We start from the raw sequence: 72,089 nt of genomic DNA, 5'->3' as shown, positions 1-72,089 counted from the left end.
ACAGCTATCCATTCGCGACCAAATTCGCTAGTTATCACGGTGCTTTAGCAGAATAGTATATATGCACCAAATATAGCAGTGAACTTTCCAAAACCAATAGTTATTTACAATCTAATCAAGCAAAAAGTACTTGCATAACCTTAATTGGACATGATGAACAAAAAGAATTGAGGGTGTCTAAGGTGACATGGCAAGCATCAGTTGTATAGTTGCATATGTAAAAAAACGGTATGAAGACAAAGCAAAAAACATATTTATAAAAGACTAAAATGGAATCACAGAAATATCATCTTTCTATTTCATTATATGACGAGCCAACCAATTTCGCACATATATTCCTGGAACTACAATGCATAAATAACTGTGGCGGCCGGATCTATATCAAAACAAAAAATTAAATGCTGTATCGGTTTCAAATTAGGTTTAGCAAGCAACTATTATTACACAAAAGGTGTAGTCTTGTTATAAAATCATACTTGTTCCAGGGTACTGCATCCTGATTTTCATAAAAATTTTGACTATAGTACACAAAAATGTAAAATATTTAGGACACTTGAAACAATCACAATAGTTAAACCTTTATAAGTAACCCATTTTACCAACATTTAAATCCCAAGCACTTGGACAACAGTAGGACAATACAAAAGATTAAATAGTTCCTACAAGCACTAATTGCATGTTCAATCATGGCTGTGCATGTCAAAAACACAAAGCAATCGAGTAATCACTCTAATCATTGGATCGAGTGCTGCTGTTTGTATAAGCATGAGTTGCGTATATCAATCAATTTTGCATATTGAAATGTCCTATAGAATGAATAAAACAAGCTAGGGATTAATGTAACAATGTAAATCAAAATATCAAACATTCAATTATTTAATTTTAAAAAAAGGTTGAGAACAAATAACCAAACATTGAAAACTAATAACCAAACAGCCCATCTCTTCTTAAAAATCTCTCAAGCCACATTATTGATAATCATTGAAAACTAATAACCAAACAGTCCACTTATAATGTAATAAACAGTAACAACCGATTTAAAAGCGCTTTGACGAAAAAGTGCCATATGACTTCTTAAGAGTCTCTGCAGTATGGCCATCCAGTGAACTTCCAGGAAAAAGAGCCTGCAAAAGTAGTAACACATAAAATGATATATGAATTAATGAAATATGAAACTAAATAAATAAGAGAGTGGTTTCATTACTTCAAAATCATTCTTCTCTTTCTTGGTCCTTTTCTTCTTGTACCTGAGCGGCCTCTTACCAGTCATGACAAGCAGATCCTCTTCGATCTCTTCTTTCGTGAGTGAAATGGAGATTCTTTGTGGGCTCGGCGGGCGATCTTGAACCGGCTGCTTCTTCTTCAACTTAGTATTCTGGTTCATTTCATGAACTCTAGCTGAGATTGATGATTCAGGTAAGCTAGGTTTTGATGCATTGCAATTATTGGCCGCGTTGCTTAATGCTCCAGCTAGGATGTGATCAAAAGCTTCCATGTCATGAGCAATTGCATAATCAGCAAAAGCATGAAGCTTATGCTGAGAGTTTGAGTTTGGAGAAGCCATTGTTACTACAAGTTTGTAACACAAAGGTGACTGGAATAGGATGTTGATGTCTGGAATAAATAGACAAGGAGCTTTGACAACATGAACACTAATAAAAGAGCAATAAATGGTGTTTGTATTCATATAATCAAATGTTGAGATATGCCCTTAAATATTTTCTTATTCCACTTGAGATTTTCTTTGAGAATATGACTTGACTTTTACTGCTAAGAAACTTAATTGCATTCAATATAATTTAATAAATTTCAAGACATTTCTATTTTTTCCTTTTATGTGTTTTTTTATGCACGTATATAGAGTTAATTAATTTTTATTTTACTTTTTTGTAAAACTAATTGCTTGATTCAAAATTAGTATCGGATGGTGATACGGAACATTGATTTGTTTGTTTTCAAGTAAGCTAATAATTAATATGAACAACGTATAGATATTTAATGTCCAATATGAACAATGTAAAAATAACTTGAAATTAATGGATTTGGAACATAATAGGATAAGATCTTGTACCAACGATTAAATATGGGCCAATTCCCTTGTATACCAACTTAAATGAAATTTAAGTTTATTATATTACTTATTTAACTCATTCAGCCAAAATTAAAATTTAATCGGCCCCTATGTACTTTTCAACGATTTTGACCACTTAGACTATAAATATGGGAAGTTTTTTTTTGTTTTTTCTTTTTCTTTGTTTTTCTTTTATTCTTTTTATGACTTTTATTTTGTAGATTTCAAAAAAATAATAATTAATTAATCAAATCTTTTTTAGTTTATAAAAATGTATATTATTAATTTATTTATTTTTGTATTATTTGAATACGTTAGACGTTTTTCTTACATTTAATTTTTAGATTTCTTTAAACTTTTATTAATTAATTTATCTAGCAACTTATTTGCTTTATAAAATGTATTTTCTACACTTTTTTAATTTGTCTATTTTTGGCCTTTTAATTAATAAGATTTTTTTGTTCATTTGTTAAAAAATGAAGGTGTTCGAATAAACGAATAATAATTAAAAAAACAAAGACAAAATATTTATAACTTATACAAACAATTGAAAATAAAATAAAAGAGCATTCATTAAATACTTGTTTTACCGTAATAAGACCTCAAAATTGATTACCAAATTAACTTGAACCTTCAAATAACTCTCTAATATTAAAAAAAATAAAAAAGAGGTATAAAAGATTATAATAATTGTAAAATGATTACGTGCGTGACTTAATCAAACAAGCGAAAATAAATAAGTTACAAGAATTGTAAAAAGTATATTTTTATAAAACAAATAAGTTGCTTAATTAACTAATAAAACTTTAAATAAATTTATAACTTAAAATTCATAAAAATATATAACTATTCAAAAAAATAAATATTATTAAATTAACTAAAATACATTTTTACATAACAGATACGTATATTGATTGAGTGATTATTTGATTTGTTTTATAACATGGGGGAGGGGATACAAAATCAAATGTTACAGACTCATTTCAAGACATTGTTAATTGTTTTCCTTTTCTGTGTTTTTGTTATAGAGTTAATTAATTTTTATTTTACTTTTTGTAAAACTAATTAGCTTACCTATTAATTGTTTGCTTGATTCAAAAATTAGTATCAGATGGTGATACGGAACATTGATTTGTTTGTTTTCGGGTAAGCTATTAATTAATATGAACAACGTGTAGACATTTAATGTCCAATATGAACAATGTAAAAATAACTTGTAATTAATGGATTTGGAACATAATAAGATAAGATCTTGTACCAACAATTAAATATGGGCCAATTCCCTTGTATACCAACTTAAATGAAATTTAAGTTTATTATATTACTATTTAACTCATTCAGCCTAAAATAAATTTTTTGAACAAATCGGCCCCTATGTTTTACTTTGTCAACGATTTTGACCATTTAGAATATAGATGGTAGGTTTTCTTTGTTTTTTTTTCTCTTCGTTTTTCTTTTTATTCTTTTTATGACTTTTATTTTGTAGATTCACAAAAACAATTATTAATTAATTAATCTTTTTTATTTTATTAAAATGTGTATAAATCTAGTTTTAATTTATTTATTTTCCTATTATTAGAATACGTTTTACTTTTTTCTTACATTTAATTTATAGATTTCTTTAAATTTTATTACTTAATTTATTAAGCAACTTATTTACATTATAAAAATGTATTTTCTACACTTTTTATAATTTGTGTTTTTTTTAATAAATCAAATAAGGTTTTCTTGTTCATTTGTTAAAAAAATAAAGGTGTTCAAATAAATGAATAATAATTAAAAAGAACAAAGACAAAATATTTATAACTTATACAAACAATTGAAAATAAAATATAAGAGCATCCATTAAATACTTGTTTACCTATAACAAGACCTCAAAATTGATTACTAAATAAGAGAAATGATCAAATAAGAAGTTTGATTTTCCTAATAAGGATAAAAAGGAGGGTAATTTTGTCTAATTCATTAATATTGAAAGCCAACTTAATTTAATTTCAAAAACTCACTTAATTAAAACTCACTTAAATTTTCACTTATCTCCTACAACACCACCGCCCACCGCCACCCGCCGCCACCACCTTGCCGGAAAAGTTTTCGGAAATTTCGCCGGAAAATAAAACGTTATGAAAAACACAATGAAAAAGACACAATGTAAAAAACACAATGGAAAAAACACTATGAAAATAAAAACACAATGACAAAAACACAATGAAAACAAAATTAAATAACAAAATGTAAAAAACACAATGCAAAAAAACACTATGAAAAAATAAAACACACTTGTATAACACAATTTTGTAAAACACAATTATGATAAAACACACTTTGTAAAAACCCACGGAATTTTTTTTTATTTTTATAAAGCAATATGGTACTCATATAAAAGATAAAAAAACACTCGTTTTTATGGTGAAATTGTTTTGAAAAAAAAATGTCATATAAAAAAGTTATTAACGTTTTAAAATGATTGGGGAATTTGACATGTGTCTTGCATGTTGAGAGATAAAGTCAACAAATATGTTATCCCTATTATGCCTTTACCCTTGTTTTACACTTGATGATCTCTTTAATCTAATCTCAATCATTCAATTCTCAAATGAATGGACAAGATTATTTCCTCTCTAATCTTCTTATTATACTCAACCCTACCAAATAAACATAAACCTCCAAATAACTCTCTAATATTATTAAAAAAAAAGTTAACAAAAAAATTACAATGATTGACGTGCGTGGCTTAATCAAACAAACGAAAATAAATAAGTTATAAGAATTGTAAAAAGTATATTTTTATAAAACAAATAAGTTGTATAATTAACTAATAAAAATTTAAATAAATTTATAAATTAAAATGGAGAAAAATAGATAACTATTCAATCAAATAAAAATTATTAAATTAAATAAAAATACATTTTTATATAACAGATACATATATTGATTGAGTGATTAATTAATTTATTTTATAACATCCCGCGGGGGGGGGGGGGGGGTGTTAAAATATAGGTAGCAAAAAATTGCATTTTCTTTTTGGCAACTTAACCTTCAACTTGTCGTGTCCCACATCTTTAGCAAACAATACTATTAAATTAGTACAAAAAGTGAGACTGGATAAGAAAGAAGTGATATGTATTGTGTCGATCATATTTTCCGATCAACATGTGATATCCAGTATGGAGAGTACGACATGATTATGTTAAAGTCAAGCGTAGTATAACCAATAATAATTCCATGTCTGGCTTATGTAATTCTCATCGTGAATTAGGGCATCCCTCATAAGGCAACGATTTGTATCTATACCTGGTAGATCGCAATATCTAGGCTAGGATATCATAATCAAATATGTGTGAGCCCACACACGTACTTAATTCGTTAGTGTTAATGATATAAAATTAAATATACGAATACAATAATAAAGGTTAAACTCAGATGAAAGTTAGAACATAATTTGACAGTTTTCTATCATGATGTCCTTTCAATAATACAAAGAGCAGCAAAATTACCGTTTAGTATGTTGGCTGTCACACCTCAATCTAAGGTGGAAATTCTGGGGGCGTGATCTGATTGCTCACAACTCTCAATGACTATCATGCAATATTTAAAAATGACAATATCTATTTAATTCATTAAATAATTCAAGTACAAATCTTTAGATAAATGCAACAATATAAAATACAAATTCAAAATTTATACAAGTCTTGATTAAATTCTTCTGCTTAAATCATCCATAAGTTATTCACCAATCTTGCAATCAATTCAATCTAAACCTGCATATGCATGTAAAATAAAAAACTTTTGTCGACACAAGGTTGAGTGAGTAAAACACCAGTTATGTCAATACAATATAATATGAATAAATGATCAAACTGTCCTTAATGCTGTATACAATGAAGCCATAGCATTTAAAAAACTCAAATAGATAATAAAGAATGGGCAAATCGTTGTCATGCGAATCGGACGTTAGTTACCACGAGTTGTCGGTGAAACCATTGTCATGCAATTGGACGTTGGCCACTACGACAGTCGTATAATCATACTAAAAATATGTTGGACCTCTCTGAATGCATTCAAATAAGCAAATAGCAAGTTAGACATCAAACTGATATACACACGACGATTAAACAATTGCAGTTGTGTATACTATATAATAGGTAAATAATTAAGTTACGCATATATCCCCAAAAGGATTAAAATAAGTAAAAATGGGAATGAAATACTCACCTTATCAAATAAAAGAAGGAATGGGTGCGCTAAGAACGGTAAAAAAAGCGTCACGCTCAATATGTATCAAAGACAAATCCTAACAAGAGTAATAACGGGGAATACTACGAATTAATAAATAGACTAATAGGAAATCGAGATATGAACGGGTATTGAGAGTATTAAATATTTTATTTAAAAATAAATTTTATAAAGGTTATTAAAAATATATAATTATAACAAACCCCAATCCTTTTTATTATAATCATTTATTTTTCTTTATTTAAAGTTGTATTAAATAATACTAAATATTTGTTTATAAAAATACATTTGTTTATATATATAATATGGTTTTTAACAAAATACATTAACTTAATATATTAATTATTTAAAAAAAAACCTTTTTAAACCTTTATTAGTTATAGTCTTTAACAAATCTTTAATACATAAATATATTCATATATATATATAAATATATATAATATGGTTTTTAACAATTTTGAAAAAACGTCTATTTAATATGTTGGTTAGGACAAAATATTAATTAGTTATTGTTTTTATGGCATTTATAACATTGTTTAAATGAATTAGTGAGATTAATATAATACTAAATAAATTTTCCAAAAATAAAACAACAAAACGGGTCTAAATGTCACACCCCGACCAAAGGCGGCGGAAAATGCCGAGGTGCAACGAATTGCTCAAGAACGTGATGACACTATTAAAGTGACAATATTTAATCAACTTGTTTATTTCATTCAATAATCAAAAATACAAATTGCTCACAATAAAATACAAACAATTACGTCAACACAACATTCGTTAAAGTATCCTAAAGGTATGATATAAGTGATGAGTCTTCTGTCACACCCTCAAATTTCGATAACGGAGTTTTACCGTGAGGCGCGTGACATATCATGATCCAGCTCATTTGTTATACCAAACAATCTTTTAAACTATATAAAACACCATTTAAGTTTAATCCAACTAATTGGTAAAAACAAAAATAAACCAAACAATTCAAAAGTTTTGCGGAAGCGTTAAAGTAAAACAATAACCCATGTGCTCAAACATGCACAACCCATCAAATGTAAACAATGTGAAATAAAAGTTCATGCAACAAGTGTGACTCCAAACATAAGCAATACAACCCGCTCCTTAGCACATCTAGCAACCTGGGAAAGTATAAATACTCAAGGGTCAACACGAGGTTGGTGAGTTCATAAGTTGTAGTATATACAGTATAAATAGTATATTTAGCATAAGTAGTGTACGTATAAGTAGATTTAGCACTTTTCAAATATACCAGGGTAGCTAACCCATTTACAAGCTACTAGACGTTTGAACCGAAGCTGACTATCAATATGCCTTCTTACCAGGTATATCACAAAACACTGGCGCAAGTATGTTAGGACAATTTACACATGTCCGACCTCCAGTCGAGTTTTAGCAGGTGGGATTTGTCAAACCCAGTAGTATTATTTAAATTTCCCCGTGATCCCATCCTAACGGTTCAAGGTATGTAGGACTTTAAGTGATATGAGGGCTTCTAGTATACACTTGTGATAAATAAGAAATTACATAAATCCAAAATAAGTTGTTGTGTTTTCTCCAGAAAAACCAGTATGTAAGTATATGTCCGTGTTTTCATTCCAGAAAACAAGTATAGGCAAATGTTTGGTGTTTTATTTCTAGAAAACAAGTATACGGAAATAGTTTTGTGTTTTCTTTCTAAAACACAAATAGGAAAAAGCATGAACTCACCTGGTTTCTCGTGTAATAGACTCTTCTCAAAACCAAAAAGATGCACTTGACTCGCTAACCGTTACCTAGTACAAGTGTAAGTTATGAGAATGTGTTCAACAACACATGACTCTAAAACCCAAGTATGGACTAACACACAAGCACAAACTTGACACGATGACTCTTTGGTGATAATAAGTAATGTCAGCTGTACTAAAAATTCCTAACATGTATCCACATATCATATCATGGCAAAGCAACCAAAATTCATCATACAACTTGACTTATAATCATTCAGTTCACGTGACAGATTTTGGCATGTACAAACTGATTTTATTCACTAAGCAAAACTTAAGAGTAAATGATACAAAATTTACCACAATAGAATATACGAATTAGGTTTCTCAAACCATTTTTATTTTATTTTTCTTATTCATATAAAACTCACAATAATTCAATCATTGCAGATAGGTACCAACAGTTCATCAGATTGCGCAACAAAAAGTAGTTTCATAGTTCTCTCAACTCATTTATCAAAATTGTGCAAGGCCAATTGGATTATCTTAAAAACTAATAATAATAAGTTCCAAAAGTGGAACCAACTCATTTGGCTTCGTTAATATCAAGTAATGATGTCGGGAAGACAGACCAGAATTTGAATCCCCACATTAGCTTTGACACATGTTTTTGTAAAATCATAAAAAGTGTTCAAAACTTGTCCAGAAATTACAAAATTTACCTTTCTGGAAACTAGACTCAGAATACTATTTCATAGAATCAAGAATCGATAAATAATAATCATTTAACAACAAGTTACAAGCCAATCATGAAACGAGAATGAATCTGTCAGCAAACTGTTATCATCAAAACTCAAACCCTAACATGTTTATGTCATCCCTAGGGTTTTAATTCATCAATTACCATCAAAATCATCAATATTACAGAGAGTGAAAATCTAGGGTTTCACAATAACTCATCAAAACATGAAATCAATGCATAAAACTTACCAACTAGCATTGGAATGATGAGAATCAGTTAAAGACACCACCAATTGCAAGAATCGAGATTAAATTAAAGGACTTGTATGTGTGGTGTGTAGTTTGTGAGAGAGGGAGAGGGGAAGCAAGGTCGACATCTGGTTAGGGGGATTTAGGGTTTGCTTATTTTACTTAACTAGGATGCGTACCCGCACTTCGCGGCGCGGGCATGGATGTGCGGATTATTGCCTTTGTTGTTACAGATTCTAGACTAAGCTTTAATGGCTTCATTTCAAACCATTTACTTTCATGGCTTCATTACAAAGTGTAACGGTTGCATATTTTATATAAAGGATACCTAAAGAATTACAAAATGTCAAATTGTAGTCACTATGCAACATTAATATGCATCGAGTGAAGATGAAGCAGACATAGCTTCATTACAAAATGTTGGCACTGATGCATATGTAGTTGATCAAGCATACATGGTTTTGACACCAAATATGCTAGTGATATTTTAGCTAAACGGGGTAGTGTTGTGTAACTCCTAAGTAAAGGTGGGGATACCTTTAGAAACAGACGCGTAAGGGGCAATTTGGTCAGGTCCATTAAAAGAAGAACACCTCATTTGTTAAAGTTCAACCTTAGCTCAGTTTTGGTTAAGGATCAAAGTCACAACTGAAGGGTGGATTTTTATTTTTTAGAACAAAATCGAACAAATAATCAATGAGTTTTTAAAAGTCATAGCAAAATATTGTTGGGCTGCACATTTGAAAACATGTCTGTTTTTAAAAGTCTTGTTTATAGACTTTTTTGTAAGATAACCTTTTTTTAATGTAATTCCTATGTCGCCTAGATTGTGTGAATTAAGCAACATGCGTGAAAAGAGACATACGGTCTCTTTTGTTGTGCTAAAGTTGACCTTGTTTTATCTTTGTTGGTAGTTCTCCACTTATATGCTCGATGCGCCCAATGTAGCCTGCAATTGTTTTTGGTAACCGCCATTAGTGGTGTAAAAAGTAAATAGGAAGTTACTAAAGCATTATGTGTTGTACCTGTTAATGGATTCTTTCACTCAGTAACTCATATGGCGCAAAGCTATAGTAAAAGGTCGGATGTTGTTGTCGTCTATTGGAACAAAAGTTACCCTCTTACCAAATCTGATAGATGCATCATGTGGCACAACTCTCATTTGCCTCCTTGCTTATGTGGAGATGTATATGGATTCGGCACATAAAGACTAAACTTTTATCAGCAAGTTGAAATAACTTCCATGTTTTGAGTCTGCAATGGCCACTACTGCATCACCTTAGGAAGTATTTTGAGTATATGTTAGTGTGTTGAGAACTGTTTTGGCAGTTTTAAGTAATAATTTTTCGTTATTGTACCAACGCGTTAACGAAGATGTAGCTCATATCTTTTTTATTATGTCAGATTCACTTTTCTCGAAGTCGGATGTGTATTTACATTGGTGATAAGCGGGCAGTCATTTCGTTAATGCGTGCTACATGTGTTGATTTGCAATGTAGATATTAGTTAATTAGTGTGCTTTGAGATTTTTTTAAGGAAAAATATTAATGTTTATGTTAAAAAATGGTGAGCATGCACTTAAATAATATTGACAGGAAAATAAAGGTGCAAAAGTAAACTAACAGATAAACATCTAATAACTAAATAGCAGTAGAGTAAATGAAGCATAGATGAAGCAAACAGACCTAAGAGGCAAATATGTAATATATAGAGACCAGTATACGCAATTGACTAACAAAAGGTTAACATAAAGGAAACACGCTTTAAATGGAAAATACCTTGTCGAAGACGAACTCATACAACAAGCATATTTAAGTTGACACCAAACAATTGCAACATAACACAAAAAACGAAATTCAAAGTTCAACAAAACAGATAAAAACTTTTTCTCATATAATGCCTAAACTATTAATAAAAGATATTGCATTATTATGAATGCAAACATGATCTATAATTATACATATTATTAAGATATGTAATTATGCATATTATTATGATCTGTTAACCGGTACTTGTAAAATAAATATGGTTAACACAAACAGACTTTAATAGTGATTAACACTACATGTATGCTTAACCAATTGAAGACCCATATTAAATCTAACAACATTCTAGTTTCCATGAAAAGAGGCTTAGAACACTTGAATATATAGCAAATACTCAAAAATCACAAAAGATTCTTTTAAATCCCCCAATTGTGAAGTATTGCTGAATCAACAACCATGTGATGTCAATAACAACTTTTAATAATAGAAGGAACACAAATTGGGGTAGCATCGCAACAAATTTACACCTAATTGAAGGAATTAACACCCGTGTCAACAGAAATGTATGAACCCAAGCTTCTGTTGCAACAAAATTACAACAACGTTTAACCTAACTTAGTCAATTAATTCAAAGAACACAAATTAGGGCAACAAATTGTAACCTTACTGACAATTTAAGGTACGAATTGCAACAAGGCGATAACAATTATCACGACTAACTAACAGAGAAAAAAATTAACTGACCGAAGTAAAATAGGGAGAACCAACGCAACACTCTAAAAGGCATGCAGCTCAATGAGTTATTCGATGAAGTGGATCTGTAATAGCAGCAACATACAACAGTGAAGGACACGCAATACAGTACCTGGCAACAATTAGCCGCTGCAATAACTTGTACGTCACGCTCCAAAATGTGTCGGGGCACAATAGTAGCATTACTAAGTGCAGACCATTAAATAAAAAGTAAGTCATAAATTGTTGGTGCTTATGCCAAGCTTCAACTTAATATCACATTCTTAGCATCCGCATTAGACACTATTTAATAATAAACCTCAATACGATAGATTAATATACCCCTTCACTTATTTTGACCTAGAGTCATGATTTCCATCATATACATCTATGAGAAAATATATAAATTCGACAAATTCTCCTTTCCGACATTTCATCAAACACTTGGCGTGCGTTTCAAGATCTTCAACATATAGTTCATATCGTTAAATGTGAAATCAAATGCAAATAAAGTGCGAAAATCTGATGACATTGAATATTAGATCCATAAGAAATAGGAATGAAAAAGTAACCAAAGGTAGAAGGTGGACGAAGAAATGGTACCACTTCCGTGGATGACTTCGTCGACACGAATTCGGAAACCTCATTGATGTAAATTACAAGACAACCTAGATCTATAGCATCAGAAACCACAATCCAAGTCGGTATCATCCCTTTTGACGATAGTTAACTTATGCCTAATAAGTAAAGGACCATGGACTTGGATTAATTAAGATGGATTAAGGGTAATGGGCCTTAGGTCCATGGGCTTTAAGGGATATAAATATCCCCTTAAACCATCCAAAAACCCTAACTATCATTTCCATCTTTCATAAATCTCTACACACTCCAAAACACACACACCACACACCACCGTATACACGGCCGAGAGAGACGAGAGGGGCTTGAGGCCAAACGAACGTTAGTTGGTATTAGATCTTTATTACACGAGATCTAGAGTGCATAAACAAGTTAAACGAGATCCAAACGAGCACTAAAGGTATGTTTTTGACCCTTTAAAGTTTACGTTTTATTAGCGTTTAGCATTGAAACTTAGAACGAGAGTAGATCGAGTATAAACGAAACATAAAGTTGAAAACTTGATGATAAATACGAGTGTAATAAACCCGAAAATGGAAACGGCTCGGTTAATGAACCCTTAACACTAGTATTGAACGTTTTTGAACTTAAAGGTCCAAACTTTACATGTTTTCGGGTCAAACCATATCCAAAAACGACCATAGGAATGATCGCGGGTTAGTCAAATACCATACCCATGGATTTCTCGGTAAAACGATGATGATTTTGGGGATTAAGGATGAACAGCGGCGGCTGCTGCACAACTTCGCCTACAAGCGAACTTCGCCTGCAAGCAAGTTCGCTTGCAAGCAAGTTCGCCTAACTGATCAACTTCGCTGATTGACTAAGTTCGCTGCAGCAAGTTCTCCGTAGACAAGTTCGCTGTAAGCAAGTTCGCCGTAAATAACTTCGCCTATCCATATGTTCGCCGGATGATAAGTTCGCTTAAGTTAAGTTCGGTAATGAATCAGATAGCGAATCAGACTTAATACGTTATGACGAATGAGTTAACAAATTAGAAAGTAAATTAAAATCCTAATGGAAAATGTGTTAAGACAGTTAATGGAAATAAAATTTTTCCAAGATGACCTAGCAGTTCGACCGCAGCCAGGGGCTCTGCCCCCGGACCCCCGTTCGTTGTGGGTTATATAAAGATAGAAATACAACATGAGTAGTAGTAGTTAATTGATACATGTAAATATTATACAGTTAGCCGTGCACAGCTCAAGAAGGGAATAACGATTAACGGAGAGCGTAACAGGATTCAGGTGTGTTTCTAGCCCCACTTCTGTGCTATGTTTTCGGGGCTGTGTGCATACTCAATATGTTTGTTAATACGATTATCTTAAGAGATAAGTGTATGCCTTATGTGAATAATGTGAAATGTATGAATGATTGCTTGATGGAACGTGAACGATCTTCAGATATTGCACGTACTATCAGGTTGTAACGCTATGTATAAGGTAAGTATGAGATGTATGCCTATGTGTATGAACGTGATAAATTTAATAAAAGAAGTAAATGATGGTTGCATGGTTACGAAAAGGGTACCGAGCCCTAATAATACTCGAGCCCTAATAATACTCGAGGTATGATGTATGGTTGTATGGTAACGAAGAGGGAATCGAACCCTACTAATATTCGAGAACTAGGGAACCGAACCCTACTAATATTCGAGGAAAGAGGGTACCGAGCCCTAATAATACTCGAGGAAGGAGGGTACCGAGCCCTAATAATACTTGAGGAAGGAGGGTACCGAGCCCTAATAATACTCGAGGAATGTAGGGCGTAATGCTCTTTATAACGTAAGATATGAACGCAAGTTAGTACAAAAGAAAGTATGAAAGTATGAATGAAATAATATAAGTTTGTGTGTATTGCATAATGTATGATTAACTAGAACTCACTCAGCGTAGCTGACTTTTAGTATGCACGCAGGTGAGTAGGATGAGGCAGCTCGCTCGAGGAGACACGTGGCATTGAATAAGAGGCTGGCATCAGAAGGCTCAAGACGTGATATGTTTTAATTACTTTGTTTTTGAAAGACAAGTTGTTTGTTTAAGACTAGTTTTGGATTGTTAAGAAATGTTTTATGAAAGTTTTAATGTTCCGCGAATGTTTTAATTAACTCTGATATTTAGAACTGCGTTTATGAGTAAATCCAACACGAAAATAGGGCTACCGGTAACGGGGCCTTACAAGTTGGTATCAGAGCAAAGTTCGAGAGATTTAAGCATCCTACATGCTTAGACTCGAACAAAGAATGGGATTTAAGTAAGAAAAGAAAGAAGATGCCAGTTCAAGAATTCCATGTGTCGCTCAAGCAAGATCAATAAAGGTAAAGTGTATGATTAAATGATATATGTTAATGAGAAAGAAAAGATATGTGAACGACAGGGATAGGAATAATTGATTGTTTGATTTGACTAACTGCTTAAGTAGAACCAGCACAAATAGACTCATAAAGGAAGTGTATAGGACACGGAAAGTAACGTGATCAGCTAATCACAGCTGGCCACTGTTATTACCTGTTAGCCTTACTATCCTTGTACTAAATAGTCCCTTGAGTGATGATGTTTGTGTTTTCCCTTTTAGAATACGATGGCTGGAGCTGGAGACATTGATGGAGCTGCAGGTCGCACTGTACGACGCGGCAGGCCTCGTCGTGTCCAGCAACCTTCGGTTGAGACAGCTTTCAACACCGGAGATGAGGGGAGTGCAGCTGGAGGAGGTCCGGTCAACAACGAAGGGGTTCAACTGGATCCCGCAATTCAAGCTGTAGCCACTGCTGTGAAGAATATTACTCCGGGAGGGTCTGCTGGAAGTCGGGAAGGGACTGCTGGAGGGGCAGGGGGTGATGGTGTGAGAAATGAAGAAGAAGAGAGGGAGGCCTCGAGTGGAGTTAGGTCTGTGAAAGCCGGTGACAGGAAAAGAGGCCGAGGCGGGTGCAACTATAAGTCCTTCAAAGGATGTGACCCGCCAAAGCTGACTGGTTTGGGTGATGCCATCGCCACTCTTCAGTGGATAACCACCATGGATAAAATTATTCGAATCAGCGAGTGTCGTCCTGACCAAGCTGTCGGTTATGCCACCCAATCGTTTGAAGATGAGGCAATGTATTGGTGGGAATCGATTGAGCAAAGAAGGAGTCGAGAGGAAATCAAGGCCATGAAATGGGAGGATCTGAAGGAGTTAGTGATGAAGAGGTTCTGTGCTGATGCAGAAGTTGAAAGGGCGGAGATGAAGTTCCTGAACTTGAAAGCTAGGACGATGACACATCGTGAGTACACCACTGAGTTCAACCGAATGTCTAGGTTGGTGCCCGATATGGTCAACACTGAGGCTAAGAGAATTAAGTGTTATGTGAGGGGATTACCACAGAGAGTCCGCATGTTAGTCAGGACAAGTAAACCTGCTACTTTTGATTCTGATGTCGAACTCGCAGAGATGGTCTATGCAGACCTGGCTGCGGATGATGTGGTGGTGGGAGACGAGAAGAAAGAGAAGAAATGGGTCGCTCCTGCTAAACGACCCGGTACCCAGATGTGGAACCCTAAGAACAAGCAGCCGAGAGTTTGGGAGAACAGGTCGTGCAAGACTTGTGGCAAGGCACACAGTGGTGAGTGTAGGTGGGGAAAGGGTTCGGATACATGTCATAAGTGTGGAAAGATGCATGTTGGAGAGTGTAGAGTTGGGTCGAATGTTTGCTACAAGTGTGGGAAGGCAGGTCATTATGCTCATGAGTGCAGTTCTAAGCCTGCATGCTACAAGTGTGGTAAGACAAGTTACTTTGCTAGGGAGTGTACCGAGGGTGAAGCTGGAGGGAGTTGGAAGAAGGATACTGAGCAAGCTAGGCCAAGAACCAGGGCCTACATGCTGACCCAGGAGCAAGCTAAGCAGATTCCAGATGTCGTCACAGGTACGTTTCTAGTAAACGGTATTTCCGCTTCAGTATTGTTTGATTCGGGCGCAAACAAAATTTTCGTAGCCACACCATTTAGTAAACTAGCTAAAATGAAATGTTGCCGAGTGTTTGAAACTCTTATAGTAGAAACCGCTAGTGACACTTCGGTTAAAATAATGAAAATGGTTAAGGACTGTAAGATAGAATTGGAGGGACATGAGTTCCCTGTTACCTTGTATGTTATGATCTTAGGAGGGTTCGATGTGGTTTTGGGTATGGATTGGTTGTCTGAGTTTGAGGCTCAGATAGTATGTAAGAGTAGGATAATAAGGTTAAAATCCTTGGATGGTAGTGTGATGACGGTTTATGGTGATAAGGAAAGTTATGGGCTTAATGTCATTTCGATGATAAAAGCTGAGGGTTTGTTAAGGCGAGGGTGCGGTGCCCACCTGGCGTATGTTGTCAAGGCAACGGCCGAGACGAAAGAAATGAAAGATGTTCCTATTGTGCGCGACTACCCAGAAGTATTCCCTGAGGATCTTCCGGGGTTGCCACCAGAGAGAGAGATAGAATTTCAGATAGATTTAGTACCAGGAGCCCAACCTGTCGCGAAAGCGCCTTACCGTCTAGCACCGTCCGAGATGAAAGAATTGATGTCCCAACTGCAAGAACTCCTCGACAAGGGTTTTATCAGACCGAGTGTTTCTCCGTGGGGCGCACCGGTTTTGTTTGTGAAGAAAAAGGATGGGAGTATGAGAATGTGCATAGACTATCGCGAGTTGAATAAGCTTACGGTAAAGAATAGATATCCTTTGCCAAGGATTGATGATCTGTTTGACCAACTGCAAGGTTCAAGTTGGTTCTCACGAATAGATCTCAGATCAGGTTATCACCAGCTAAAGGTGAAAGAGGCAGACATCCCTAAAACAGCGTTTCGAACGCGGTATGGACACTACGAGTTCCTCGTAATGTCATTCGGACTAACGAATTCTCCTGCAGCATTTATGGACATGATGAATAGGGTGTGTCGGCCGATGTTGGATAAGCAGTTATCGTCTTCATCGATGACATACTGATTTATTCAAAGAACGAGACTGATCATGCTGAGCATTTGAGAGAGGTATTGGAAGTTCTGAAGAAAGAAAAGTTGTACGCTAAGTTTTCGAAGTGCGCGTTCTGGTTGCGAGAAGTGCAATTTCTAGGTCACGTGATCAATCCTGAAGGGATTACCGTGGACCCAGCTAAGATTGAAGCGATAACAAATTGGAAGACTCCACAGAATCCGACTGATATACGAAGCTTCCTAGGGTTAGCTGGCTACTATAGAAGATTCATCGAAGGTTTTTCCAAGATAGCCGCACCATTGACCGGTATGACCCGAAATTCGGTAGTATTCAGTTGGGGTAAGTTTCAGGAAGAAGCTTTCGAGGAGTTGAAGAAAAGACTCACACAAGCTCCAATCCTTACTCTACCCGATGGTGATGAGGATTTGGTTGTTTGTGCAGATGCCTCGCATCAAGGGTTAGGTTGCGTGTTGATGCAACGAGGAAAGGTGATAGCTTACGCGTCTAGACAGTTGAAAGTCCATGAGAGTACTTATCCGACGCATGATTTAGAGTTAGCAGATGTAGTGCATGCTCTTAAGATATGGAGGCATTATCTGTATGGTACTAAGTGTACTATCTATACAGATCATAAGAGTTTAAAGTACTTCTTCGAGCAGAAAGAATTGAACATGAGGCAGAGAAGATGGTTGGAGTTGATTAAGGATTATGACTGCGACATTAAGTACTATCCCGGTAAAGCTAATGTAGTCGCTGACGCGTTAAGTCGTAAGAATGAGGAAATCCTTGCAACAGTAAAGTTATACCAGTTGATCATGAACCCAAGTCTTTTTGAAGAAATCATCAAGGTGCAGTCAGAAGTGTTAGTAGATGAAGGGTTAGTAAAGAAAGAAAGGATTTATGGCCAGCAAGATGAGTTGATGGAAAACACTCATGGAGTTAAGACTAGGTTCGACCGTATGTGGATCCCACGCCATGGTGATCTTAGAAGTCGAATCTTAGATGAGGCTCATAAGTCAAGATATTCGATTCATCCAGGAGCTACAAAGATGTATCAAGATTTAAAAAGAGACTATTGGTGGCCGGGAATGAAGAATGAAGTAGTAGATTATGTCAGTAAGTGCTTAACTTGCTTACAAGTCAAAGCCGAACATCAGAAGCCTTATGGAAAAATTCAGCCTCTAGAGATACCAGAGTGGAAATGGGAACACATCACTATGGATTTTATAACTAAGCTACCTCGTACAGTTAAGCAACATGATACCATCTGGGTGATTGTGGACCGTTTGACCAAGAGTGCTCACTTTCTGCCCATACGAGAGGCCATCTCGTCAGAAACGTTAGCAAGCTTGTTCATTAAAGAAGTTGTAACCAAGCATGGAGTACCGTTATCGATCATGTCTGATAGAGATACACGGTTTACTTCGAGGTTCTGAAAGAAATTCCATGAAGCTATGGGGACGAGGTTGAACATCAGTACGACGTATCATCCTCAAATCGATGGACAGTCTGAAAGGACGATCCAAACCCTTGAGGATATGCTGCGTGCTTGTGTTTTAGATTTTGGTGGAAGTTGAGATGATCATTTGCACCTAGCAGAGTTCTCCTATAACAACAGCTACCATTCAAGCATTGGTATGCCACCGTTTGAGATGCTTTACGGTAGACGATGTAGAACCCCGGTGTGTTGGGGAGAGATTGGTCAGAAAGAGATGGGAAGTTTGAATGTCGTGCAAGAAACATCTACAAAGTTTGATCAGATCAAAGCAAGAATGAAAGCCGCTCAAGACAGACAGAAGTCGTATGCTGATAAGCGGCGACGACCGATTGAGTTTAACGTTGATGACAATGTGATGCTCAAGGTCTCAACTTGGAAGGGAATTATTCGTTTTAGAAAGAGGGGGAAGTTGAGTCCAAGGTACATTGGACCATTTAAAATCTTAAATCGTGTGGGTGAAGTAGCTTATAAGCTGGATTTCCCGATGAGTTAGAAGGAATTCATTCAAACTTCCATGTTTCTCATTTGAGGAAGTGTCTAGCTGATGACACGTCTCACGTGCCATTAATGGACATCGAGGTTGATGAACAGCTGAACTACATTAAGCAACCGATAGATATTGTTGATCGCAAAGAGAAGCAACTTCGTCACAAGGTTATACCATTGGTAAAAGTGATATGGAAACATCGCAAAGGATCAGATGCTACTTGGGAAGCTGAGGAGGAGATGCGCAAGTTCTACCCTAGTTTGTTTAAGTGATAGTTAGGTTTCGAGGGCGAAACCTCTTTAAGGAGGGAAGACTTGTAACATCCTAAAATATTCTAATATTAAATAAAGAAAGTCGCGTTTAGTTATCGTGTGTTAATAGTTAAGTTATGCCTAATAAAGAAAGGACCATGGACTTGGATTAATTAAGATGGATTAAGGGTAATGGGCCTTAGGCCCATGCGCTTTAAGGGATATAAATATCCCCTTAAACCATCCAAAAACCCTAACTATCATTTCCATCTTTCATAAATCTCTACACACTCCAAAACACACACACCACACACCACCATATACACGGCCGAGAGAGACGAGAGGGGCTTGAGGCCAAACGAACGTTAGTTGGTATTAGATCTTTATTACACGAGATCTAGAGTGCATAAACAAGTTAAACGAGATCGAAACGAGCACTAAAGGTATGTTCTTGACCCTTTAAAGTTTACGTTTTATTAGCGTTTAGCATTGAAACTTAAAACGAGAGTAGATCGGGTATAAACGAAACATAAAGTTGTAAACTTGATGATAAATACGAGTGTAATGAACCCGAAAATGGAAACGGCTCGGTTAATGAACCCTTAACACTAGTATTGAACGTTTTTGAACTTAAAGGTCCAAACTTTACGTGTTTTCGGGTCAAACCATATCCAAAAACGACCATAGGAATGATCGCGGGTTAGTCAAATACCATACCCATGGATTTCTCGGTAAAACGATGATGATTTTGGGGATTAAGGATGAACAGCGGCGGCTGCTGCACAACTTCGCCAACAAGCGAACTTCGCCTGCAAGCAAGTTCGCTTGCAAGCAAGTTCGCCTAACTGATCAACTTCGCTGATTGACTAAGTTCGCTGCAGCAAGTTCGCCCTAGACAAGTTCGCTGTAAGCAAGTTCGCCGTAGATAACTTCGCCTATCCATATGTTCGCCGGATGATAAGTTCGCTTAAGTTAAGTTCGGTAACGAATCAGATAGCGAATCAGACTTAATACGTTATGACGAATGAGTTAACAAATTAGAAAGTAAATTAAAATCCTAATGGAAAATGTGTTAAGACAGTTAATGGAAATAAAATTTTTCCAAGCTGACCTAGCAGCTCGACCCCAGCCAGGGGCTCTGCCCCTTGGACCCTGCTAGGGGTTGCCGCCCCTAGACCCCGCTGCCAGGGGCGCTGCCCCCGGACCCCCGTTCGTTGTGGGTTATATAAAGATAGAAATACAACATGAGTAGTAGTAGTTAATTGATACATGTAAATATTATACAGTTAGCCATGCACAGCTCAAGAAGGGAATAACGATTAACGGAGAGCGTAACAGGATTCAGGTGAGTTTCTAGCCCCACTTCTGTGCTATGTATTCGGGGTTGTGTGCATACTCAATATGTTTGTTAATACGCTTATCCTAAGAGATAAGTGTATGCCTTTTGTGAATAATGTGAAATGTATGAATGATTGCTTGATGGTACGTGAACGATCTTCGGATATTGCATGTACTGTCAGGTTGTAACGCTATGTATAAGGTAAGTATGAGATGTATGCCTATGTGTATGAACGTGATAAAGTTAATAAAAGAAGGAAAGGATGGTTGTATGGTTACGAAAAGGGTACCGAGCCCTAATAATACTCGAGGTATGATGTATGGTTGTATGGTAACGAAGAGGGAATCGAACCCTACTAATATTCGAGAACTAGGGAACTGAACCCTACTAATATTCGAGGAAAGAGGGTACCGGGCCCTAATAATACTCGATGAAGGAGGGTACCGAGCCCTAATAATACTCGAGGAAGGAGGGTACCGAGCCCTAATAATACTCGAGGAATGTAGGGCGTAATGCTCTTTATAACGTAAGATATGAACGCAAGTTAGTACAAAAGAAAGTATGAAAGTATGAATGAAATAATATAAGTTTGTGTGTATTTCATAATGTATGATTAACTAGAACTCACTCAGCGTAGCTGACTTTTAGTATGCACGCAGGTGAGTAGGATGAGGCAGCTCGCTCGAGGAGACACGTGGCATTGAATAAGAGGCTGGCATCAGAAGGCTCAAGACGTGATATGTTTTAATTACTTTGTTTTTGAAAGACAAGTTGTTTGTTTAAGACAAGTTTTGGATTGTTAAGAAATGTTTTATGAAAGTTTTAATGTTCCGCGAATGTTTTAATTAACTCTGATATTTAGAACTGCGTTTATGAGTAAATCCAACACGTAAGTAGGGCTACCGGTAACGGGGCCTTACAGTACCATAAGAAAGAAGTTGTACAACTCTTCTACAGTAGGTTTCTGTGAGACAACAGAAACTTGCAACTTAATAGTTATATAATGTAATTTAATCAATTTTACAAGTATGGTCCCCGTTGAAACAAGTTTGGCTTTAAACGAGCTTTTTAACAACAAACCTTGTTAAACAAATCATTATGACTAAAAGACTAATCCATGTCTATAAAATAAAGTATCATTGATATCTTTGAGAAAACTACTTTATAAAATTTGAAAACATACAAGTTACCCGCAATCAATCGAAATTTCACATATCAATCTATGAACTAAACATATAATTATTTAGCATGTAATGTCACATAGAAAGTATTATAAACATATGCCTGAGGTATTATCTTCATATAATAACTAATAACATGTTAAGCGAGCATAATGTACTAAAACGTGTAACACATAAAATCATCTAACACATAACAATTATATCCGAATTATTTAAACATATTTGACTCGACATTAACCACCAACGCGTACTGACAGACTCATGTGTGTGACTCGTTACTGACTTGTATAAATGTTATGCGTGACGTGTAAGATAACGGAGTTTGGATTAATTAAGTTAACGTGAAAATGCAGCGTATCACATCTTCACTCTTCGCAAGCAATCAAATAGTAAACCTGTAGCATGCATAAAAATAGATTTGATCAACACGAATGTTGGTGAGCAATACACTAGTTTTGACGTATGTATATAATGAGGAAAAAATCACAATTCATATGTGTAAATCGAATAAAGCAAACAACCATTGTAAATGTAAAGCAAATAATTGTGGCTCCTTTCTACTTGGTAACAACCAAAATACTCGAAGAATGAGATCCTTTCTAATCGGTAGCAACCGACATACTCGGATAATGAGGCCTTATTCTATTCGCACTTAAGGTAGGATATTTAGGGGAGCGTATGATCATACTTATTGTGTTTCAACAACAACATAAAAATAAACACTCGTGCACATAATCAAATTGAGTCATAAACAAAGATCGAGCTAGTATTCGTACAAACACATAATGTTGAATTGTGGATTTGATAATGAGATCATAAAACAAGTAAGTTTGAATATGGTATGTATGCCACCCCCAAAAGTATAAAAGCGTAAAAAGGGGGAGTATGATTACTCACATGAAATAAATAACTTGAAAGGTTATTTGTGATACACCGGGATAATAAGTTCAACAAGCGAGGTATAGGTTAAAAGGGTTTCGGCTTAGAAGATGGTTTTGAAAGACTTTAAAGTATAATAACGTGACAAGTAAAAATAAATAATTAAAGTTTGAGGGTTAAAGTGTAAATCATCATCATCATCGTACTCAGTATATCACACCAATAGCAAAGCTATAGTAGGGTCTGAGGAGGGTAAGATGTAGACAGCCTTACCTCTACCCCATAAGGATAGAGAGGCTGCTTCCGGTGAGACCCCCGGCTCGATAGTAGTTTTGCATCAAGCCTTGGACATAAGGCACATAGCACTCAATCATCGGGACACCGGCTGATCGGTGCATGTACCCTTGTCTTTCGGCTATCAACGCCACTACATGATCCTGATTAACCGTCCGTCACTTTTAACGTTATTTTCACGAGATTAGTAAATAACGTCAAAATTAGTGCAATTTCACTTTTGCCCACCCGAGGGTTCACACATATATACATCATATGTGCGCACCGCAAGCAGGGCTATTAAAGTGTAAATACACAAGAAATTAAAGTAATGGTTTTGAAAAGTAAGTTTGCTCGAAATCGGGTCTCGGTATTCTATTCATTAGTTTTACTTAACCTTTGTTAATTAAATATGTGGGGATTGGTTTAATGCAATAGTGCACGACCCCTTGTTAGATATACCAAAACAGGATTTTAACGAGTGTTCGGCTAAGTCGGTTTGGGTCTTGATAATTTTTCAAACCCGAACCCGACATTTCCAAAGTGATGCATACCACGAGATAACTCAATAAAATTTAAAAGAAACTTAATCAAGTGTGTAGTTCTATTAGGAAGAACCCCTACGTCCGTTAAGCGAGTGTTTGGCTTTGTCGGTCCAAACTTGTTATAAGATCAAGTTGGATTCGACATACCAAGTATTTTGAGAAAACAATTAAAATTAATTTCATAATATAGTTTGAAAGAAAAATGCGATTCGTTTACCCAAAACACATCTAGTGTGTCTCAAGCGGATGAACCCGATTTAGTTTGGTTTTGGTTCGGTCCGGTATTAGACCGAGGATGGTTGTCACACACAATACCATAGAACTTATTAAAATGAACTAAGAAATTATAATACACAAATCTTACTTGTAACATATTAATAAATCATTTTAAATATAAAGCATTTAAGCAATAATAATATCTTTCATACAATATGTTAACAATAAAGTATTAAACAAAAGTTTGGTTTTGGTTCGGCTCTTGACTCGGGATGAAACCAAAATGGTGGCCACATAATCAATACCATGTAACTTAGAAAAATGAGTTTACAAACTAAAATAAACAAAAACTAAACAAGATTAGTAAACATTAAACAAGTTAGAAAGTTAGTCAAGGATTGCAATAATCCTCCATGTAGCCTTGCCTTATAAGCATTTCACCTCAATCGGTCATGACCGGAGAAGTGAAAGCCGAAGGAAAACAAGGGGTAAATATTATATATATGTTGCAATAAAAATCTTTAATCATAAGGAGTTAGTTAGAATCAAAGAATGGTTCTTGTTTGACTCTTAGAAGTCAAACAAGAAGAAACTTGAAGGTTGGAGCTTAGAACTTTGTTTAAGAGAGTTTGATGTGAAAGAGTAGGTTGGAATGAGTGGTGTGGCTTTGTTTTATGAAGGATAAGGTGTTAGGGTTATCCATAAGGTTGTTTTAGAGATTTCCAAACTTACTCATTGGTTAACAAGGGTCAAACATGTGATAAATAACAACAAAAACGAGTTGGTGACTGCAGCTATAACTAGGCACCGTGCGACCCCTTGCTTCTTGGTGGCCGCGCGGCGTGGCTCTAGGGGTGGGGTTGGTCTCCAAGTTTGGTTGTTCGGCAGATTTGGTCCCTGCAGTTCGTTTCGAGGTGTTTTGAGCGTTATAGGAGCATTTTAAGATCTGTAAAAGGTGTTTTCGCGATCTGACAAGTGTGAGATGATTATGAAACATAAAATCTATCATTTTAATAATATCGAATGGTTCGGGATACGAATCGGGTCGGTATACAATACGAGGCAAAAACGAATCGAACCAGAAAATGACGAATGTCACACTAGAGGGGATTCGAACCCGCGCCCTCCAGCCCAGCAACCAATAACACGCACACACAAACCAACTAAGCTACCAAGCCAGTTGATATAAACATCAAACGAAAAAAATATTAACCAGAAAGCTTGATGAACCAGTTCATGTTAAAAACCCTAATAAGATCAATCGGCCAAATCCATGAATGTTTGGCCGATTGATCATGGGGCTTTTGATACTCATATAATGACGAACATAATCATATAATTTACTACCTTGATCGATGTTTAAGAATGGTTAATTTGGATCACGCGGAGCCGGCTAGGACGAGACATAGAACATATACAAGCAGACCGCGATATTATAATTCACCTTAGGGGTTTGATTGACGATGGAATAAGGGTTGTATCTGTAGGTTTGATTGTATTATGATGGCCGTTATGTTATAGATTGATTAACGAGTAAAGACAGGTTAGTATATAAAGCAATACGTAATAAAACTGATTGTGTTTTCCTAATACACTACGTCGCTTAGGCCGATTTGGCAAGATTAACAAAGTGATTGATATAATTACCAAGTTTATGTCGACAATTGTGGTGCAAGCTAGTGATTTGGGTATCCGGATAAACAATTTGGGTCACGGGTACGGTTAGGGGTGATGGGTTAACGGGTTTAAAGATTACAATAATCAGAAGTTGCAATTCAGTCTCTGAAATATAGTGGTGGGAATAATAAGGGGGTTAAAGCTTAGTTTAGGGTTGAAATTGTATTAATTTGAAAGTTGTTTATATACATTACATAAATAATTAAATAATAATATTTAAATAACTTTATAACTCGATAAACGTGATATTTTATTGACAAATTTCCCGAACATACAATTGGGTCGAGTCACGGTTAAAAATTTTAAATGGAAAATTCGAGTTGTTACATTGACTACCTTCCTAACAACATGAGTAGGGATGAGCTTTTTTTCACAAATACACATACCAGTTTAGTACCTGTACCTGTACTCATACATGTCTATTTGGTACATGTATGGTACTCAAGTTTACTGATTTTAGGTACAGGTACTTTCGGGTATATGTACGTGTACAAGTATGGGTATTACGGATACTGGTACCCGTTTAGAATATGTATGGGTTTTTATTAGGTTTCCAACACTCATGACTTAACTTTTAAGTGGTAGTTTCAAAACCTAATATATATCATTTGAACCATTTCCTTCTCGATCTATATTTAAATATTCATACATTGTGCATTCATATATTTTTATTTCACGTATATGTAATTATGTATATCATTAAATAACATTTATTAGCTTTCTCTTTTATTTTTCTATAGAAATTGAGGAAGCAATAAACAAAGAAAAGATAAAGGGAAAATGGAAAGATGACTAGCGAAGATTAAATGAATGTTAACTTTCTTTGTATAAGTTAATTTTGTTTTAAAAACATTTTGACAAAAAAAAATTGGGAGACTTTGTATGTTTTGGAATTCATTACTTGATTCTGAATGGATTTTATATGTTAGGGTTTATTTCATTTTTAGCTTTAATATTACGTTTTACGGTTTTGGTATTATAGATACTGTTTGTCGTACTATACGGTATAGATACCAAGTTTAGTGGAATTTTTTTTTAAAAAAAAGAACAAAGTAGTAACAAAACGAATACCGTACCCGAGAGTACTTGTACCAGTACCAATACCCGTACCCGCACCATAAAATTGGGTACGAGTACGTGTACCCAGATTTACTGATTTCATGTACGGGTATTTTCGGGTATAGGTACGGGTACAAGTACAATACCGATCTCATCCCTAAACATGAGTGTTGTCAAATATGCAAAAGTAAAACAAATTAAATGGATCGTAAAATTATAAAGTAACATAATTAATAATTAATGTTGTCCCATAGGATTCTCATGAACATGCCCCTAAACATTGGTGGCAAGCCCCTATTTACATCCAACCCTATATCTTCAAATACAAAATTAGACTAAAAATCACTACATATTCTCTCTTTTTTCAGTTAAATAATACTTTTTTATACCTTTATAATTATCATTTCTTTTTCCTTCACTCACAACCACTTTCAAAATATATTAAAACTAGTATTTCGACCCCCGCATTGCGGGGGATTGTGAAACGGATTTGAACTTTCAATCAAGTACAAGTAATGAACACCACCAATACCCGTATTTGTTTTTCATGTTTTTGGTATCACTTAATGATACATATATGGGTACCGAAACAATAAAATCAGTACTGATACAAAACAAAGGCAGTAGGTTATAAATACTTTTTTGTGTGTGCATAACATGCAACAATAGTAGAACTTCATTATAAGATAGGTGTTGCAGCCTTCATCATAACATAGTTTTCGTAGTTGTTACAAAAAGACTAACTGTGCATAGTAATTTTGACCTAGGTTTAATGTTGGTCTAAACAGTAGAAGTTAAGTGTTGCAGCCTGGTAGTAAACAAAAGTTGGCGTGGGTGTTTCTGGTCTTTGATGAGCTTGTGTTTACTTAAGTAGCCTGTTGTGGTGTTTAAATAATATGCAGCTTGTTCCAAAGCAATGGCCACCTGTTAACATCATGTTAGTTGATGAATATTCTAAATAATATGCACCAGAAGAACTATCATTTTGTAAACTTATTATATTAATGAACATTGAAACATCTCTTCTGCTAGTTTGTTTATAACCTTTGCTGTTGTTGTATGTGTATTGTCAGGTTCAAAAGCTCAGTCATTCATAAATCTACTATAAGAGCTATTATTACTTTTCAAAGGTTTATGTTGGAAAGGCTAAATGATAACCTTATATTAAGGCTGACATCATATTTGAGAAAGAGAAGCTATCAAAGTGATTACATTCTGGTTCTTTAGAAAAATTGTGATTTTCAAGTACCCGGATTCAGAAAAGTGACTATGACATCACATGACTTAGCAATAATGAAGACAATGTGTGATTATACAATTATACGATCATTTGTAATGAGTCGTGTGATTATACGATTTTATAATTAAATCTGGATAGATAATTTCGTATTGTATAATTATTATCCTAGATATTATTACTGTATACTAATAGTTATTAATTATTTGTATATACATCTAGCTTTTGAACCGGTGTATTATACGTGATTTATCAAATAATAAAAATAAATAAGGTCCATTATTTGAAAGAAATTAATAAAATTAAAGGTAAAAAAGTAAATAATATATATATATAACAAATAATAAGAAGTCTATAATCCTAAATTTATAAATTAGAAAAAAATATATTTATATACAACATTGTCAAAATTGTATTGAACCATTACCCATGGATAGTTATAATGAATGAGATGAGATATTAGAGAATTATAGAAGGGAAATTATAACTCATTTGTCAAAATTATTTTGACCCGTGACTCATAAATATGTAGGATAAATAAGATGAGAAATTAGAGAATTATAAATAAAATTGTAACCAATTTGACAAAATTATTTTGATCCATGGCCCATGGATAGATAAGATAAATGAGATGAAAGATTAGATAGGAAATTATAACTCATTTGTTAAAATGGTTTTGCCTCATAACTCATAAATAGGTAGAATGAATGAAAAAAGAGATTAAACTAAGAATAAATGTGAGATCACCACATCATCATCATTATTTTCTTTTATTAGTATAGTTAGATTATATTAAATGGACAAATGATGAATAAGTGTCACTCATAAATTTCTCTATGTTTATATATGTTTTAGTTGTGCTTGCATATTTTAAGTTTTTTATTAGGTTTTAGTTACACCCTTACACTACATATAATATACACCTTTAATCCACTTAATCTTTTACTAGTTTAAATTTTCTTTAATAGCTTTTGTTAGTTAACTTTTATTGAAAGAAAAAAAAAACTTAATAGGCCATTACGTTACTTTATTTTCTTTACATTCCGTTATAAATTTTATTAAAAACGAAGTTGTATTTGAAATATTTTAATAGGCCACATTGTTCAAATACATGTAGGTTATATCAAATGTTGGTACGATATTAGTAACATGACAAACAGAACCAATATCGGCCAAACAACAACGATATCATTATCAGTGTATTATCAGAAATAGTAACAGTTCCAACCGCCACTAGAATGAGTTAGATCTAACTTCATTTAAGTCGGTTTCCACTTTTTTTGAGTTCTCCAATCAACTCCAACTTAATCAGTCTACAACTCTATTACACATTGAGATAACTTAGTGAAGGCTATCTGTGTGACAAGACAAGTGCATATATATATATATATATATTTATATTTGGATAAATCAATTTATTGTACAGTTATATAATTAATGGTATATTATCTCCCTACAAGCTAAGAAAAGCAGGACGACACATAACTTGGAACATAGCGAGAAAATTTTCTGAGTTGACAATGGCTTTGTAAAATATACTTTCAAATTCATCATTTGTTAGATAAATTGTGTGTTTAGATTTTCCTATGCTACCATTGTTGAATCTATATGCTAAAAAACATATAAAACAATGTTTTTATTGATATAAGATTCTAAAGAGTCACATACTACAAACTTAATTAATTGTGCGTTTAAATATGACTAGCAATGTAAAAACTAAACTTCATATCATTTGGTGAAGTGATGAATATAAATAACTAAAATTTTTAAATGTTGATTATCATTGTTTAAAGAAATAATAATTATTATAAGATGTCAAATATAAATGTGGATTTATAACTATTATCATATGAAAGTGAAATTTTGTTTTAATCTTTCTAATGTTTAACTAATGATCATAATGATATAATTACACGACTTCATATTTTCTAAATAGTCCATGTGATTAATTAAAATGTGCTTGATGAGAAGGAAACTAAAATCATAAAACATACGAAACACACTCAAAAAGTGCATGTATGTTTGTTAAAATTGTTTGTTTTAACAAACAACTAAAGTGCGACATTTTCACACTCTTTCTTATGCTCCAGACGGTTTACTTTTGAATAAATAATAAGCATCTGACATTGTTGATTATATAAGCAGTGTCACATAATCTAATGAAACTGATACACGTAAATTCAAGAATGAGACCCCAAATATAGAGTTTCCTCTTACGCCCTTCAAAATTTACAAAATCTGCAACCTTAGTCTCAACAATTTTAATATTGATAAGAGTAAAAAAGAAAAAAAAAATAAAAAGAGCAAGATATAACCAACCTAGATAGATTGCATCTAAATTGAAAAGCATGTGTATTTTTAATCACTGATAAAAAAAAGTTAAAATAGAAAAAAAATAAGAAGTGTGAGAAAAATTTATGATTTAAAGAAACTATTCAAAGATAAAATCAATAAAAACAATTAAAAAAATCATAACTAAAAAAAACTAAATGTTTCCAATGTTTTTCTCGTTAAAAAAGATAAAAAAAAGACACAATGTCAAGAAAAAACACACAATGACGAAAATTAACAAAAAACACAATGATAAATAGAAAAATACACAATAGATTGCAAAATTAAACACAATGTTGAGTAATATAACACAATGGACAAAAAAAAAGACAAAAATGTCAAGAAAAGAAGACACAATCAATGACGAAAATAAACAAAAAACATAATGATAAATAAAAAGACACATTGATATTTTTCCTTAACATTGTGTGTTGTTTTTAAAACGAGAAAGATAAGGGAACCATTTTTTTTACTTTTTTATTTATTTTGAGTTATGACTTTTTTAAATATTTTTTTTATTATTTTTTGAGGTTTTTTTGTGACTAAAAATAATTTTTTTTATTCTTCTCGTTTTTGTTTCACTTTGTAGGATAACATGACCCTGTTGGGACTAGTTATCAACGTTATTGATGTATGGTGATCTTCTCACTTTGTGATTTCCTCATATATTACTCTTCAATACATAACTTTCAGCCATGAACTTTTTTAGGTTGACCAAAAACTAACAGGAGTGAAGTGTGGTTTTTGTCCCTGTGGTTTGTCTAAATCTGCGGTTTTAGTCTAATGTTTCAAATTTGTGATTTCCATCCCTGTGGTTGCATTTCACTTGTAAACCCGAATTCATTAACTTCGTTAGGTCTGGTCATTAAACCGATCAACGTGCCCTTCACGTGAGGGGCAATGTTGTCCTTTTTCCCACAAATACACCCCAGCCCCTCACGTTAAGGAGTTTGTGAATAAAGAGTGATGGTTATTTAGGAAGAAAAAGGACATAATTGCCGCTCACTTGAGGGGTATGCTGATGGGTTTAACGACCAGACTTAACTGGGTTAATGAATTCAGGTTTAATTGCAAGTGAAATGAAACCACAAGGACGAAAATCGCAAATGTGAAACTATTGGACTAAAACTGCAGATTTAGACAAACCACATAAACTAAAACCGTTGTTTACTCAACTAACAATAACAGTTGAGAGCAAAAAAGGGTGTGTTTAAACGTAAGGATTGTGCGAACACAACATAGATTGCTAATACCACATTTACCTCTATTGAGTCTCTCTTCTTTTGTGAAGTTTTAGCATTTCAAAACAATATGCTTGACATAAATAATAACTTATGTTTGACAAAGCAGTAAAAAGATTAAGACCAACATGTGATATTTTTAGGGTTAAGAACAACTATTGATATCCAAGAATGTGCATGTATTAGATGCATGTTCTTGATCATTTGTGTATTCTTCCCCATCCTTACAAACATATTCTAAGCTTGGTTTCCATAATTGTTCTTAGAGCTTTCTACAACATCTTGACATAAATGTGTTCAAGAATAGCTCTTTCTTGAGCTTCAGTTGCTGGGTATGGATACCCTTAGTGAAATCATTTTGGTTATCAATGCTTTTCAAATGTTGTAGATCTAAACCCTTTATAGTTGTTTTGTTTTCTCTTCATCTGATGATTCATAAAACATCTAATATACTAATATATTACATTAATACATGAGTCTTGTTTGTGTGCGTATTGATTTTCATAAACAAAACATACGCTTAATTGAGAGTACATGAAGTAAATGTGATACTACGAGAGCCAGTTCACGTACATGCAATTTTAGCTACAACTGGTTGATTAAAGTGGGAGACATCTTAATCGAGCCAAAATAGATAAAGATGTAAGTAAACCGACTATATACTTTTACCCTTTTTTTCATTTAATTTTAATAATACATCCTAATTTCATTTAACATATCTCAAATTAGAAGCTTATTTAATGATCATTAATAACACAATCAAGAAAATCTTTTAAATTAGGAAACGTTATAAATCCATTCAATTTTCTTTTGACATTTCAAACGACAAGAAGTAATAATAATAAATATAATTAAAAAAAAGGTAAAAAAGAAAAAGAAAAAAAGAAGATAAATATTTCTTCCTCATCTCTCTCCTTCAAATTCTCAAGTCAATGATTTTCTTGACCGAATTCATTCCCACAAATTCTCAATCCACACCAATCACCACCGCATAATACTCGCCGGTGACCAAGTAAGCATACCCACAAACCATTCTCTCATTTCTTTACACCCAATTTTAAAAATCAAGATTACATGTAAAAAACCCTAATTTTTGATTAATTGATCAATTAATTCGATTATTGTTATTCTCTTCAGGTGAATTATGTAATTAAGTATTGTTTAGATGTAAAAGCCCTAATCTTGGATACCCTTGTGTTTAATTGAAGCCCTAATTTTGTAATTAGGGCTTGTGATGTGTAACACTTTTACCTGGTGCAAATTTTTATTTTTTAGTTTATATTATTATTTTTTGATTTATTAAGAATATACCCTTTATTGTTTTATGGCTAAATGTTCATTCTTTTTGAGATTTTAAGTAGTTTACAACATGAAATTAACATGCTTTATTGTGCATACAAAATTTGAGATTTTGATCCATTAATTTAGAGTTTTACATTTCATGATGTGTTTTTAAATGCAGGTGAATTATTTTATTTATTTGTTGTTTGGAATACGAATACGAACACGAATACGAATACGCTCATAAGTCATAACATAAGTATGATCTCAGTTGTGTAATATTATAACATGGGTCCTGTTTTGGACCTTAAGGAAAGAAAGGGAACTACACAGGGAGCCTCAACTAGTAAACAGCATACGGGTTTTGTTTCAAAGGCAAAAGATAAAAACATGAAAAGTGACAGTAAGAATGTTTTGTTTAATGAGCACGAGGTTGATGTATCAAAGAATAGAAATGATGAGGAGGGTGCTTCGGGTCAACCTCAATCTGGTGATGCTACCGCGTCTTCGAGCTCATTTAGTAACGTGCTTTCTGATTTTGGAGATTGTGAGTTGGAAAGTGATAATGAAGTTATGTCGGATTTTCGTGGGGATTTGCTTTCCGTGAGGTAATGTCTCATTAATATCTTTATTTAAGTTAATATATGCATAATTGCATATTGGAATAATGCTCTGCATGATTATGCGTGTGACGTACCATAATTTCAGCTAGACGAGATATATGGTGACTTCCAAAATTGATTAGAACTTTGGAGTGCTAAAATAGTTGTATGTGTAGGAAGTTGTGGATTTGAATTTTGGCAATGATTTGATTCATGTGACGTCTAAGTTATTAACAAAGTAGTAACAAAACGAATACCGTACCCGAGAGTACTTGTACCAGTACCAATACCCGTACCCGCACCATAAAATTGGGTACGAGTACGTGTACCCAGATTTACTGATTTCATGTACGGGTATTTTCGGGTATAGGTACGGGTACAAGTACAATACCGATCTCATCCCTAAACATGAGTGTTGTCAAATATGCAAAAGTAAAACAAATTAAATGGATCGTAAAATTATAAAGTAACATAATTAATAATTAATGTTGTCCCATAGGATTCTCATGAACATGCCCCTAAACATTGGTGGCAAGCCCCTATTTACATCCAACCCTATATCTTCAAATACAAAATTAGACTAAAAATCACTACATATTCTCTCTTTTTTCAGTTAAATAATACTTTTTTATACCTTTATAATTATCATTTCTTTTTCCTTCACTCACAACCACTTTCAAAATATATTAAAACTAGTATTTCGACCCCCGCATTGCGGGGGATTGTGAAACGGATTTGAACTTTCAATCAAGTACAAGTAATGAACACCACCAATACCCGTATTTGTTTTTCATGTTTTTGGTATCACTTAATGATACATATATGGGTACCGAAACAATAAAATCAGTACTGATACAAAACAAAGGCAGTAGGTTATAAATACTTTTTTGTGTGTGCATAACATGCAACAATAGTAGAACTTCATTATAAGATAGGTGTTGCAGCCTTCATCATAACATAGTTTTCGTAGTTGTTACAAAAAGACTAACTGTGCATAGTAATTTTGACCTAGGTTTAATGTTGGTCTAAACAGTAGAAGTTAAGTGTTGCAGCCTGGTAGTAAACAAAAGTTGGCGTGGGTGTTTCTGGTCTTTGATGAGCTTGTGTTTACTTAAGTAGCCTGTTGTGGTGTTTAAATAATATGCAGCTTGTTCCAAAGCAATGGCCACCTGTTAACATCATGTTAGTTGATGAATATTCTAAATAATATGCACCAGAAGAACTATCATTTTGTAAACTTATTATATTAATGAACATTGAAACATCTCTTCTGCTAGTTTGTTTATAACCTTTGCTGTTGTTGTATGTGTATTGTCAGGTTCAAAAGCTCAGTCATTCATAAATCTACTATAAGAGCTATTATTACTTTTCAAAGGTTTATGTTGGAAAGGCTAAATGATAACCTTATATTAAGGCTGACATCATATTTGAGAAAGAGAAGCTATCAAAGTGATTACATTCTGGTTCTTTAGAAAAATTGTGATTTTCAAGTACCCGGATTCAGAAAAGTGACTATGACATCACATGACTTAGCAATAATGAAGACAATGTGTGATTATACAATTATACGATCATTTGTAATGAGTCGTGTGATTATACGATTTTATAATTAAATCTGGATAGATAATTTCGTATTGTATAATTATTATCCTAGATATTATTACTGTATACTAATAGTTATTAATTATTTGTATATACATCTAGCTTTTGAACCGGTGTATTATACGTGATTTATCAAATAATAAAAATAAATAAGGTCCATTATTTGAAAGAAATTAATAAAATTAAAGGTAAAAAAGTAAATAATATATATATATAACAAATAATAAGAAGTCTATAATCCTAAATTTATAAATTGGAAAAAAATATATTTATATACAACATTGTCAAAATTGTATTGAACCATTACCCATGGATAGTTATAATGAATGAGATGAGATATTAGAGAATTATAGAAGGGAAATTATAACTCATTTGTCAAAATTATTTTGACCCGTGACTCATAAATATGTAGGATAAATAAGATGAGAAATTAGAGAATTATAAATAAAATTGTAACCAATTTGACAAAATTATTTTGATCCATGGCCCATGGATAGATAAGATAAATGAGATGAAAGATTAGATAGGAAATTATAACTCATTTGTTAAAATGGTTTTGCCTCATAACTCATAAATAGGTAGAATGAATGAAAAAAGAGATTAAACTAAGAATAAATGTGAGATCACCACATCATCATCATTATTTTCTTTTATTAGTATAGTTAGATTAGATTAAATGGACAAATGATGAATAAGTGTCACTCATAAATTTCTCTATGTTTATATATGTTTTAGTTGTGCTTGCATATTTTAAGTTTTTTTATAGGTTTTAGTTACACCCTTACACTACATATAATATACACCTTTAATCCACTTAATCTTTTACTAGTTTAAATTTTCTTTAATAGCTTTTGTTAGTTAACTTTTATTGAAAGAAAAAAAAAACTTAATAGGCCATTACGTTACTTTATTTTCTTTACATTCCGTTATAAATTTTATTAAAAACGAAGTTGTATTTGAAATATTTTAATAGGCCACATTGTTCAAATACATGTAGGTTATATCAAATGTTGGTACGATATTAGTAACATGACAAACAGAACCAATATCGGCCAAACAACAACGATATCATTATCAGTGTATTATCAGAAATAGTAACAGTTCCAACCGCCACTAGAATGAGTTAGATCTAACTTCATTTAAGTCGGTTTCCACTTTTTTTGAGTTCTCCAATCAACTCCAACTTAATCAGTCTACAACTCTATTACACATTGAGATAACTTAGTGAAGGCTATCTGTGTGACAAGACAAGTGCATATATATATATATATATATTTATATTTGGATAAATCAATTTATTGTACAGTTATATAATTAATGGTATATTATCTCCCTACAAGCTAAGAAAAGCAGGACGACACATAACTTGGAACATAGCGAGAAAATTTTCTGAGTTGACAATGGCTTTGTAAAATATACTTTCAAATTCATCATTTGTTAGATAAATTGTGTGTTTAGATTTTCCTATGCTACCATTGTTGAATCTATATGCTAAAAAACATATAAAACAATGTTTTTATTGATATAAGATTCTAAAGAGTCACATACTACAAACTTAATTAATTGTGCGTTTAAATATGACTAGCAATGTAAAAACTAAACTTCATATCATTTGGTGAAGTGATGAATATAAATAACTAAAATTTTTAAATGTTGATTATCATTGTTTAAAGAAATAATAATTATTATAAGATGTCAAATATAAATGTGGATTTATAACTATTATCATATGAAAGTGAAATTTTGTTTTAATCTTTCTAATGTTTAACTAATGATCATAATGATATAATTACACGACTTCATATTTTCTAAATAGTCCATGTGATTAATTAAAATGTGCTTGATGAGAAGGAAACTAAAATCATAAAACATACGAAACACACTCAAAAAGTGCATGTATGTTTGTTAAAATTGTTTGTTTTAACAAACAACTAAAGTGCGACATTTTCACACTCTTTCTTATGCTCCAGACGGTTTACTTTTGAAAAAGAAATAAGCATCTGACATTGTTGATTATATAAGCAGTGTCACATAATCTAATGAAACTGATACACGTAAATTCAAGAATGAGACCCCAAATATAGAGTTTCCTCTTACGCCCTTCAAAATTTACAAAATCTGCAACCTTAGTCTCTCAACAATTTTAATATTGATAAGAGTAAAAAAGAAAAAAAAATAAAAAGAGCAAGATATAACCAACCTAGATAGATTGCATCTAAATTGAAAAGCATGTGTATTTTTAATCACTGATAAAAAAAAAGTTAAAATAGAAAAAAAATAAGAAGTGTGAGAAAAATTTATGATTTAAAGAAACTATTCCAAGATAAAATCAATAAAAACAATTAAAAAAATCATAACTAAAAAAAACTAAATGTTTCCAATGTTTTTCTCGTTAAAAAAGATGAAAAAGACACAATGTCAAGAAAAAACACACAATGACGAAAATTAACAAAAAAACAATGATAAATAGAAAAATACACAATAGATTGCAAAATTAAACACAATGTTGAGTAATATAACACAATGGACAAAAAAAAGACAAAAATGTCAAGAAAAGAAGACACAATCAATGACGAAAATAAACAAAAAACATAATGATAAATAAAAAGAAACATTGATATTTTTCCTTAACATTGTGTGTTGTTTTTAAAACGAGAAAGATAAGGGAACCATTTTTTTTACTTTTTTATTTATTTTGACTTATGACTTTTTTAATTATTTTTTTATTATTTTTTGAGGTTTTTTTGTGACTAAAAATTTTTTTTATTCTTTTCGTTTTTGTTTCATTTTGTAGGATAACATGACTCTATTGGGACTAGTTGTCAACGTTATTGATGTATGGTGATCTTCTCACTTTGTGATTTCCTCATATATTACTCTTCAATACATAACTTTCATCCATGAACTTTTTTAGGTTGACCAAAAACTAACAGGAGTGAAGTGTGGTTTTTGTCCCTGTGGTTTGTCTAAATCTGCGGTTTTAGTCCAATGTTTCAAATTTGTGATTTCCATCCCTGTGGTTGCATTTCACTTGTAAACCCGAATTCATTAACTTCGTTAGGTCTGGTCATTAAACCGATCAACGTGCCCTTCACGTGAGGGGCAATGTTGTCCTTTTTCCCACAAATACACCCCAGCCCCTCACGTTAAGGAGTTTGTGAATAAAGAGTGATGTTTATTTAGGAAGAAAAAGGACATAATTGCCGCTCACTTGAGGGGTATGCTGATGGGTTTAACGACCCGACTTAACTGGGTTAATGAATTCAGGTTTAATTGCAAGTGAAATGAAACCACAAGGACGAAAATCGCAAATGTGAAACTATTGGACTAAAACTGCAGATTTAGACAAACCACATAAACTAAAACCGTTGTTTACTCAACTAACAATAACAGTTGAGAGCAAAAAAGGGTGTGTTTAAACGTAAGGATTGTGCGAACACAACATAGATTGCTAATACCACATTTACCTCTATTGAGTCTCTCTTCTTTTGTGAAGTTTTAGCATTTCAAAACAATATGCTTGACATAAATAATAACTTATGTTTGACAAAGCAGTAAAAAGATTAAGACCAACATGTGATGTTTTTAGGGTTAAGAACAACTATTGATATCCAAGAATGTGCATGTATTAGATGCATGTTCTTGATCATTTGTGTATTCTTCCCCATCCTTACAAACATATTCTAAGCTTGGTTTCCATAATTGTTCTTAGAGCTTTCTACTACATCTTGACATAAATGTGTTCAAGAATAGCTCTTTCTTGAGCTTCAGTTGCTGGGTATGGATACCCTTAGTGAAATCATTTTGGTTATCAATGCTTTTCAAATGTTGTAGATCTAAACCCTTTATAGTTGTTTTGTTTTCTCTTCATCTGATGATTCTTAAAACATCTAATATACTAATATATTACATTAATACATGAGTCTTGTTTGTGTGCGTATTGATTTTCATAAACAAAACATACGCTTAATTGAGAGTACATGAAGTAAATGTGATACTACGAGAGCCAGTTCACGTACATGCAATTTTAGCTACAACTGGTTGATTAGAGTGGGAGACATCTTAATCGAGCCAAAATAGATAAAGATGTAAGTAAACCGACTACATACTTTTACACTTTTTTCATTTAATTTTAATAATACATCCTAATTTCATTTAACATATCTCAAATTAGAAGCTTATTTAATGATCATTAATAACACAATCAAGAAAATCTTTTAAATTAGGAAACGTTATAAATCCATTCAATTTTCTTTTGACATTTCAAACGACAAGAAGTAATAATAGTAAATATAATTAAAAAAAAAGGTAAAAAAGAAAAAGAAAAAAAGAAGATAAATATTTCTTCCTCATCTCTCTCCTTCAAATTCTCAAGTCAATGATTTTCTTGACCGAATTCATTCCCACAAATTCTCAATCCACACCAATCACCACCGCATAATACTCGCCGGTGACCAAGTAAGCATACCCACAAACCATTCTCTCATTTCTTTACACCCAATTTTAAAAATCAAGATTACATGTAAAAAACCCTAATTTTTGATTAATTGATCAATTAATTCGATTATTGTTATTCTCTTCAGGTGAATTATGTAATTAAGTATTGTTTAGATGTAAAAGCCCTAATCTTGGATACCCTTGTGTTTAATTGAAGCCCTAATTTTGTAATTAGGGCTTGTGATGTGTAACACTTTTACCTGGTGCAAATTTTTATTTTTTAGTTTATATTATTATTTTTTGATTTATTAAGAATATACCCTTTATTGTTTTATGGCTAAATGTTCATTCTTTTTGAGATTTTAAGTAGTTTACAACATGAAATTAACATGCTTTATTGTGCATACAAAATTTGAGATTTTGATCCATTAATTTAGAGTTTTACATTTCATGATGTGTTTTTAAATGCAGGTGAATTATTTTATTTATTTGTTGTTTGGAATACGAATACGAACACGAATACGAATACGCTCATAAGTCATAACATAAGTATGATCTCAGTTGTGTAATATTATAACATGGGTCCTGTTTTGGACCTTAAGGAAAGAAAGGGAACTACACAGGGAGCCTCAACTAGTAAACAGCATACGGGTTTTGTTTCAAAGGCAAAAGATAAAAACATGAAAAGTGACAGTAAGAATGTTTTGTTTAATGAGCACGAGGTTGATGTATCAAAGAATAGAAATGATGAGGAGGGTGCTTCGGGTCAACCTCAATCTGGTGATGCTACCGCGTCTTCGAGCTCATTTAGTAACGTGCTTTCTGATTTTGGAGATTGTGAGTTGGAAAGTGATAATGAAGTTATGTCGGATTTTCGTGGGGATTTGCTTTCCGTGAGGTAATGTCTCATTAATATCTTTATTTAAGTTAATATATGCATAATTGCATATTGGAATAATGCTCTGCATGATTATGCGTGTGACGTACCATAATTTCAGCTAGACGAGATATATGGTGACTTCCAAAATTGATTAGAACTTTGGAGTGCTAAAATAGTTGTATGTGTAGGAAGTTGTGGATTTGAATTTTGGCAATGATTTGGTTCATGTGACGTCTAAGTTATTAAGACATCTGCTAAGCCCCATCATGTGATTTGTTTGATTTCAGATCTCTGTTTTGAACTTGTTAAAGATTTTAGTTTTTGTTTTTATTATAGTTTTGTTATTTTCTTTGATATCACCGTTCAGATTTGTTTTAGATTTTCGGCGGTGAATGGTGTGAAATGACGAAAATGCCCGTCATGTGTAAGCTTGTGATAGGGCTTAAAGGTTACCCTATTACCTTCGACAATAAGTCTAATTTCTGAACATGAAATAAATTCATAATATACCATAACGCTGCTGGGACGATTTTTGTGATTTACTCTCTTGATATTTTTAAACTTGTATTCTTCCAATTTAAAATTGCAGAAGAATTTATCTTTCTAATTAAGTATCCGTCTATCTTCCATTCTTCTTGTAGTTGTAATGTTCTTGGAGAAATGGTCATTTATTGTTTGTAATATAAGTTAGATTTTATAGTAGCAAACTGTCTCTTACGTAGAGATGGTGGCTATAGAAGCGTTGGTTTCCGGGTCAAAACAAGTTACTTTTTCTACAGGCCAGATTGGGTTAATGGTTAACCTCAGTCAGTCGATCACTCACTTTTCAAAAGAAAAATATTTTATAGTCAGTGTGTCAAATATGATTACCAAATTTATTTATTTTAGTAGTACTTATGATTTTTAAATAAAGTGTTGAGACTTGAGACCCAAAAACCTAAAGGATGGAATTCGGGTACTTTCGGATCACATCCAGCGGGTTGGAACAGGAGGCTTTTTAAGAGAATGATTGGGAGTAAATATTACAAGTATTGAATGTTCCTTGGTTTTCATTGAATGAGCGATCAAGCTACATAAATGTGCTTATATATAGAAAACATAGATCTACTTTACAATTGACAGAATATCTTCCTAGTTATAACCCTGCTGCCTTTGTCTCCCAGATAAACCTTTTACGGGATGTTGATTTGATTCGACGCATGACGTTAAGATCATCAATTAGTTAAATGCGCGTAGGTTAGGGCATTTAGTGCCTGCGGCGCAAAGCCGCAAAGGAAAGATTATGATTTAAACGTTACGATGGGTAGTTGGCACATTAAATGCGTTAACTGATAACTGTCTGACCTTCTAGTTATCTTTTTGAACTGATTTTGTCCTTTCTTGGGCTCATTTATTTATCTTCTGGTCTTATGGTTTGGGCTTTCCTTATTCCTGGGTTAGCTCTTCAGTGATATTTAGGCGGTCTCAATGCAGTTATGCATATAAATAATACACTATTTGACCTGTTGGTGATTAAACATTAGTAAATTTGTTGTTATCTCACCTCTAAAGTTTTAGGTTTTGGTTGCTTTTTTTTTCTCTCATTCCTTTCAGGGCTGTTTTGCTCTGTATTTACTAGGATGGCGTATTTTAAGTCGGGTGTAAATGAGCGGAGCTCAGCTCGAGCTCGGCTCGTTTACTATTTATATGAATTAGTTTATATACTTTTTTTTATTTTTTTATATATAGTTTGATTGTAATATTTGTACAAAACATGATATATATTTGGTTAATTTTGTCATAATTTTGTATATAATGATAATTAGTATATACAAATGTATAAATATTTAAATATAAGTAACACAAGTAATAGGCTTGTTTAGGCCCACGAACCAGCTCTAGCTCGATAAGTGGAGCTCGGGCTTGTTTATTAAAGAAACCATTTCTGAGGCTCGGGCCTGAGCTCGTTTTAGTTATGCTCGATTTGCTTTTAGCGAACCGATCTCGATCAGCCTATGAACAAATATCATGCGTATCTGACTATCTGTCAACTTGTTAATCTTGAACTATGGTATAGTTTCAAGATCATTTGAGACGAAGATTTACAAATTAGTATGTAACATGTTGATTTTCTTTTTGTCTGCACATTAGCTTAGAATTACCATGCAAAAAATTTTAATTGAGAAAACGAGCAACATGAGCGCAAAGCGATGCTTAATGAGAGCGTGAAGCCACTGGCTGCTAAGATTTTTGTTTATTTTAGTCTATATGGTGCTTCATTTGCAAATCCATTAATACCAGCTGCAATTATAATTTGTAGTTTGTGCTATATTTTGATTCACGGGTTGATGAATTTTCAGGAAGAAAAGAGTGACATCTCATTGGAGGAAATTTGTAAAACCGATTATGTGGCGTTGTAAATGGGCCGAATTGCAGTTTAAGAAATTCCAGTCTATGGCCCACATGTATGACAAAGAGATCGAGAAACATAATCAAACAAAACGGTTGAAATACAAAAACGTTGAAGTAGAAGGCGGCTGTGCAAAGTCAATGCCTTTTTTTCATGATTCTCAAAGAGAGAAACCTATGAAGAGAAAAATAAGGAAACGACATGATGAGTTGGATCCGGAAGTGTACATGACACAGCATAACTTATTCTCCTATTTTGGTACATACCCTTATTAATTATTCTTTCAGTTACTTTGTTTGGAGTAGGCTTGTAAACGAACTGAACAAACACAAACGAATCATGTTCGTATTCGTTTGTTTAATTGTAATACTTTAATGGAGCAAATGATCGAACACGAACAATTAGACTAACGGATTAACAGTCTAAATGAACAGTTCATGAACGTAAACGAAAGAACATTACTGGCTAAATAAAACTATTGTGAAGACCAATTTGTTGGGCCAAAAAAGTTATTAAAAACTATACTAAGTTTTAATGGGTCGTTTTTAATGAGTATATTAACGAATGAACTTAAAACAAATGTAAACTAACGGATGCTAATGAATGAACGAGACAGTACGTGTTTATTTAACTAAATAAACAAAAAAATTGTTCATGTTTGTTCAACATAAATGACTTCCCGTTGAACGGCTCACGAAGTGCTTGCTGAATGCTGAACATGCGGTTCTTTTATAAGCATATCGACGGGTAACTGGTTTAGGTTTAAATGGCTCATTTTTTGTTTATATAATTTTTTTTATAAATAATTAATGTGTGACATGTACAGCTACTTGCAGGTCCCCCGATAGTCCTATAATGGACGATGATCAAACTACTCCTGGTAACTAAGAATTCTTTTTGTTATTCCAAATATTATTGTAGTTTTTATGCTATATTTATGGTTTTTGTGGGATATTTTGTTGGCAGGTCCATCTTCTCCAAAAAACACGGTTAATGAATTGAGAGTTCCAGAAGAATTATTATCTCTAGAATTCAGAGATGATTATTCATTAGAGCAAATACTTTGGAAGATTGAAGTTTCACAGACTCAAGTTTCTGAAATGAAGAACAAACTCGACACGTTAATGACTGAAAATTCTGAACGGATATTATCGACTGAGGACATACTCTTGCACGAGTCTAATAATCCCGTTAGGGAACCGGAATACCCAATAAGCATTGAAGGACCATCTGTAGTTGCTTCCTTATCATCTCAGCTAATTCAGTTGAACACAAGTGATGATCTGGTCAAATCCGATGATTTGGTCAAAGATGAAAATGCAGCTGTTGACCAGAGTCCAAGTCATCTTCAAGATGCAAATAAACCCGTAGAACAGCCGCTTGAATCTTCAAGAAAACGAGTGAGTGTCTACTGTTTACATATTTTGCTCATTTACATTTTACTGTTTTGCCCCTGGGCGGTAAATAATTTAACTCGCTGTTTTTTTATTATTTAAGGGTACGGATGGAATTCTGATATACAACCGGAGAGCAAAAAAGCCACAAACAGATTCCGGGGCTGTAAAGATTCACCCTGTAGAGAATCTTCCAGCTCCCGGTTCAGAAGATTCTAGCCAAAATGAACAACCGTCTACAAAAATAAAGTCGGTTTCTAAGTTAACCAACCCGATGAACACAAGAAAGAGAGCGGCTAGGACCAGGCGCAAAAGTGGTTCAAGCCTATGGACTCGAAAGACCTCCGGTTAGGTTTTGGAACCTTCTTGTACATTCACTGCTTTTGTGAATAAAAAGTTGATATCACGGTTTTACAATTTGAAATGGCTTGATTAATTATCGTTGTTGATTATATGAATACAAGAGGATATTAAATGGTTTACGATGTTTATGGTTTTAAACTCTTGGTTTTACATTTATGATGCTACACTTCCTAAGAACATCTTCTTGGAGAGCTTAGCGGATATTAAAGCCATAACAGTTGCAGACGGGACAAAGATGACGTCTGGGATGACTTTGATCATCTTTAACTGTGGTAAGGTTTCGCTTGCTCGTTTTGCAGCCATGGCTGCTGGTGGGGTCACTAATCCGGTCATCAGAGCTGAGTCGTCGAATTTGCTCATGCTTACGCTTGCTTTCATGAAGTCGATGAACAGTTTCTTCTTTTCTGACTCTTTAGCTTCTTCCCATTTCACAAAGATTTCCTGTATTACATATGAGCCCATTAGGTCACTGGTTTAAGAGGTGCCAAATAGGTCTGTTGGACCCATAATGGGTATTTAGTACGAGTTGTGATGTGCTCAATACAAGTTGCTTAATCGGTCAAAATGAGCTGAGCTCAAGCTTGTTCAACTTTACAGGAGCTTGAGTTTTGAGCTCAGCTCGTCTATTATTTATGAATTAGTTTTATGAATCTATAGTTACATTTTTATATAATTGTATATATATATATATATTATTTAGTTATTTTTATCGTATGTTTATTTATAATAATAATTATTATTATAAAAATAAATATTTAATATACCGAATAAAAAAACTATAAATAAATAGGCTTGAGAGCCTACTTGAGCACAATAAATGAAGCTCAGGCTCGGGCTCGGGCTTGTTTAATTTAGAGGTTTGTTTTAGACTCTGAGCTCGTTTAAGTTTGGCTCAGTTTGAGCTTTTACTTTTAACGAGTTGTTCTTTAGTAGCTCACGAGCAGTTGGGTCAGTTTGACCTGAAACACCTTTTGGCTATTATTTAACCAATTTTTTTTTATCTATCTGATCCATTTTGTTTTAAGCTAGGTTTTTAATTTGCTTAATTTTTTTAGGTATTCATTGATGCTTTTTATGCTAGAGTTGCTAATGCAGGTATTTAAAAACACGCTTACAATCATCAAGACGGATCGGGAAAAAGTTATAATTACGGGTCTAGTTATAATTAGAAGGAAATGAAGAGAAGTGTGTAACCTGAACTTTGTTTGGTGGTGGAACATCATAGTGTTTTCCAGGCAATGCAGCATTTATAGTGCTGCATTCAAAGTTGATTTAAATTGACACCAACACGTGTAAAAACATGATTGGAGGAAATAAAATGTACAAAAATTTTACTTGAACATGTCTAGGATAGCAACATGAAAGTCATCAAAACATTTGATCTCTTTCTCCATAAATTTACTATATAGTGTGCCCATTACCAGACTCAACATTTGGGTAGTTGGCAAACCTACAAAAACATGAATAATATCATATCATTTTCATGAATTCAAGAAAAATATATAAGGAAAAAAAACAAGATTTACCTTTGCCCATGAAGCTCATAAGCAAACCCATTGTAAGATTGTCAAGAATATGTGAAATGAGAGCAAATATATGTAATATGGAAAAGATTTTGGAATAGCTTTGGTAGGTTTAGAAAGGTCAATACAAGCAAGGTATCAAACCAACATGGACCATGGTTGCTTTTGGCTTACTCAAAGCATGAGTCAAAAGTAAATCAAGATCTTGGTTTCTTACATATGGTTTGGAAAATGTAAGGAAAAAAAACTAACTTGTTTTGGTTAAGAATGATCACCTTAACCGAATAGGGTTTGTTGATCCAAATACCGCAAGTGCCTGATTTAAAGTGAGACCTGTAAGCTCATCCGATTCCAAGATTTTGAAGATTAAAAGGCATGGATGGAATCTCCGGTTAACAATAATCTAGTTTCCTTTTAGCTTGTTTGTTTGGATTTGAATTTTAATTGTTTCTTTAGGTTTATATTTATCCTTTTTATTTTCCTTTAAATATTGTTAAACGTTCTTTGATTTAATCACAAAATTATTTGGCTTTTCTTCTTTTTTTTCCCCTCGTATTCTTAATAGATTTTCGGTTGTCTCGAATAAACCGTATCAGTTGTTCATTTGGTTTTTTCTCCGGTTAATTGGATTGGTTAGCTTGTTTTTCATATGTAGAAACTGCCTTCGGCCAAACCGAACGTGTGGCCGACGGAAATGAATCACCAAAAATTTATTCAGGGGTAATTGGTTGGGTCTCATGAACTTTGAGATATTTGAATATTTTGGTCTTTTTTTCTCATCACGAGTTCATGTGAATTCTGATGGCCACATTGGTTTGATTTATGGTTTGTCGTTGTCATCGGTACATGGGTCTACAATTCCTTTCATTCAAAGGGTTATGCCGGTTCAAGTCATGATGATTCGGTTTTTGGTCTATCGATCCAATGGTTATTAATGAATCATTATGAAGGTTCGATCCGTGCCTAATCGAAAGGTAGCATGACCTATATATATACAATGACCATTTCTTCTATGCATACCAACCACTTCATGACAAGAGAGGGCGTTATCTGTTATGTAATATTTTCAGTTTTTCACTAGTTTTGATATCCACTACCAATTACCGTCACCGTTATGTTGATTGATTAGTTTACTTAAATCATATGTTGGTTCTAACAAATATTGGTTATTGCTATTCACACCCAAAATGAATAGACTTAATAAACTTGGTACTATAACTTTAATTGAATTGGATTTAGATATAGCATATATTGTGTTAGAGAATTTGAGTTTAAAAAATTATGAGAATTCAAACGAATGAGATGAAAGATATGCTTGAGGTGTTTTGTAGAACACATACATGTAGATGGTTCAATGACTTTGGTTCAACAATTCCTAATGTTGTTATAAACTTATAATTGGGCAATTTCACCACGATAAGATTCGAAGTGAAAATAGCACACCAAGTGGTTAGTCCCTTTGTACATGTCTTTTAGAAAACATTCGAGTCTATATTGAAAATGGTAGGACTTATTGAAAATACTTCGCTAATGGTAGACCGTGTTGAAAGTATTTTGAAGGTGGACAAAGTAAGTACTTTTACGTTGGTTAGTATATATGCATACCTACATCATTATCATTGTGATCCATCTAAGACTCACGTTTAGACTATGTGTTGTATAACAGGCACCAAACCTATCTTTAATTACCTCTTGGAGCACAACTGAAGAAATGAGCAAGGTTCAATGTGGTGGTAACACAATCAAATCCAACCAATGAGAATAAACCTTTTTAATCCAACCAATATATCTATAAAAACCAAAATGATTATAAACTTGGTTAGTTAAAGTTCCCTCACTACACATTATATATGAGTTTGTTAGTTAATGCTCCATCGCCTAGGGGGCAGTGACGTGAACACTTTTCGTTAACTAACTATGCTCCACAACACAGTCACTAGTCTTACATTTTCAACAATAACCCTTTATGGTCAGGTTAGCAATACTTTCAGGGCCGGCCCATAGGATGGCGGGGTGGTCGACGGCCACAGGCCCGATACCCCGTTAGGCCCGATTTTTTTTTAAATATTTATTTTTATTAAAAATAATATGTATATTTAATGTCTAAACTTAATTACATGGCCACTAGCTTGGTCTAGTGGCAAATGAGCATTACTCTCAACCAAAAGGTCATGGGTTCAAGTCTCATTTGAGACACGCTTAATCTATTTTTATACAAAATTTTTTTACACAACCCAAATTATAACTAAGTAAACATATAAAAATTTAATTGTTTAAAACAACAAAATACTCTTTTTTAATTAAGGCCTCAAAAAAATTTCGCTTCCGGCCCAAAACTCTTTTTGCTTTCTCGGAACCGGGCCTGAATACTTTGGTTCATTCAATGACGACTACGATTGGACGGTGGCTCAATAATTTGTGTTGCATGATTACGTCAGTTGAGTCACACTAGTGTGGTTCAAGAGTTCAGTTTATACAGTCATCTCGGTTCATTTAGGGAATTCCGCGAGTTAGATCACTAAAACCCCATTTCCTTCTCGACCTATCAAACTTTAGTGGCAGCATAAAAATGGTGGTCGTGTAATCTTTCCACTAGATTAGATATCAGCAACCACACACACTCTTACTAAAATAAGAAACCACCTTTCACTAGCTGATACGATGAGAAGACTTATGTTTTGTGATGTGTCCCGTTGTTGTATAGATCACGATAGATCATGTACATGAAAATATCTTTTTTATATACCAGATTACTAGATAGTCTTGTAAGAATCCAACGTTAATTTTTAGTTACTTCAAATATATAGTAACTCAATATTCAATCGGCTTGTACCAACAAAGTGCATTATTAATAGGGAGTTCTAAATAAGTAGATTGATGATTCATGCCTTCATTGTATCGCCACAAACCATGTAAAACTTTTGATTAATTAATGAGGATAAAATTGTTTTTAAACTTTAAAGTACAGACCACAAATTTAAAGCAATAAACCAATGACTTTCGATAACAAAGGAACATCACCCAAGTTTGAAAGTGATGTGGTACACCGTACATGTACGTGTGAAATGGTTATAGCAATAAAAAACATGTTAGTCAATAGTCATCTTTTAAGACTATAAGGTATGGATGTCTTTTTTGCTTCTTAATTCATCGTGTCATGTTAGCGCCATGTCATACCTCATTTCACTTTATTCTTTTTTATAATATCATAGAAATGGTCACCAATTCATCAATTCCTACCTTTTCTAAGTAAAATAATAATATTTATATAACTAAAATTAATTTAAATGGGTTCTTGCAAAGATTGTTATAGATACCGGTAAACCGTACGGTTTTGTAAAAAGCGATTTGTTTTCACGAGTTACCGTTAACCTATACAAACAATATACGTTCACGTTTTCGGTGACCCGCTTCACTGTCTCGGTTCAAAGCAGCTCTTCTCGTTTTCGGTGTCGAATTTTCGCCCTCGTCGGTTACTATAGCGAATGCACCAGACACGATTGTGTAAATAAAAAGATTTACGACCGAAGTTGACTCGTGTTCGAATAAAAATCCATAACAAAGTTGAATTAAAGGTATGAGTTGAAATAGAGTGGTAATTTTTTCATATGAAAAAATATTGAGAAACAAAGGAGTTGAAATAAGTTATTTAATTTTATTTAAAAAAAAAAGAAAAGAAAAGAAGGTAACCATTTGACAAGGATGATATGGAATAAAAAAATATATTTTCTTTTGGAATTATTCAATCTCATCGGCATTTCTCTCGGCAATATATCCTTCAAATTTTCACCGCCGGTGATGCCAAATTGAGTGGGGTGGTGGTCACTGCCGGCACCTCCTGCCACATCAGCACTTTCAACGGTAAATTGGTTTCCACTCCCATCAATCTAAACATCCATAAAACATTTTATTAATAAATTATTGACTATTGTCATTTTTTGTATTAAAAGATAACTTCTTGTGTCTTAGCCGTTACACTCTTTAATTTGGAAAATTTTGTTATTCTGCTCTTGTCAGACTATGTTCTTTTAACCGGGCTCAAGTTGGCATATGAGTTTGGCTTGAGCATTCTCCGGAAAACCATATCGTCGGCTGCCACCTGCCAGTCATTGCGCCACCACAGGAGCATAACTCTCTAGCGTAACACACGATAGGACTAAAACTCAGGTGGGCTCAAGATTCAAACTGACAACCTAACAAGGCCTAGCTCAAATCATGCATTGTCAATATCCACCCAAAGTGTCATAAGTTAGAATCGAATTTGGGTCTCCACTGAAAAACTCAAGCCTCCTACCACTAGTGTGCATACAAGTTTATACATTGTGTATTAAGAGTTTTTTTAATCATTTTATTACTTTAAGCTCTATATTTTTCATATTTTACAATTTTGTTATTTTTCATTTTTAACCCAATAGACTTTCAACTTTGGTTTTAATACTTTTCATCTTTTATAAATTTTTTATTTAGCATTTTGGTCCAAATTTTGTGAGTTAAAGTTTTAGCATGCATGTATGATTCAACTTTTACGTTTATTTTTCCCCGCTAAACGTTTTGGTCATAATTAGTCAACTTGGTTCTTCTTTTCTATGTTTAACTTTTAGGTCTAATTTTTGTGTGCTAACACACCACATACAACAGGCGTGCGTGATAGAACATTTTTAACTCAGCTTTTTGTTTGCTCTAACAATCCCGTCACAAAGTGCAGGTTCAACATCCCCATCAACACACAAGTATGATCAAACGTTTTAACGTTACTTTTTCATCCCCATCAACACACAAGTATGATCAAACGTTTTAACGTTACACCTTTATTGCAACGTGAAGATTGAATAAAGTACAACAATCGTGTTGCATTATAATTATAACACATTAGTAATTTAAGCGAGAACATATAGAATGTTCTAAGAAGCGTATATTAACTAAAGAACCTACACGTGCGTTGTATGCGCTGTATCTATTTGACCTTTGACTTCTAACTTGTCAACTTTTCATAAATAATTACGTACACGCCCATGTATGGTTTGGCCGTTGAAATCTGATCCGATGGCTGTAAAAATATTTATTTATTAAAAGTCTTAAAGGTCCTTTATTAAATGGCCGTCGTGCCCTTCCTTCATACGAGATGCATTGAACGCAGTATAGACATTCAAGGGCATTAAAGTAATTACAACTCGACATGTACTGTTTTTCTTTTTAATTCGTTTGTAACGTGGAGTTGTTATGGCCGCCAGTCCAACATTTGTATTACATAACTATACTTTTCAAAAGAAAAAAAAATACTTTTTAAAAGAATTTGAGAACTATCATTTAAAATTATTTGAATTTGCCGAGTTTATGTTTGATATGAGGGAATGAAATGGGTGAGAGAATAAAACGGGTCATTATCATTTTATTGCCTAGTTTTATTATAATGTGAAACAGAATGATTATCACTTTGTTTTGTTTGATAGCAAGGAAAAGACGAAACAATGGAATCTAAATGTGATTGTGATGGTGTGCCAGTGGTAGTGGTCAGTAGGGGCTGGTGGGGATGCCGGTGGCGATGGTAGTGGCGATCGGAGGAGGTGGTGGTTGCTGCTAGTTGTGGAGACCAATGGTGATGGTGGCTGATGTCAGGTGGGAGTGGTGGCCAGTGATCGTGCTAGTGGCGGCCGGTGGTGATAGTGGTGATGATAGTGGGCGATGGTTGTGAAATGTGGAGAAAGGGGAATGGATTGAAACAAAAAAATAGGGGGAACATATAAAAGATTTTAAGGTGTTTAGAGAAAATGAAATTTCTTATGAAATATTTGATTCTATTTCATTGATCAAAATAAGTGTTTTTTTTCTCGTTCCTTCATGATAGTCAATTCCATTATACTTGTGATATCTTCATACCAAAGACTACCTAAATATTTGATATATAATTCATTCTCTGTAATTTGTGTTCTAATTTCTAAAGCATTGACATATCCAAAATCCTTTTAGCTATACCGTATTTCGGTTTTTGAATGGTTTTATTGGTCTGGAAATTTCTTTTATTAAGTCACACTAGGTTACTGAAATTAAACAAAAGTTCACTATCGATGTAAATCAATAAACACATACAATAATGCTCATTATCGGTGTAATAATACAGGAGGAACATTTTTCGTTTAAAAAATATATATACAGTAGTGATGACATAAGCAATATCTCAATTCAACTAATGTTAAAAATCCAACTAAAAAATCTCACTTCTCTATTTTTTAGATTTATCGTGTTATCATCTAAAAATATATTAAGCTAGTTTTCGAGATATCTTAGATAACTCGAACGCCAAATAATGATACATCGTTTTATAACTTTCTTTTTTAGCTGTGTTAGGTGACAATTATGTCGCATAGTACATCCACCCATATTTAAAATTAAAGTTAGTTACCCGTATAACTTTTTAATAATAACCCATGGAACATTTGTGGACGTTAAATCGTACAATATGACATTACTTACATGACATTGACATACAAAGCAAAACACGAGTCTATATCAAACCTACTTCTTACAAGGACTAGACATCGACTCTATTAACCAGTTCACATTGTTTTATAACTTATAGCGTGCAACGATTATGACATTCTCAAAACCATTTCGTGCACTAAATCCAGTTTTTCACAATTGCAAACAAGAGTTGAATTTAGTGAAATACATTTGACTAAGTAGTTTTTTTCTATTACTCGGTTTATTGGTTAGTTTTTGGTCCATGTGATGTAACTGTATTGACTTGACTACAATGTACACACAATTAAACATTTTATACAAGAATAATCATATTTTTATAAATTTTACTTCATTATCATTATTATTCATCGAATGTTAAATTATCAGAAAAGAACACATGATGGTATGATATACAAGGACAAAGAATGGTAAATAAATGGTCAGTCACTGAATGGTCAGTCACTAAGTCAGTGACTGACCATTTATTTACCATTCTTTGTTCTAAAGAATGATAAATAAATGGTCAGTCACTGACTCAGTGACTGACCATTTATTTATCATTCTTTAGAACAAAGAATGGTAAATAAATGGTCAGTCACTCTTACCATTTATTTACCATTCTTTATCATTGAATAAATAAATGTTATAATAAAATGTTATAACTTAGTAAAAGGTTTTTGAATGGTTAAAACTTTGACAAGTACATTGAATGGTTAAAACTTAGTAAAAGGTTTCTGCTATCACTTATTTACCATTGAATAAATAAATGTTATAATAAAATAGTAAAAGGTTTTTGAATGGTAAAACTTTGACAAGTACATTTCGAAAAAAAAAAAAAGAAGACTGAGACAATTATTTAATCATCTGTCCATGCTTTTACGCAAACATGTGAAGGAAAACAATGGTCAGTCACTGACTCAGACAGACGTAAGTTTTCGATTATAACAGTTATTAACAGATCGCCCACAATTTCATAAAAGAATTTTAAAACAGTACTTACTAAAAAATAGCAGAAAATATATTGTTACATAACACTTACATTTGACATTTTTATACAATAGCACTTGCCCTTTTGGTTATGTGGTGATGGTTAAGCCTTGGGATTCTTAAGATTTAGGTTCGAAACTTGACTTTATGAGGTTTTTCCATAGTGATGAGTTTCTTTTTTGATAGTGTTCCAGGTGAGTCAGCATAAAGTGTCAAAATCAATACTATGGATGATTGACGTCCCGTCTCATAAAGACTCACTTTGATATTAGCGGTACTTTCTTACGTTGTTAAAATTACAGGTCTATATACAATAACGTGTAGAACTATTTAGATAGATATTTTTGGCGCCTAGGTTAACATGTTAAATTGTTAATCTCACATGTCCTTGAAAGTTATGGCTATCTTTTCTATTTATATCTAGTACTAGTATATAATACTTTAACGGACACACCAACATATAAATATATGACCATGGTATTAAAGGCGCGTAGACTCTTGTCTAATTTTCTTCTATAGCAAGAGTCGTATGTCTATACGCAACCACCATATGACCAAAAAAACAACACAAATATAGCACATGAATAATCAAATTTTAGATTGTCATATTTAACATGTTTAATTAATAAAGATGCTGGCGTGTTTGACATTTCCGTCTATTTAACTCAATTGGTTAAGCATGGTGTGTTATCATTGACATATGTAACCAGTGGCGGATCTAGAAAAATAATTCAGGGGTAACCTAGTTTTTTTTATACCATACATTCATACTAGACCGTTAATGAGAATTCAAAAAAAAAACTCTCAGGCCGGTACGCGTAGGGGTGTTATTCGGGTTGCACTTTTGGGTTGCACTTTTGGGTTGGGTTCCTCAGGTTCGAGAATTTTTTTTCAAGTACTCATACCTGACCCTAATCTCCCCAGGGTTATTCGGGTTCGGGTTATTCAGATTCGGGTTTTATGAGTAGGGGTTAATTGGGTTTCGAGTATTTGGCCTAAAAAACTATATATACCGTATCATCTTCAAGTTTTAACTTACATAAGTTAAATAGCAAACCACATAACCCAATCAAAAAAGTTTGAAAAACGTTTCAATTGATGGAATGAATAATCAGTCGACTGATAAATTGAATAACATTTAACTTGAAATGCAGACCGGATTGTTTTATATAAAACTTATTTTTGAACAAATATAAAAATAAGCACGTCGTAACAATATATATCATAATATAGAAGACACTATGTTTTAAAGTTACAAGAGAACAATAAAATCAACGTGTCAAAACAGTGGCTAAAATATTAATTTTTAACAAGAGTAGCATGATATATATTTATTTATATTTGCTACAACGTGATAAACACTTCTACTGAATTAAAAATATATAAATAAAATAATAAAGTAAAAAAAATAAAGCAAATAAGACTAACTAAAATAAATATATTAACAAGTGTATAAATACATAATAAGGAGAAATTCAAATTCAAGATAAATTTTCTCTATTATCAATTAAAAATATTAATTTAATAAAGGTCAAATGAGTGGACATGAAGGAAAGAGTTATAGTACTTGTTAATATTCATTTGCCTCGATTAACTTAAAAAACTTCAGAAAATTACAAAACAAAACCTATCAGGCTATCATCTTCTATCTTATCATCTTCTACCTAACTTTAATGAACCTGCAACTATGCATCGCCGGAAAAAAAATTCCGATGAAGCGTTTCTCACTTTCTCGCATTATACAATGTTTGCTCAGTCAGGGGTAACCTAATTTTTGTTTAGGGGTATCCCAATATATAAAACGGTAGAAAGTAAATAAAATTTTGCACTACGCAACAAAGTTGAGGGGTAACCCAGGTTACCCTGGATATATGGTATGTCTGCCGCTGTATGTAACCCATTAAAGTAAACATGATGACTTGTCAACCTGTGTTATATGATCCGTCTTGTTTATAACTTGTTTAACATAATCATAAACAAAGTGGAAAAACAAACCCTACTATGTTAAGTATTTCTGAATACCAAGTGGTGATTCCAAAATTATGGGTGAACTTGTGCGCATTTATGATTATTCTTTTTGAATTAATATGTAATCGTTTATGTTTGTTTGTCCATTAACATATATGCTCATTACGTGTGTTTGTCCATTAATGTTTGTGTGATCATTGTTCATTAGTGTCTGTAAGTGTTCGTTTCTCCATTACAGTTTGTTAGCATTCGTTTATAATACTAATGAACGGACACAAACAGACACGAACATAAATTTTCGTTCAGTATAGTATTCGTGAACCGCCCGTTTATCCGACAAAAGCTTAACAGACAAACACGAACAATATCTTGTCCTATTCGATTCAGTCCACTTATAGCCCTACCTTATATAGATCATATTTCAATTATATGTATCCTCCACTTCTCGTCTCATAAAAATATTTGTACGGCCGGGGAGTTTGTTTGGGTACACATTAGTCTACTCATGGGCGGCTCGGGCATAGGGCAACGTGGGCGACCGGTCGGGGCACTTAATTTTCGGGGGCACACACACACACATATATATATGATGAGTATTTTTACAGAACTGTTAAATTATTTAAGAACTTGAAGGAACCCTTGAAAACTAATGTTTTTTTATAAAAATTTTTGTATGTTAACGTTCTTTGAGAGTAGTTTACAGAACTGTTAAATTATTTATGAACTTGAAGGAACCCTTGAAAACTAACGTTTTTTTATAAAATTTTTTGTATGTTAACGTTCTTTGAGAGTAGTTTTTCCAATATCTATATCTATATCTATATCTACGATTACAATTTTGAAAATTAGCTTTTATACATATCTATGTTTTGTTTTACACCTATGTAACATGTTTGTACATAAATTTTACATATATGTAAATATGTGATTAATATATGTAATCAAATTTTTTTATATATCTTATGATAAAACTACTCTTAAATAATGTTAATATATAAACAAAAATTAAAAAATTGTTTGGTTTTTAAGGGTTTCTAAGAATTCTTAACTTTTTTGGAGTTCTTAAATAAACAAACCCTATATATATATATATATATGTATGTATGTATGTATATTTAATGTTTTACCCCTAATTATACAATAACTAGGTTGGTTTAGTGGTAAAGGGGTTTGACTTCCATTCAAAATGTTGCAAGTTCTAGTCTCACTTAAGAAATTTTTAAGTTTATTTTTATACACAAAGGTTTTTACACAACCTAAATCTTAACAAAGTAAGCCTATTTAAATATATAATTGTTTAAACCAAACAAAAAACTTATTTACATAAGGCCTAAATTTTTTTTTTGCTTATAATTCGTTACTCGTTAGAGTTTACAGACCTTTTTATTTCGGCTCGGCCGAGATATATAAATTTTCAGAGACAACCTTGAGTCTTACTAAGAGTTATTGAAGAGTTTATCCAGAATATAAGAATATAAAAAACACTATTGAATAATTTAAAGTTAAGCCACTTCGGTTGGTATAATAATATTTAAAATTACTTTGAGAACCACCACGTTTTAAAAACATGCAATTTGCACTTAAATAGTTGCATGGCTCAACGAACTTTCATGGCACCTTACATAAACAATTTTCATAATATTCACCTTATATAAATACACACCATCTTAAATCCAAATATCCACATACCAATTGTTTCAATAACAAAATCACAACTGAATTAAAAACCTTAGCAACACACAAAACATGTTTCAAGATCATAATTCATTCATGTCGGAATCTGATCTCACTTTCCTAGATTCAATCCAAAGCCATCTTCTCTACGACTCCCAAATCTCCGACCTTTTTCCGGCAACCAACGGTGTATTATCCGACATGGTGGTTTCTAATGAGTTCAAGCAGCCGGTGGTGAAGCTTGAAAAGGTTGAAGAAGTTGGAAACCAAGAGGTTGCTACGGTACGTGAGACTCACGCGCCCCAAGAATTTAGAAAGTTCCGGGGAGTGAGGCGGCGGCCGTGGGGGAAATACGCGGCGGAGATAAGAGATCCCGCGAAGCGTGGGGCGAGGGTATGGCTCGGGACTTATGAGACCCCGGAGGATGCTGCGGTGGCTTATGATCAAGCCGCGTATAAGATACGTGGGTCCCGCGCTTTATTGAATTTCCCACACTTGATTGGGACTAATATGGTGGAGCCTGTCAGGGTGACCCCACGAAGGAAGACGATGACGGAGGCTGCCTCTCCGCCGTCGTCTTCCTCAGAAGATTGCGGGTTAGAGAGGCCAAGGAAAAGTAGTAGTGGTGGTGGTATGAGGATGGATGATTCTTACTTTAGGCCTTATTAAGATGAATGATTTGATTTCATAGATTCATTTGAATAATTTCATTCTTTTGATTAAGGAAGTGAAATTTAAAATTTCCTTTCCAATTTAATAAATTGTTACAATGAAATGTAATTACACGTTGAATTGTTTGAATGGAGTTAAATATCAAATTCGTTTCATATATATATTTTTTACATTAATATTGTTCAATTTTTTTTACATTTCCAAAGGTTAAAAGAGTTAATTTTTTTTACATATTCGACATTCAAAGCATCCTCTAAATAATGTTCCGAACACCTCTATAATTCATTCTATTGCATATCTTATACTTCAAAATCGCGTTATGTATTATATAGAAAAGCTATGAAATAAACTAATTAATTGAATAATAAAAATTGTATTAAGTTTTTAAATTGTTTACCCGGTGACTATGTCCTTCGGCCACTTCCTTTTCATTCGTTTTGGTCAAGTTGTTATTAATTTTTTTTTCTATATTTTAATTCGTTTGTTTAAATATTAAACACTTAACTAATCTTTCACCACTTTGAATTATTTTATTTCTTAAAATATTAAGAAATGATTTCCACTTGATCAAAAGCAAACAATATATGATTTGTCTACAACTTCAGGTTTATATATTTTATATAATATGATGTAGCGTATCAGAACATACGTAAATTCCATATACATATAGTCATTAATTATGGGATACTAATTGTAATAACCAAATTTTATAATCATTTTCTTTATATCTTGAACTCAATATTTAGGAAATATATATTCAAAAGTCGTTTGAAAGAGTCAAACTTAATAGTCAACTAATTGTCATCCAAAAAAAAAAAAAAGAAAAAACATTCAATGGAGGTAACAACGAAAACGTACGTAGCTTTAATTCCTTTCAAATATTCCGGCCAACCTGCACTTTTTCGACGAACCTAGATGAACACAAAAATCAAAGAAGTATCTTTGTTCAATATCTCCACTCCATAGCTAGCCCCATCACCTCTGAATCCCCGTGACACATCACAACGAAACCAAAGTTAACTGACATAGTTTCTTTTAATTACGGGCGGTTGTTAATCTCATATCCACCTTGTTACTTCGATCACGTAATTAAGTTCAAATTTCTCCTGTAGCAGTTTTCCGGCCACCCTCCACTTTCCAGGTGAAATATGAATGGAAGAAAACCGTTTTCTAGCAGAACTCCGTGGCATAAATCGAGTTCGTTTTACTTAAGAAAGGTACTGAAGTAATTTACTTGTATTTGTTTGTACATATGATTACTTGCATATAATAAGTACCCAAATTTCTATTTTTCAACGAAATGGTTAAAATAGAACTAGTAAAAATGATACACATAAGTAAATAAATAAGGAAACTGATTAAAGTTTGGTATTGGAAGTTTATTACTCTCTCCGTCCCATTATAGGTGTAATAGTTTGAATTTTCAAGTCTTTCTTTTGCAACATTGACCGAAAATATTTTTGTTCATGCCATATAATACTTGATGAAAATTATATCAATGTAAAATACATTTAAAACTCAATCCATTCATATATTTTACATCAAGTATTATGTAACACAAACAAAAATATTGTCGGTCAAAATTAAACAAGAAAGACTTGAAAAATCAAACTAGGACACTTATAATGGGACGGAGAGAGTATAAGCCAACAACAAATAATATTATTTGATCAATTAGTTTAATTGTAAATAATATTATTATTCTCAATAAAGATTTCTAAATCATAAATTGTTTTATTGTGGATTGGTATTAAAATAATTTTCATAACATGTAACAGGAAAACAAACATACAAATAATAGAACTTTCTAAAATCTATGCACACAAATATTAGATTTTAACAATAAGCATTCATCTATTAACCTTATTCCAATTTAATAAACAAAGCTTGATTAAAATATTTTTCACATCCAAACATATAATAACATTGACATATTATTCTAATAAGAATATAACTAAAATATACAGGTCTTTACAAACGCTCATAAACAAGTGAATACTCATTTAAGAAATCAAGATCAGTAAAGGTACGGATCCTTACCCTCCCTCATTGTTGCTTCATGTTCAATTGATATAAACCTATTGAGTTCATATATATTTTCCACATCTTTGGATTATTAATTCACTTGATTGTTCGTTGGATTCCAATTCTTATTATAACATTGGATTTAGCTTTCATATTATGCGATAGTATTATGTTTAGTTATACATATTATCACATGTTTTGATATATGTTAGGATAATATATTTGCTATGAGTTATGTGAATAAGATTTGAATTTCGATACCCTGAGTGCCGCTTCTCGTGGAGTGTCCCACGAGCATGTTGTTGCGGCATCGACAACATGTGCACCATCCGTGACGGTGAGATCAGTTCACGGCGTCTCTTAAGTACAAGTGTGGTACATATTGCTATTAGGAGGCGTATGGATCGATCCTAGGATTAATATTAAGGAGATGGATAGCGGGTATGCCAACTCGCCATCTCATGTGATAAATATGCATGAGTAGCTACCGGTATATTGTCACGTTTTATGTTCACTCATGGGTACATCCTTATGAAACGCTTTAAATTTTTTATAAGGTTACTTTGCCTCATATCATCTACTGTAAGTTCAATCTAAATTACGTTTTAATAAATCTTTAATTGTTTGAGCCTATTATTCCGTACTGAGCATGCGGCTCATTCCGTTATTTTATTTTTTTTATATACAGGTCCACGGGTTACTTTGGACGGGATTATGAGCGATGAATAAAATATCAGGATCCTAATCAAATATATTTTCAACCGTGCTAGTGTGTAAATTAACCTTAAGTTTGCCTTGTCTAATTTGACAAGTAAATATATAAAATTATGTCTTTGTTCAGAAACCATGTTATTATGACACGTCAGCCCATTCCGGGACGGGGTGTTACACTAATAATCTTCTAATCTCATTTAACTTTGAAAATCAATGTGGGACCACATTCAACAATTGTGCAAATTCATGAAAAAGATCACAAACTTGGTGTAGGATGTAAACTTTCCGCATTTTCTAAGGTGGATAAACCACTAAAGAAGCTATTCCAAACAAACAAAGCCATCTTCATAACAAAGTTGGCCATTCAAGCAAAGAAACAAAGGTGTAAGTGTGTAACACGTTCTTATGGATTAAAAAAATAGTACAAACTCAAAACCTAGATTGGTCCCTTTAGTGTAATCTTAATATGTACATCACACAGCCTAAATGACTTGTTGGTGTTATTATTGTTGTAAGCACTCATGATCCTAGCATCCGTGGCTAGTTCTTTTTATTATTAATTATTATTAGGGGGGGGGGGTCCGTGATGGCCACCCCATCACGCGTTATATGCAAGGGAACACCACCGCCGCCCCTTTCATCACGAGTGATGTGGATTTCAACGTGAATATATATATATATAATCCATCACACTACCAACCCCCCACTAAATTCCATCACTAGTGATGGAATATGATGGGATGAAGTGGCACACCACCATTGGATGTGGTGAGTGATAGAAATTGGACCACCCCCACCCACTTAAGAATATTTGTTATTGTTCAAAAAGAAGAAAACAAAACAGAAAGTCATAATGATTCTCTTAACGGTAAAAGAACTCCTTTCTTGGTTAATCGAAATCGAGAATAATAATAATAATAATAATAACACATTAATCGCCCAATCTCGAATTGTTATTGAAAGCCAATAGTTGACCGATATTGGTTTATATTAAAGTTGCAAAAGCCAACACTTGATTGATGTTGAGTATATTTAATTTAAAGGCGTGCATGCCCATGCTTTAATAAGAATAGAGACACACCATATGAGGTTGTAGTTGACTCGCAAGTTATTTTCTGTTTTGTAAATGGAAATTGAAACTTTTTTCAACTATTACACGTTACTTTTAAAACATGTTTTTAAAACTAAATGTTTTTTTTAAAGAAACTTCTTTCAACTATTACACATTTTAAAACATGTTTTTAAACTAATTAAATGTTTTTTTAAAAGCTACATTAAACGACATATTCTATTGTCTAGCTAGAAATAATAGTATTTTTTATTATTTTTGTTTTTATTGTAAATACAATTTGCTTTTCTTTAATAATGTATCATTTTAATCGAGATTAACATTTTATTGGTTTTTAATCCTAAGTTTTGGTCAAGTTTTATTATACATTATTCTTTTCTCGTAATACTTGCAAACTACTTTATGTGGGACCCAACAAAATTGTTAATAAGATTTATATTAAAATTCATAAAAATAAAATAAAAACACATGTTCTTCTTTTGGTTCAATGACATTAGAGTGATAATTGAGGCTTAGGATATTTAAGGACTTAGGTTTAATACATGGCATAAGGAGATTTTTCCCACATTCTAGTGTTTCCTTCTTGACGGCGTTCTTAGGTGAGTCAGACCTCGAGCATTAAAATCGATATAGACGGTTGACATATGTTTTCAGAAAGACTTACTCGGGTACTGTATGTAGTTTCAATCATTCTTAAAAAATGGAAAACTAAAGACAAAATATTGTATGTTTCAACTTTGAAATGAAGTTTAATATAATGAACTGGTAAGTGGTAAGTGGTAAGTGGTAACTGCCTAACTGGCATGAGGAAAGAGCCCCAGGCCCACTTTCAAAGAGCCTCTTTACATAGTTGGGCTTCATTTGCTCAATTCTAAAAGATGGCTATTTTCTTCATTTCTTATGCTTGATTCTTGTCATTGTTAAAATCGTTCCAACTATTATTGAGTTAGTTAATATTCTTGAATTACATAGCCCCTTTTATATTGTTGATAAACTGATATAATCATTTAACATGACTATTTTTATAATGTTATTTTGCAATTTCTAACAAAGATAAAGATTTCATATAAGAAAATAAACAAGTTGTGATTATTCAATCAAACTCAAATGATCTCGATCACAAAACATCTTCTCTATTCTGTCCAATTCATATATTTACTAGGTTATAAACCCGTGTACTACACGGGATTGAATAAAAAAGCTAAACTTGACAATTATGTTTAACATGCCTTAACAAAATTAAATGATCAAATAATAAGATTTGACAATACGTAACTAAATAATAGGATGTATAAATAAAAACAACTTAAATTTCATCTCTTAGAATGTTCTATGAGATACAACATATATTACAAAGCCAAATTCCATATGGAGCACTAATTCACTTTATAACAATTTCATCAGTAGGACTTGGAGACGACAATTTTATGTATTTATATTGGCCATACACAATTTTATTTAAGAAATTGTATTTTTAATGCCATAATGACACTTTTAAGTGTTTTTTCTTTGCATTCTAACAAAAACATAATCTGTTCAAAACAGTGTTTCAATATGAAGGTAGATATAACAACCAACTATTAATGCTTCAATCGTTTATGGCGCGACCCATTTCAAGTGTATAAGAAAATGCCAACCCAACCCAACCCAACCCTTGACACATAACTAAAAATGATGTCTAAATTTTTAAAAATAATTTAGTGAGTCAGTGTGCAAGTTTGTGATTTGGTACACAAAAAACTAATAATTTTAACACACTTTATATAATGAAACAAAAACAAACAAATAATAAGAAAAAAAAACAAAGTTGAATGAACAGCTAGACAACTTATAGTGCTGATTGAACCTAACCTTGCCCAGAGAATTCATCAACAACCTGCACACAACCGTTTTCCATTAAAAGTTGATCCATGAACAATATCAAAACATTTATGTTAACAATATGAGTTCACATTAGCTGTTAACTCATCAGCAACTTGTTTTTATTCAATCAAAAGTTATAAACAGATACACATGATAATATATATACATTCCTTCATCATTGGTATCATCAATAAACATAACAAACTGAAAATACAAATCTGTTAAACAATCTAATCGATTAAACAACAAAATTGAGGTATCGACTTTTCACACCATGATCAGACGCCATTAGAGCAAGATTGAAGCAAAAATAAACCATTCTTGTTCATTGTTTATATGTGGATTACTAAGTTAACAACAAAACTCATGTTTTGTCGATCTGATTATAAACAAACTCTGCATTTTGAGGTGTAATACATTGATCTTTTGAACAGTTTTTAAAACCATAATTTCGAAAAAGTATGTCTTAACAAAACAAAGATGGTTGAATTATAAACATAACGAGAACAGATAACTCAATCCCTATATCACTAAAATCTGATTGAAGGTAGAAGAATAGTTTTTAGGGTTAAAGAGAAGAATAATAATGATAAACGTGGGTTGAATCTGATTTGCAGAGTCAAAAACCGTTCCTAAATCCTCCTTCTGCACTTTGGTGACGACACGTGTCTGAATTACAATGAGTGAAAATAAAAGGATGACAGGTGTCAACAAAACCGTGTTTTATTATAATAGTAGATTCTTGTGTTAGAATTATTCTTCTAGATAGGTAACATGATATATTTGTTCGAGATGTTGTCCATAAGGACTAAAATAAGCGCATTAAGCGTTTAATCAAGTTTTAAACGGGCTAAGGTTAGACTCTGAAGTGTTTTGTGGTAATAAATAGTTAAAAAAAAAGGTAGTTTATGTATGGATCAAAAAATGATTAGACTAGGTTACCAACTGTCCAAACTCATGTACGTGTTATATTTTTTTATTTAGGTTAAAATGATAAAAAAATAAATCATAATAGTACTAGTGTAATTTCAAGCTAAATTTGATTCTTTTTAGTACAAATGACACTATGTAATTTACGAGCATGACTGTGCTTCATGAAAATCAGAACCTGTAATTTCTTCATATGTATTAATGTATATATTATTGTGTAATTTTACGAAGATTTGTACACTTGAGATTTTTAACTTCTATTTTGCCAATGTTGAATTACAGCCTAATAAAGATTTGTACATTATAAATTACAGCCTAATAAAGTATGGGTACTTCCATATCAAATGAGCACATATTCAGTACTTGGGTAACATTACTACTTCCAGGCTTGTCAAGTCTTCCAAGATAGATATATTTAAGCAATTTTACAAGCTAAAACTCGAACTCTAATTTCTTAAATAATTCACATCTAAATGCCAATTAAGGCTAGCCCAATTGGTAGAGACACATGCCTCTTAGAGTGGAGGTCGTAGGTTCAAACCTTGATAAGTAAGTAGTTTCAAATTGCTGTTAGAAAAAATCAGATTTAAACAATCAATAAAGTTACAAGAACTAAAATGAGACCACAGTCTAAACTCTCTTGATCAATTATATTTTCCGGTATGATACCCTTAGGTTTTGTACTAGCAACACAATAAATAATATACTCCAATACATAGGAAGGAATAGAAGATCTTCAGTTATTCAGATCTTTTCATGAAAAACTTTGATGAGTGATGACATATTTGACATGTATATGATAAAGGCTATCCCCTGTATCAAGTGTTTTAAAAACTGGTTTAAACCGACCGGTTGAACCGGTTAAGCCGGATTTTGCATACTAAGCCGGTATTTTGAGTCCGGTATTTTTGACCGGTTTGTCAAAACATCGTACCGGCGGTTTTTGTCTAAAATACCGGTTTTTACCGGCAAACCGGTTTTAAGCCCGAGAAATTTTGATATTTGCTAACCATATTTTTTCAAAATTACTTTTAACCCAACAATTAACATTCAAACGTGTAAACTTTATGACTACTTTTTAAAAGTTGAGTGTTTTTGCATTATTTTTTCAATATGGATTAACTTTTGGATTATGTTTTGTTATGAGAATCATTTAGTTTTGGGATTATTTTTGGATTGAAGTTACTTTATACGAAATTATAAGGCAAACTATTCAACCGGTTGAACCGCCCGGTATAACCCGGTTTAACCAGTTGTACCATTTTTTAGCTCAATCCGGTACAAGTAAAATACCGGTTTTTAAAGCATTGCCTGTATGGCTTCTTCTATTTCTCGATAAAGAGAAATGACCAAAAGTGGTCACTATCTAACTAAATCTAATATGTTACTGGTTAGGGCGTTGATCATGCATAATGGTCAATTAATGCAATGGTTGGAGAAAAGTTGTTGCTATCTCAGATCTAAACTAATTTCTAAATATGTCAAATGGTTAAAAGTGTTGTCATGCGGCATTATGACTTTGACCTCAGAGGAAGAAACTTGAAGTCCAACTGTTACACACACAAAAGCCAGAGACGGGGAACATGGAAATGCGGCTAGGTATGCATCAACATAGTGCAACTTTCATAATCATTCGGGCGAGTCAATAGGAATGCATCCCGCAAGCATTAAGGCCAACTGTTACAGGCACAAAGCCAGACACAGTAGCACATATTGCAACCATGCATCATTACACACACTTGACTGAGTAAAAAAAGACACGTGATGCTGCACCCGCTATCGTGCGTGCCTTATAAACTACAAAGAAGTAATACCCAAATCACAAGCACACATTTTAGGTAGTGAGATCAATACAAATACGACTATTAGTGAACACAATGAAACTGCATATCCATACACAATCTTTCTTCAAAACTATAATACCGAGGCTATCCCTGCCCTGCTCTGCCAGATTCATTACTCAATACATATTTAGTTTATTTGTGCGCGTTTATACTGTGTGTACATAAGTCTGTGAGCCTTGAAGCACTCTGAAGAACCTGAAAACAAGAAATCAATCTTCATTAGACTCGTGATCATAAGTTTTAGTGTAAAAAGTATATGCAGAATCTCCCTTTTTAGCAATGTTTTGTTGGAAATAATCCTGATTAAAGTTCACTATTCACTAGTGAAAAGGGTGTTTGAATTTGAATTATTTAGTTTATGAGTTAGGTTTATCGGTTTGGTTTGTTTAATGATTTAAATAGAGGTCTATGATGGTTTATTCTAGTGTGTCGAGTTTTCTTCAGTGAGTTTGAAGTTTTGATTAGAATAAAAGTGTCGTGGTGTTCCACAAAATCATATTGTTCCTGTTCTAATTCTCGGTTTGTGTGTGATATTTGTGTCATCTGAGCCAACATGTATACTGGCAAAGTCATCTTTTTGTATCTTAACAATCATAACACAATAGTTGCAAAAGTTACAAATTGGGTCAACCTAAAACATTTTTTAATACAAATTGTTAAAAATAGTGTGTCAAATATAATTACAAAGATTATACCACTTCAATAACTAGTTTTTAAAATGATATGAGTTACAAAGTTTCATGCATTAAAAATACACTTTTAGCGACTTTTGACCCTCGATCGTTTGACCTGTTTCCATTTAAGCCGTATTTAGTTTTACTCGTTTGACATGTTGATCGGCCCATTCTTAGTCAAGAGTACTAAAGACAGCACAAGCTCGTTTAGTTCATGCCTAAGAATTAACTTTATCTTGCTATGCAAATTTCCATGAATAATTAAAAAAACATACTTTTGGAAAATATATTAGTTATTTGAATGACAAACTTACAAAAAAGAGAAGAAAAGTCAACCACCAATATGTATCATTGGTCTATTTGGCGTCTTGGCAATATCAAACATTCCAGCATGAGAGGCTTTCTTTCTTTTGACCTGAAACCACCAGCATCAATTATGAATGGATTGTAAGCCCGTCACACAAATAAAAAAATGTTTTATTTAAGTAAAAAGCCCAATTCTTTATATACAATGTATGACAGATAACAGAACATACCGCCGCTGAAATAATTTGTTGCAGCTCATTATCATCAGCACCATTACGAATAGGATCCCTTAAACTAACCTGAAAATATGTTTAAAAGAAATTGTATAAGAGCTAACACAAGGGGTTTCAATAAGTTTCATAAATATGGAAAAAAAATTGCATCAAAGCTAACATACCTCCGATGGACCAAACAAGCATACTTTTAAGTTTCCATCAGCTAAAAGTCTCAATCTGTTGCAACCACTACAAAAGTGATTTGTCATTGATGTGATAAAAGAAACCGTGCCCTGATGCCCGTCTATTGTAAAATTTTTGGCAGTCTCGGTCGGGTGATCTTGGATCCTCTGAAGCCCAGTAAACCGTTTACCCTGTTTCATTAACAAATCAGAGACCTAATATTATAAGAAAAAGAAACAAGCTAAAAATAGTGGGATTATTTTCCAGAGTTGTACCTTACCACTATGTCCAGCATCTCAGCATAGGATACAAGTTTCTTCACATTCCACACATTACCATCAAATGGCATGAACTCAATAAAGCGTACGTTAATCGGTTTATCCTTTGTCAACTCTACAAAATCACATATTTCATCATCATTGAATCCACGCATCACAACACAATTCACCTGATTACAAAAAGAAGAAACGTTACATGAATAAAACAGTTACAAGTTATTCTATAGAAAGTACGAGAAGATAGCTACCTTAACAGGGTTGTATCCTAGGTCAACTGCTGTGTAAATTGACTCCATTACCCTTTCATGACCTTTACGCCTAGTCATGAATTCAAACTTTGCAGGGACAAGTGTGTCTAAACTGATATTAAGCAAATTAAGCCCAGAATCTTTCAATCTTGGAAGCTTTCTTGCTAAAGCAAGCCCGTTTGTAGTCATCGCGAGTGTTTTCAGTCCTTTTAAGTTAGAAAGTTGTGAACATATCTCTTCAATATCCTTCCTAATACTCGGTTCTCCACCAGTCAACCGGATTTTATTGACTCCAGAACTCACAAATAAACTAGCTATACGTATAATTTCATTTTGTGACATAACTAACGGGCCAGGTGTCAGCTCCACACCTTCTGCTGGCATACAGTATTGGCAACGTAGATTGCAACGTTCGGTTAATGATATTCTTAGATAAGTGTGCAATCTTCCAAACGAATCGATCAACATACTGGAACTGGGATTGTCTTTTACTGCATCTTCTTGGATCTTTTCGGGCATGGTTGCATACCTCTTTGACCATGAATCTTCTGCATTAATACTAGTCAGAAGCTGGCTATGATAAACTCCAAACTGGAAGTGCGATTTCAGCTTGGATTTGACCTGTTTTATCAGACATAAAAGAGTCAATTGTACTTTCTTGAAAATGGCCTATAGCATTTCTATCATAGCAAGTTAGCAACAAGGTAAAGATCATATAAACTTGATCATACAAACTTGTCTATGTATCTCCTAATGTAATATATCATGCTTTATAGGTGCATGTGGCAGATCATCTGAACCTTTGGCCTAGGAGTGAGCAATAACCAAACTGTTAACTGAAAACCAACGGAACCGAACCAAAAACCGGTTAAAGTTTTTTTCTGTGTGCCCTCAAATAATCGAATTGACGAAAACCGAACCATTCACATTTTCATATATTTCTAGGCTTCTAGCTTTTACCTCCATTTTCATATAATTCTAGCTTTTATACCTTCATTTCATATTTTAAGGAGTTGGTTGACTCATTATGTTAAGATTAAAACTTTATCCCGAGTATGGTAAACCGAACCGAAAACCGAAATACTAATCAAAATAACCGAACCAAATTCAGTTATCGGTTTCCGTTCTGAATTTTCCAAAAACTAAAAATCGATTATCGGTTTCGAGCTCGACACTAAACGAGGCAGCTTGGCTGGGCTCCAATAAGTTTATCAAACCAACTTAAACATTTTATTCACAATATGTGGTTACATATACTAGCGAAAAGACTAAGAAGATCAAGGCATAACAATAGGCCAAGATCAAGCAAAATAAAGAGAAGTAATTAACACGGAAGTTACAAATCAATAAGTTAGAAAATTCAAATTATATTCTAGGAGGAACCGATTCTTAATATGTTTTCTAATAGGCTCGAGCTGTATCTTGAAGTTAAACAAGCCTAAGATCAAGCCAACGAGCTGAGGTCGTTTGAAATCAAGTTTTATTCTAGCTTATATCTGAGCCTGAGCATTTTGAAGAGCCAGCAGCAATAGTAGGTAACTGTTGGATTGATTTAATCGAGGAACCCTAACTGAGCATGCCTAATTCCATATTTTTCGTCTGAAAACTTAAACAAACTGCATACAAATTCTAATTATTAACAGACTGCATAAAAATCGTTGACTTATAAATCCTAGAGAGAATGATTGATAAGAATAAGATAACGATCGTTACTAATACTTCCACTACGTAACAATCAGCGTAAACAGATGAAAATTAAAAAGAATAATCATCAAAATCAGAAGCAAATAAAGAGAGTTTAGTGAGTAGTAAATAGGATGAGACGAACCGATGTAAGTCTTCGGAAGCCGAGATGCCAGTGGGATAGATATGGCCGCATGCTTTGTCTGTCTGTCTGTCTGTCTCTGTTGTTAAGCAGGATGAATAATAATAATAATAATAATAATAATAATAATAATAATAATAATAATAATTCAGGTGAGAGTTGAATGAATTACGAGCCCTAGATAGATATTTAGTAAAGGAAAGCAAGATAGAATTTGGTTGTTACGACGGTGGCATCTATGAAGGTGATTTTGGTATTTAAAAACAAACAGACATGGTCCAGATACTTAACTTGTCAGCGCCCCAAAGGGCAATTCCAGTTAGGCTTCATATCACATTCTTTCTCACCAATGTACGGACATGCATCCAAGTGAACCAAAGTTTTAACTTTTAACTAGTTCAAGTAAACAAGTGGACTCACTAACTCATTAATCCCTTTATGGCACGCTTAACACATTCTCTGCGACCCGGTTAACACGTTTACAACTTGATTATTATCCGTCAGCTCGTTTGATATGTTTAGATAAAATGGTTAAACAGACCTTGATTATTGTCCGTCAGCTCGTTTGACCAGATGTGATTCTGACTGAGGTTGACCACCTTTGACCGATTCTTGATAACCAGGCAGAGTTAAAGAAACTCTCATCGACACCATACTTTGTAACGAGTACTTGGCCTTGTAAACATATTTTTACAACTGGAGAAACATGGAATAGATCCGGGTCGGATCCAAATCCAAGTTCCCCGGTCTTCGAGATGAACGAACCAGCGCCTTGATCTTCTTCTCTGGTTGCTCGAGATCTGCCATGGAAAAGTGGGGTAGTGGAGGTGACTGCTAAGAGTTTCCTCTTGTTTACAGACACAAAAATATGTGGGAGGCCAAGGGTCCAAAATAAGGTCTTTCAAATGAATGATGAAGACTCCTTATATAGGAACTTCATGGCTACCATCATGAAGCCCTAACCTTTGAACGGAGTAATTGTTTTGATCTCTCTGTGCTTCCCATTTGCTGCTGCTGCGCTTAAAAACCGGCATCACGACAAACAAAATCAGGTAATTGTTTTGAACAGAGCTTTAAACGAGTCGAGCCCAAGGTAGACCAAGCTTGAGCTTGACTCGTTTAGGCATATGAGAGCTTGAACCCGAGCTCGGCTCGTTTGGAGGAGATGTTTTTTTAATCTTGAGCTCGGCTCGTTTGTTGTTTAATAATTAATATATTAAGGGGGTGTTTGGGATTGCATATTTTATCTCCATATGACTTTATAAGTTATAAGGTGTTTGATAAAGTTAAACTTTGTGAGTGGATAAGTCATAAGTTACAACTTTGTAAGTTATAACTTATGACTTATATAAGTTATAAGGTGGTTAAATAAGAAATCTCAAACAGCCCCTAACATTTTCAACTTGAAAACATAAACGAGCCTAACTTCGATTCGAGCAACTTAACTTGGTTGAAGCAGCTGACTTTCCAATGAACGAGAGCCTAAGCAAAGATTACAATTATATTAGTTTTATATTGTTTGTTCTAATATTTATTTATTTTTTTAATTTATATTTTTTTTTATTGTATGAAAGTTAATAATATACTTATGGTTTGATGATAAATTATTTCACAAATAAATGAGATGTTATAACCGGTTTAAAAGCTATATGGTTTTGATGAGATTCAAGACTTGTTTATTTTTTTTTACTATAAAATTGGTTTTTTTAGTTATAAATAATATTTATGAAAGTTAATAATATACTTATGGTTTGATCTTGATGAGACCCAAGACCCATTTATTTTTTTACTATAAAATTGGTTTTTTTAATTTAAATAATATATATATATATATATTAAAATAAATAAGATATTAATTTTTAGTATATCCTATTTTATAGGATTTTTACATCAATAATTTGGTGAGAATAATTTTTAATTTAATGAGATGTTATAACCCGTTTAAGGAATGTCTGGGTTTAGTAAGACTCATACCCATGAATTCGAGTCAAACGCATGAGAAGCCTCCATTTAAAAATCAATCAAATCTGATGACTCTGACCACATCGCGACACGTAGGATTTTTATGTTTTCGTTTATATATATATATATATATATATATTATAGATTATGTGATGTTTCATCTTAGGTCTCACTCTCCCTAGGCCAATTTTAATTTTTCTATATTTATTTAATATATATAAAAACTAAAACAAGAATATATGCACAAAGTGACTGGTAGCTTACTGGTCAACTAGTCGCTTATTGAAACCTTGGTCTCGTGTTCGATCCCTCCGCACTCACTTATTTTTAAATTTTTTCAAATCTGATTTATAGCCCAACCCATTACTAACTACTAGACGGGTGCACGCGCGATGCAACGGGTGTTTGA

General features: G+C 33.2%; 4 protein-coding genes and 1 long non-coding RNA gene across 6 annotated transcripts; 3 read left to right on the top strand and 2 right to left on the bottom strand.

Annotated features, from left to right (window-relative positions):
* The first annotated feature begins 32,222 nt into the window (after positions 1 to 32,222).
* Positions 32,223 to 33,203, top strand: LOC143548028 (uncharacterized). The gene is made up of 2 exons (XR_013137877.1): positions 32,223 to 32,325; positions 32,776 to 33,203. It is a non-coding gene; the product is annotated as an uncharacterized LOC143548028 (long non-coding RNA).
* Positions 33,204 to 39,153: 5,950 nt separating this feature from the next.
* Positions 39,154 to 44,347, top strand: LOC143548047 (uncharacterized). The gene is made up of 6 exons (XM_077039321.1): positions 39,154 to 39,256; positions 39,707 to 40,133; positions 42,455 to 42,762; positions 43,331 to 43,384; positions 43,471 to 43,904; positions 44,002 to 44,347. Exons 2-6 carry the CDS (start codon positions 39,814 to 39,816, stop codon positions 44,248 to 44,250), a joined length of 1,365 nt encoding a protein of 454 aa, XP_076895436.1. The 5' UTR covers positions 39,154 to 39,256; positions 39,707 to 39,813; the 3' UTR covers positions 44,251 to 44,347.
* Positions 44,348 to 44,375: 28 nt separating this feature from the next.
* Positions 44,376 to 45,818, bottom strand: LOC143548048 (uncharacterized). Its single transcript, XM_077039323.1, has 4 exons — positions 45,788 to 45,818; positions 45,597 to 45,711; positions 45,456 to 45,516; positions 44,376 to 44,702 (listed from the first exon to the last, which is right to left on the bottom strand). The coding sequence occupies exons 1-4, from the start codon at positions 45,816 to 45,818 to the stop codon at positions 44,415 to 44,417; spliced, it is 495 nt and encodes a 164-aa protein (XP_076895438.1). The 3' UTR covers positions 44,376 to 44,414.
* A 10,949-nt stretch (positions 45,819 to 56,767) lies between these two features.
* LOC143548027 (ethylene-responsive transcription factor 2-like) lies at positions 56,768 to 57,556 on the top strand. Its single transcript, XM_077039296.1, has one exon. It carries the CDS (start codon positions 56,945 to 56,947, stop codon positions 57,539 to 57,541), a length of 597 nt encoding a protein of 198 aa, XP_076895411.1. The 5' UTR covers positions 56,768 to 56,944; the 3' UTR covers positions 57,542 to 57,556.
* Positions 57,557 to 65,889: 8,333 nt separating this feature from the next.
* Positions 65,890 to 69,816, bottom strand: LOC143548046 (GTP 3',8-cyclase, mitochondrial-like). 2 transcript variants are annotated; one of them, XM_077039320.1, is made up of 7 exons: positions 69,722 to 69,816; positions 67,894 to 68,514; positions 67,637 to 67,815; positions 67,367 to 67,544; positions 67,200 to 67,268; positions 66,978 to 67,078; positions 65,890 to 66,184 (listed from the first exon to the last, which is right to left on the bottom strand). In XM_077039320.1, exons 1-6 carry the CDS (start codon positions 69,770 to 69,772, stop codon positions 66,995 to 66,997), a joined length of 1,182 nt encoding a protein of 393 aa, XP_076895435.1. In that variant the 5' UTR covers positions 69,773 to 69,816; the 3' UTR covers positions 65,890 to 66,184; positions 66,978 to 66,994. The 2 variants fall into 2 exon arrangements, with proteins under 2 accessions (XP_076895435.1, XP_076895434.1); XM_077039319.1 differs by having other exon boundaries at positions 67,367 to 67,558; positions 67,648 to 67,815.
* Positions 69,817 to 72,089: the final 2,273 nt, after the last annotated feature.

Source organism: Bidens hawaiensis, unplaced genomic scaffold, assembly GCF_021521415.1.
Source record: "Bidens hawaiensis isolate Kalapana, Puna unplaced genomic scaffold, B.hawaiensis_p1.1 tig00014901_1, whole genome shotgun sequence".
Classification (NCBI taxonomy): domain Eukaryota; kingdom Viridiplantae; phylum Streptophyta; class Magnoliopsida; order Asterales; family Asteraceae; genus Bidens; species Bidens hawaiensis.
Note: the sequence above shows the minus strand (reverse complement) of the source record. Positions and strands in the feature narration are given on the sequence as shown.

Coding starts and splice junctions, on each gene's coding strand:
- LOC143548047 (XM_077039321.1), top strand. CDS start 39,814: ATGGGTCCTGTTTTGGACCTTAAGGAAAGAAAGGGAACTACACAGGGA. Junction 40,134..42,454: donor GGGGATTTGCTTTCCGTGAG/GTAATGTCTCAT, acceptor ATGAATTTTCAG/GAAGAAAAGAGTGACATCTC. Junction 43,905..44,001: donor TTGAATCTTCAAGAAAACGA/GTGAGTGTCTAC, acceptor TTATTATTTAAG/GGTACGGATGGAATTCTGAT.
- LOC143548048 (XM_077039323.1), bottom strand. CDS start 45,818: ATGGGTTTGCTTATGAGCTTCATGGGCAAAG. Junction 45,517..45,596: donor GCTATCCTAGACATGTTCAA/GTAAAATTTTTG, acceptor CTTTGAATGCAG/CACTATAAATGCTGCATTGC. Junction 44,703..45,455: donor CACCACCAAACAAAGTTCAG/GTTACACACTTC, acceptor TATGTAATACAG/GAAATCTTTGTGAAATGGGA.
- LOC143548027 (XM_077039296.1), top strand. CDS start 56,945: ATGTTTCAAGATCATAATTCATTCATGTCGGAATCTGATCTCACTTTC.
- LOC143548046 (XM_077039319.1), bottom strand. CDS start 69,772: ATGCGGCCATATCTATCCCACTGGCATCTCGGCTTCCGAAGACTTACA. Junction 67,816..67,893: donor TAGGATACAACCCTGTTAAG/GTAGCTATCTTC, acceptor TTTTGTAATCAG/GTGAATTGTGTTGTGATGCG. Junction 67,269..67,366: donor GCTTGTTTGGTCCATCGGAG/GTATGTTAGCTT, acceptor ACATATTTTCAG/GTTAGTTTAAGGGATCCTAT.